The sequence below is a fragment of the Budorcas taxicolor genome, chromosome 7 (genome assembly GCF_023091745.1).
Source record: "Budorcas taxicolor isolate Tak-1 chromosome 7, Takin1.1, whole genome shotgun sequence".
Lineage (NCBI taxonomy): Eukaryota > Metazoa > Chordata > Mammalia > Artiodactyla > Bovidae > Budorcas > Budorcas taxicolor.
Window position 1 is genome coordinate 67,990,386 of NC_068916.1, and position 72,089 is coordinate 68,062,474.

General features: G+C 40.2%; 1 protein-coding gene across 1 annotated transcript; it reads right to left on the bottom strand.

Moving 5' to 3' along the window:
• Positions 1–17,387: 17,387 nt before the first annotated feature.
• LOC128051058 (hepatitis A virus cellular receptor 1-like) lies at positions 17,388–39,446 on the bottom strand. The gene is made up of 10 exons (XM_052643550.1): positions 39,404–39,446; positions 37,056–37,388; positions 34,297–34,335; positions 33,724–34,164; positions 32,059–32,310; positions 30,112–30,207; positions 26,761–26,816; positions 23,633–23,744; positions 22,771–22,807; positions 17,388–17,484 (listed from the first exon to the last, which is right to left on the bottom strand). The coding sequence occupies exons 1-10, from the start codon at positions 39,444–39,446 to the stop codon at positions 17,388–17,390; spliced, it is 1,506 nt and encodes a 501-aa protein (XP_052499510.1).
• Between the last annotated feature and the right edge of the window lie 32,643 nt (positions 39,447–72,089).

Consider the following 72,089-nt stretch of genomic DNA (forward strand, 5'->3'; position numbering starts at 1 on the left):
GTTTGTGTGTGTGTGTGTTTTTCTTGGTCATTTCTTTTGTTTGTTTTTAATTTTTACAATGTTGAGTTGGCTTCCTCCAGACAGCAACACAAATCAGCCACAACTACACACATATCCCCTCCCTCTTGAGCCTCATCCCTCACCCATCCCACCCCTCTAGGTCATCACACGGTGCCAGACTGGGCTCCCTGTGTTATACAGCAGCTTCTCACCAGGTCTTCATTCTCCACATGATAGTGTACGTATGTTAATACTACTTTATCCATTCATCCCACTCTCTTCCTCCCCAACTTGTGCCAGAAGTCCTTTCTCTACTTCTGCATCTCCTTTCCTTCCCTGCAAATAGGTTCATCAGTACTATATTTCTAGATCCCATATATATGTGTAAATACTTAATATTTGTTTTTCTCTTTCTGACTTACTTCACTCTGTGTAACAGGCTCTAGGTTCACCCACCTCACTAGAACTGACTCAAACTCATTCTTTTTATGACTGAGTAATATTCTATTTTATATATGTATAGCATCTTTTTTATCTATTCATCTGTCAATGGACATCTAGGTTGCTTCCATGTCCTGGCTATTGTAAATAGTGCTACAGTGAACAATGGGGTACATGTTTCTTTTAGAACCGTGGTTTTTTCAGAGTATATTCTCAGTAGTGGGGTTGCTGGGTCATATGGTAAATTTATTCCTAGTTTTTAAAAGGCATCTCAAAGGTAGTGGCTTTTTAACTTTGTTTTTGCTTTCCCATAATTCTCAAATTTATAACAGAATATGACTCTCTTTAGGAACAAAGAACAGGACAATAAAAGAAAGTAAGATGGTCAGAGTCTTCATTCCTCTTGAATCTGTGCAAAAAAACTCTTGAGCTTAACTTCTTTCCCTGGTTTGGGTCTTTGTGGGCATTTTTTCCCTTCCCTGTTCCTATGACTTTACTTCCAACTATTGCAGAAATATTTTAGGTAATTAGTATGGACAGATGCACAGAGAGGAAATGCATGTAAACATAAATGACTCTGCACTGGATCTGCTAAAGTTCAAATCTAATTTCAAACTCTTCAGGAAACCATCAGTTCGGTTCGGTTCAGTCAATCAGTCATGTCCAACTCTTTGCAACCCTATGAACCGCAGCATGCCAGGCCTCCCTGTCCATCACCAACTCCCAGAGTTTACCCAAACTCATGTCCATTGAGTGAGTGATGCCATCCAACCATCTCCATCAGGATACATATAATACTCAAGTAATTATATCCCTCAGGAGGTCACATGGACAAATACACTAACACTTTCCTTCTGAAACTCTGCTTTAAACAAAGGCCATAGCTTACACATGATCCCCAAACCAAGAGCACTAATCCATCCACTTCTGTCAGCACAAACTATTAAGAAGCTAAATCAATAACTGAGAAAGTCAACAGATGCTGTAGTGTGTTTGCTGCCTGGAACTAAGTTTCCTTTTTTTTTTTTAACAAACTTTTATGACTCTAAAATTCAAGTTTTAACCTAAAGACCTCTCTTCCAAACTCTGTCCAAAATCTAATCCTTCAGATTTCTCAAGTTGAGTACACACATGGTTGAATGGGAGTGAGGGGAAATCAATATGTTCCATCAGACTTTTTTAGCTAAGAGGTTGTGACATTTCTGTTATTTCTCTGGACATATCAAAGAGAGAGAATGTTCACTAAAACATTATCTTTTAAATACTAAAAACAGAATGATTGAATGTAAAAGTGTCCTCAGAATGAGACACGATTTTCCAACCCATGAAGGAAATTAATCTCCATTTCTATTAAACCAAAACTTTTATCTAACTAAAATTTGAAGTATGAATCATGTAGCCTGAATTGAAAAAACAAACACATGGATTCTAAATTTCTAAAGTCCTTAAAACTGATGTTTACATTCTCATCAGTGTAAATAACATTTCTATGCTACATAAATGAATTAAATGATGCTAGCAGCAAAACTATGTAAGTCAATGACAACATGGAAAGACAGGGCTTTTCAGTGATGAAGTATGTAAAACTATGTAAGTTACTGACAACCTGAAAAGACAGGACTTTTCAATATGAAGGCTTTTCCAGTGATGATGTCAGATCAGAAGTTCACCCAATTATAAGCTCTATGTTCATAATAGCAGGCAGAAAAGGCCCAACATTCAAACTAATGGGGACATCTAGACTCAACCATTTTCTAGTCATATGACTGTCAACAGTGTGCTTACACTTCATTCCTCAGGACTCAGGAATACATAATAGGACTGAGTCACACCTACAATTCATAGAGTTGTCATAAGAATTAAGTGGCTTAATACTTGTAAAGCAGTTAGCATGGTTCCTGATACAGGAAACAAAGTAAAATTAACTTCATTAAAATTTTATCCTCAAGTGTTGGCTTCAGTTTCAAAATAAATTACCTGATCTCTATTCAGAACTCCTTATAGAGACAGAGTCTCATTTATCTGAGCCTGTTCTGGCATTCCATATATTTTCCTCTGAAGTCTATATTCAACTGGGCCAAATTCACTATCATACATACATATCCAAATCAGTGGTCTGGCTTTCTTTAACTACTGACAAATTCCTTTGAGAATCAGATAATACCCATGAGTTCCCTTCATTCTGAAAATGCTTAGACATAAAAAACTGTGAATGTAAGAAGGGGCAGGGAGTTTCAGATTTTTCTGAAACCAGATTTAGAAATTGGTTGATCATCCTTACCCTAGATTGTATTTCTGCCTTAACACAGTGCCCTTGGATGTTCTATATCCTCACCTTTAAAGCCTTCTGGGCTGAGAAGCATATCTGCTTACCTGGTTGGAAGTCCTTTGTGGGTGATGGCGTTAAAAAAGCAGAGGTAGAGGGCCTCATTTTCTCTGGAGCAGTGGTGGCCATAGTGGTTGTTACAGCAGTGGTGTTCCTGTTGGAGTTGTGGTGGTTGTCGGTTTTGGAGTAATTGTGATAGTTGTTGAGGTATTCCAGGTTGCAGTTAGAATAATAGTGGTGGTCATTGTTGGAATGATTGTGGTTGTTACTGGAGTAGTGCTGATCATCATTCTTGAAACAGTGGTGGTTCTTCTTGGAGTAGAGGTGGACATTGTGGTTGGAATACTGCTGGTCATTGTTGGAGTAGACATGGTTGCTTGAGTAGTAGGGGTCACTGCTGTTGAGATCCTCATGGTAGCTACTGTTGTTGGAGTAGTAGTAGTGGTACATGTTGCTGGAGTAGTGGTGCTGGTTGTTGTTGGAGCAGTGGTTGTATTAGTGGTGGTATCTGTTGTTGGAGTAGTGATAGTGCTTATTTTTGGAGTAGTGGTGGTGGTTGTTGGTAATGGTGGTGGTTGAAGTAGGGATGGTTGTTGTTAGAGTAGTGATAGTGGTTGTTCAACTAGTGGTGGTTGTTTTGGGGGTAGTGGTGTTTGCTACTGGAGTGGTGGTGGTGGTGGTTGTTGGAGTGGTGGTGGTGGTTGGAGTGGTGGTGGTTGCTGTTAGAGTTGTAGTAGTGGTTGTTTTCGGAGAAGTGGTAGTGTTTGTTGTTGGAATAGTAGTAGTCATTGTTTTTGGAATAGTGGTGGTGGTTGTTGGAGTAGTGGTGGTTGTTGTGGGAGTAATGGTGGTGGTTGGAGTGGTGGTGGTTACTATTGGAGTAGTAGTAGTGGTTGCTTTTGAAGAAGTGGTGGTGTTCGTTGTTGGAGTAGTGGTAGTGGTGGTTGGAAGAGTGATGGTTGTTGTTGGAGTAGTGTTGGTGGTTATTGGAATAGTGGTGGTTGTTGTGGGAGTAGTGGTGGTGGTGGTTGGAGTAGTAGTAGTCATTGTTGTTGGAATAGTGGTGGTTGTTGTGGAAGTAGTGGTGGTGGTGGTTGGAGTAGTAGTAGTCATTGTTGTTGGAGTAGTAGTAGTCGTTGTTGTGGGAGTAGTGGTGGTAGCTGTGGGAGTAGTGGTGGTAGTAGTGGTGGTTGTGGGAGTAGTAGCAGTTGTGGTTGTGGGAGTAGCGGTGGTGGTTGTGGGAGTAGTGGTGGTAGTAATGGTGGTTGTGGGAGTAGTAGCAGTCGTGGTTGTGGGAGTAGTGATGGTGGATTGTTGGAGTAGTGGTGGTAGTGGTGGTGGTTGTTGGAGTAGTAGCAATTGTGGTTGTGGGAGTAGTAGCAGTTGTTGTTGTGGGAGTAGTGGTGGTGGTTGTTGGAGTAGTAGTAGTCGTTGTTGGAGTAGTAGTAGTTGTTGTGGGAGTAGTAGCGGTGGTTATTAGAGTAGTAGTAGTCATTGTTGTTGGAGTAGTAGCAGTTGTGGTTGTGGGAGTAGTGGTGGTGGTGGTTGGAGTAGTAGTAGTCATTGTTGGAGTAGTGGTAGTCGTTGTGGTGGTAGTAGTGGTAGTTGTGGGAGTAGTAGCAGTCATTGTTGTGGGAGTAGTGGTGGTGGTTGTGGGAGTAGTAGCAGTCATTGTTGTGGGAGTAGTGGTGGTGGTTGTGGGAGTAGTAGCAGTCGTGGTTGTGGGAGTAGTGATGGTGGGTTGTTGGAGTAGTGGTGGTAGTAGCAGTGGCTGTTGAAGCAGTGGTGGTTGTTGTTGGAGTAGTAGTGGTAGCGGTCGTTGTTGTTGTAGTAGATGGAGCTAGAAATCAGCATGAAAGCAGGGATTCATTAAGCTGCAGGAAACAAGAGACTCATGCTGGGCCAGTAAACCAACACAACCAAGGAGACTGTCCCCGGCAGAACTCAGACTCATCTCCCATGAACTCTGAGTTCTTGTCATTGGTCAACTAGAATCTGTGACTGAGGAGGGAGTGAAGACATGGTCATAGCAAGGAAACACCTGCATTGAAAGGATGACATTTGAGGGAGGTGTCAATATAAAAAATGACACTTGGAATTTGTACTGAAGCACTTCATAAAGACTAGTCATGCATATAAGGTTTATGTATCCTCATAAACATCTGTGAGATAGGAAAAAATGTCTAGAGCTTGAAACCGTCTTTGTCCTTTTAGTGGTGTATGACTAGGACTTAAAAAGTAGTTCCCAAGAACTGGAATATTTACCAAATAAATAGCATTTACTTTAGTCAGTCCTAGGAGTACCCTTTCAACAGACCTGCATCCTAAATGCAGATTAATTCACACCATTGCCATTTGTAGAAAGGTGGATAGATCTAGAGTCTGTCAGATGGAGTAAAGTAAGTCAGAAAAAGATTAACAAATATTAATATAATATATTAAAACATATATGGAACCTATAAAAATGGTCCAGATGAACTAATTTGCAGGACAGGATTAGAGATGCAGACATAGAGAGTGGACAAGCGGACAGAGGGAGGGATGGAGGTCGGTGGAATGGACTGGAAGATTAAGGTCGACATAGATACACTACCTTGTGGATAATAGATAGCTAGTGGGAACCTGCTATGTAGCAGAGGGAGTTCAGCTTGGTGCTCTGTGGTGACAGAGGGGTAAGATGGAAGGGTGGATGGGAGGGAGGACCAGGAAGGATAGGTTATATGTATGCATAGAGCCGACTCACTTCTCTGTACAGTAGAAACTAATACAACATTGTAAATCAACTATACCACAATTTAAAAGAAAAACAACACACACACACCCCGTATGCTAGATAATAGATGCCTTAGGCTTTTGGATAGAAAGTCAGCCAGACATTTTAAGGTTCTTTTCTACTGGAGAGATGATAACAATAGGCAGTAACTTAGACTCTTTTCAGAGTTAGAAATGGTATAGGATTCCAGACCACTTACTGCCATCCTCAGAGCTGCTCAGGGAAAACTGAAACTGGGATTAAGCCAAAACACTGTGCCTGCTGGCATAAAGGCAAAATTGCAGGCCTGAATCAAGAATGTGTAGCTTTTACTCACCAGACATCTTTTTTTGCCTACAAGAAGTATTCTTAAATTTCAACCCTACGAACTATAAATTAGAATCCCAAATTTACTGAATAGGGCACAATTGGTATGAACAACTTTTGAGGGATCAAGTCAAATTAATTTGGAAACTAGCTAATTTTTGCCTTAAAGAAGAAAAACTTTTTTTCAACAATTATTTGTGCCTGTTATGTACAAGGCATTAGTAAATGCTTTAGGCTTTGGGGGTCCTGTGATCTCAGTGGTAATTGCTCAAATCTGTCAGTGTGAAAACAGCCATAGACAGAATGTAAACAAATAAGTGTGGCTGTCTTGCAATAAAATGTTATTTATAAAACTGTGGGTGGAAGTGTTTTGTAATATGATCTGATCCTGGGGCTACGGTTTGCTGAGCCTATTCTAATAGTGTAATCAGAAGTTTTTTAAAAGTGTGAAATCCAACCCCCTCAATTTGAAATAAAATACAGAGAAAAAAAGGAACGAAGCAAAAAATCTTATTAAAGGACTATAACAATGAAAAACCTAATCAGCTTCTTTAATTTGTCTTCCTTGGTGGTAAGTATTTCCTGCGAAAGAACTTAGAAAGCTAAGGGTAGAAAAAACTGCTGAGGAAGAGCCCTAACATGAGGTTGAAAAGTAAGCTCATTCTGTAAAAAGTGCAAGAAAACTTCAGCAAAGGATTGGGTTGGAGGTAGAGAGTCACTTTGACTCAGCTATGTACCTGTTTGCCGAACAGAGCAGTGGCTTTATAAATATTCATCTACTAAACAATTTCTGAGCACTAAAAGTCTCCTATATTATTCTTTCTATATTATTTTTAAAAAATATTCAGCCAGAACAATCATATAATTTCAGTTGCAAAAATATTCTCTTCACATGTGGCCTCCTCCCCCCAGCCTGTTTTGGCTTCCTTAAAATGCCCCCTAGATGTAGTTTCCCCAGAGTCAGTTATTTCCTGCATCAGAATTGACATTACTTGCCTTCATCAAGGACACAAGCCAAGTACAAAAGTTGGGAGATTACAATGTCAAGTTCATTAAATTAAAATTGAAACAGATTATGAAGACCAAAAATATCGTGTTCTGTTGTTAATGGAAGACTTTAGTGAGAGAACATTTATTAGAAAAGAGCACCAGAAACTAAGAAATCCTAAGAACCTGCACCTTTCATCAAGTGGTAAGGAAAATTAGGATGTCTACATCAAGATGGAAAAATGTAAACTTCCCTGATTTTTTATTTCACAAAATTATTAAAAGCTACAAGTGAGCAATTATTAAGATGCAAATGCATTCAAACTGCAATAAAGCTATTTTGATTTTTAAACAAGCAGTTTGGTGACATGGTGTGAATCTGCTTCAAAAAATGGAAGACAGGGCAGAGGAAAGGTTGAAACTATATAGGCTCATACAAAGTATATGCAACAAGATGGAATTGACAATTGTTAAGCAAATGATACATCTACTTGCTGTTGCTCTTTAGTTGCTAAGTTGGGTCCTGCTCTTTGCCACCCCATGGACTGTAGCCTGTGGGATTTCCCAGGCAAGAATACTGGAGTGGGTTGCCATTGTGGAACCAGGGATCCAACCCTCGTCTCGTGTGTCTCCTGCATTGGCGGGTGGATTCTTTACTTGACAGGACTTTATATTATCTATCTAAGTTGTAAAATGTCAAGAAAAGACATTAAAAAAATTCTCCTAAGACATAATCTCAGAGAAAAGAACAGTTCTTCAAGTGGGATATATTCAGTTCCATGAAAATATTCACTACATTTCCGTGTGGAACAGTGAATGCTTTTCATGAACCAACCAGCACTCCTGAAGCACTGCTTTAGAAGATAGTTTGCTGACTGGAAATATTCTCTTGACTTTGGCTTTGAATCAAGGTTCGTCTTAACGCTTCATTCTACACAAATACAAGTTATCCTATTGAACAGTTATTAGAAAACAAGATTATAGGAACCTCCTGTTTCCCTGTTAAAAAAAGAAAAATTTAACATCTAGCAGAAAACTCTTATCTCTAGAAATTCATAGGAAGTAATCAAAGGAAGTAAGAAGACAAACTCACCTGGTATTACACGCAACTCTAGGGTGATTCTTCTGCCGTTGTACCACCCTCTCTGCTCAGCATGGCAGCAATACCAGCCACTGTCAGATTGGACAGCATTGTCTATGGTCAAAGACACATCCCTTTCACCGATATTTCCCTTTAGATGAAAACGTCTGTCTCTCCGATTGACGACTCTGTATCCATCAGTCCAGATATGTCCACACAGAGTCCAATTACATGACCCTCAGCCCCAACACATGGGCATGACATCTCCAGTTTAGGTGCAGGGTAGAGTGACAGACTGACCCACCACTCCAATCACTTGTTCATAAGATGTTGCATCATCTATAGATAAAACGAAACCAGAGCATGAGGTCTCAATATTTTACCTTTAATTTATTTTCATTGTGTTCTTTATGTAGCTTATGTGGTTTGAAATCATCTGATTATCTTGAACTTTTAAAATTTAGTATAAGCATTTTTATATGCTAATATATTATTTGGTGGCATTACTATTTACTTAATATATATTTATAGATGAAACTTCTTATAAATGTTTTTCTATATTCAGGATTACTTTCTAATATGATAGATTTCCAACTGAGAAACTATCAGCATAAATAGCAGAAATAAGCTGTCTCTTGGTATATATGACCAGATTTCTCTCCAAAAGATTTGAAACAAATGACACTGCAGCAATGCATGAGTGTGTGTATATTTCATCCTGTATTTGACATGTATCTGCTTATTAAATATGTAATACTTATACATGGCTTTTCCTTTCCCCTGGTTTCAATCACTGTCTCAGTTGAAATCTGCTTATAAACTACTGAATTTAAAGTTTTGATTTGCAATTTTAAAAATAGCTATTGCAAATAATGTCACCTCACAACGCCTCTCTTACTAAAATACAAACAAAAAAAAAAGCTGAGCTAATGTTTTACTTGGACTCTTCCCTGATAACTCAGTTGGTAAAGAATCCTCCTGCCAGGCAGGAGATGTAAGTTTGTTCCCTGGGTCAGGAAGATTCTCTGGAGGAAATGACAACCCACTCCAGTATTCTTCCATGGGAAATCTCATGGACAGAGAAGCCTGGAGGGCTACTGTGCTTAGTCACTCAGTAGTGTCTGACTCTTTGAGACCCTATGGACTGCTGCCTGCCAGACTCCTCTGTCCATGGGGATTCTCCAGGCAAGAACCCTGGAGTGGGTTGCCGTGCCTTCCTCCAGGGCATCTTCCCAACCCAGTGATCAAACCCATGTCTCCCGCATTGCAGGTTTCTTTACCATCTGAGTCACCAGGGAAGCCCAAGAGTACTGAAGTGGGTAGCCTATCCTGTCTCCAAAGGATCTTCCCAACCCACTATTCGAACCAGGGTCTGCTGCATTGCAGGTGGATTCTTTACCAGCTGAGCTACTAGGGAAGCTCATGGGTTCCAAAGAGAGTCGGACAGGACAAAAGGAAAACAACAATCCTTTACTTTAAGGCAGAAGCAAGGAACTCTTTTAGAAATCAGTTCTAAAAGAATGAGTCTATAATACTTTCAGGAGAAACTGAGGCTTATAATGGGATTTAGGATCAATCCAAGAAATTCAAGCAGGGATCCCTGTTCATGAGTTGATGGCAGCCCCAGAATGGGCACGATCCACTTACCCAGGTGAAACCAAAAATTAGAGAATAGTCAGTCAAATACTAAACTTTGCCTCTTAAAAACAAACAGACAGGAAAATTCTCTCCTGTGGTAGTGGCTTATAAAACACTGCATTGCCAAATGTAGTCTGAGTGGTTCTTCAAAGAAATCTGGGATTCAACAACTAATCATACTTATAACTGGGCTGTGCCTCTGGGAAATGCTCTCCAAATAAAATGCTCATTATTACATAGAGTAAGAGTCTATTTTTTCCCCTGTAATTCTGATAATATTTCATTTTACCAAATATCATTTTTGGACTACAAAGGTAAAACATACTATTTATAAAACTTAAACTAACAAAAGTATAATTCTAAAATGTACTTTTCCTAATTCCCACTTCTAGAGACTGTTTTGGAAAGTTATGGGATGTCTAGCTCTCAAATTTCCCTTGTTACACCAAATGGTATTAATTAATTTTTTTCTTTTGATTTACTTATTTTTAATAAACAATTTTGACCATGCTGCAGACATGTGGGATCTTAATTCCCTAATGAGAGATTGAACCCACACTCCCTATATTGGAAGCATGGAGTCTTAACCACTAGAAAAACCAGGGAAGTTTTCTTATGCCAAGAAAACCCAAGAACATCTACTCTCTACCATCACATCCACACGTCCCCTACACCCTCCCAAGCTCAAGGCTTCCAAATCACAGCCCACATGCTCACTTACCTGGCAGAAGGAGCAGGAGGCCCAGGATGGCTACCCAAGGATACATGATGCTATTGAACTAAAGGAAAGAGAAAGCAGACTGGTTAGTGTGCCCTCCAACCATATGGTATCAGAATCAATACAGCCAGGTAGTATTATGGGGGCTCTGAGGAGCCCAGGTCACTTTTATGTCTCAGCACAGAGAGAATTCAGCAGGAGGTTGAAAAGGGATAGGTAAGAAGATTTATTAGAATAGGACATGTGTGAGACCAACAGCTGGTAGGTGAGTGTTGTGCTGCCCCAGGTACTTAGTAGGTTACATTTTTATAATCAAAGGAAGAGAGACGGGGGAGAAGACCACCTTCTTTGTCTCTGAGTTTTCCATCACTAGCTCCTCTTACAAGTCAGGTGGAGAAGTTTTTGATCCTATATGGTGCATCTGGGACCACTATGGCGCTATGGAGAAATTATTTCAGGTTTCATACTTAGAGGATCGTTCATTTTGAAATGTCGCATTTCCAACTCTGGCAATTGTCTTAATCTCTGCCAACCTCAGTTTCTACTCCTTTATAATGAATGTTGAGAAATCTGTATGCGGGTCAGGAAGAAACAGTTAGAACTGGACATGGAACAACAGACTGGTTCCAAATTGGGAAAGGAGTACGTCAAGGCTCTATATTGTCACCCTGCTTATTTAACTTATATGCAGAGTACATCATGAGAAACGCTGGGCTGCATGAAGCACAAGTTGGAATCAAGATTGCCAGGAGAAATATCAATAACCTCAGATATGCAGATGATACCACCATTATGGCAGAAAGTGAAGAGGAACTAAAGAGCCTCTTGATAAAAGTGAAAGAGGAGAGTGAAAAAGTTGGCTTAAAGCTCAACATTCAGAAAACTAAGATCATAGCATCCAGTCCCTTCACTTCATGGGAAAGAGATGGGGAAACCATGCAGTGACTGACTTTATTTCTCTGGGCTCCAAAATCACTGCAGATGGCGATTGCAGCCATGAAATTAAAAGACACTTACACCTTGGAAGGAAAGTTATGTTCAACCTAGACAGCATATTCAAAAGCAGAGACATTACTTTGCCAACAAAGGTCCATCTAGTCAAGGCTATGGTTTTTCCAGTGGTCATGTATGGATGTGAGGGTTGGACTATAAAGAAAGCTGAATACCAAGGAATTGATGCATTGAACTGTGGTGTTTGACAAGATTCTTGAGAGTCCCTTGGACTGCAAGGAGGTCCAACCAGTCCATCCTAAAGGAGATCAGTCCTGAATATTCACTGGAAGGACTGATGCTGAAGCTGAAACTCCAATACTTTGGCCACCTGATGCGAAGAGCTGATTCATTTGAAAAGACCTTGATTCTGGGAAAGATTGAAGGCAGGAGGAGAAGGGGATGACAGAGGATGAGATGGTTGGATGGCATCACCAACTCAATGGACGTGAGTTTGCGTAAACCTGGCATTGGTGATGGACAGGGAGGCCTGGCATGCTGTAGTCCATGGGGTTGCAAAGAGTCGGACACAACTGAGAGACTGAAGTGAACTGAACTGAACTGATTGATTTTCCTATTCTATTGCTTTTTCTAGCAAAGAGGCTTTGAGAAGAGTTATTCTTTTTGAGTACTCAAAAGGAGTAAGTTTAGTGCATATGACAGCACAGAGACAATTTGAGCATGGACTCTGACAGAAGAAGTGGACTCAATTTTTATCATTGTCATTGTGGATGGTTACTGAACTGCCTCTTTCCCTGTCAATAGCTCTACCCCCACTCTAATATAAAAGGTCTTTTCAACAGGGTCCAAGTATTTTAAGAGATTTCTAGCTAAAAAAGAGAAAAGGAAGAGGAAGAATTAAACTTCTGGAGCTGCATTGCTAAAGAAAGCTTATTTTTTCAGACTCTTTGCTGTTAAATTATTACTTAAAGTTATCTTCTATAATTTAAGCAAATAAGAAATGAATTCCCAGATGCCACCTTTATTACTGAATCAGAATCTCCAGGAGCAGACCCCAGGTATCTGTATTCTAATGAGTTCCCAGTTGATCTAACTCAAGAATCCCTAACCTTTGGCACCAGGGGCCAGTTTCCTGGAAGACAATTTTTCTGTGGAGGAGGGGCAGGGGATGGTTTAGGCAGTAGTGAAAGCAATGGTTTAGGTGGCAATACAATTCATGGGGAGCAATACGAACAGCAAATGAATGTTGTTGCTGATCACCTCCTGCTGGGTGGCCAGTTTCCTAACAGGACTCCTACTGGTGCCAGTGCAAGGTCCAGAGGTTGGGGATCCCAATCTAATTCATTGTCTCCTAGGCTTCAGGCATCGGCATAACCTTTGCCAAACTCACATTGTCCTTTTGCCATTATTCACTCAAGTTGTTTTAGGTTAACTAAAATTGTATTCATCCTAAATAATATCCATTAAATCATAGTTTTAATGCATTGTTTTCTAAAAATGCAATTAAAACACAACCATTTTAAAAATCCATCATGAACTAGCTGAAGGCAGCACCTACTCCACTCTACTGATTCAAAGCTGTATGTTTGGGAAGACTGGGTCAGCTGCTTCCAGGTCCATGTGATTCAAACTTTGGAGTCAAACTTTGGCCCTCTTATTCCAGGACCCACCTTCCTAGGCCTGGGCATCCTCACATAGTCCTGTGGAAAGCCCCACACTTCCAGGACCCTACCCTGTCTTGCCCCATGTACCCTCTCCTGTCATGCCAATCAAACTGGATTTTTACTTCTAAACTTAGGACAATATCACCTAAAGCATGTTAATAAATGTTAAAATATACCCTGCAGGTTTAACCCTTGATAGCAAAAGTGCTTTCTATTCCAAGAATGGGATTCTCCTCAAACTGATACTTTCATACAGCCCTTTGCATCAGCATCTGAAATGGTACATGATTCTCCAGCTTCATTTCTTTTTAGTCTTCCTCAGTCACTCTGCTCCAGCCACACTTTACTTTCTCCCTCTTAATATACAAGCTCTTCCTATTCAGTACCTTTGCACTTGCTGGGTTTCTTTCACATGTCTGCTGTCTACACATTCCTTGGGTTTCAACTCGAACTCCCCACTTTCCCAGAGGCAGCTCCTCACCAATCCAGCTAAAGCTACACCAATTCTCCACATCCCCATGCCCTCCAGGCATCCTCTATCAATCACAGCAGTTTCTAACCAAGGGTGATATTTCCTCTAAAGGAGACATTGGTAATGCCTACAGACTTTTGCAGTTGTCACTACCTAGGTTTGGGGGTGAGGTAGGGGGGAAACAAGTGCCCTCTAGCGAATAGAGGCCAGGTACGTTGATAAACAATCCTATAATACATAGTACAGTCCCCTCCTACAAAGCATTATCTGGACCCAAATGCCGTGTTTCAGAAGGTTAGCTCTATAAGTGTATTATGTTTTTTGCTTCTCATCATGAGCACCAGAACTGATGGTGTCGGGGTTTCCTTCCTACTGAGTAGAGTTCCTCGGGAACTGGAGTTCAGGGTTGTTCTCTGCTTCACCTCAGCACCTAGAGGAGTGCCAGTCACCTTGACTCTCAAATCTGATCCCATTTATCCTTGTCCTGAGAGCCCACAGCAAGTTGAGGATGACTGACCTCAAGTAAATGATGAGGATAAGAAAATATGTCACTTTAGAAAATGAAAACAAAAATGTGTTCAATTAATGGGTGTGCATACAAATGAAACTCATGATTGGGAGTTCTTCATGCTTTCATGTACTCACAAAACTATCTTTATAGCCGTCAGTGAAAGATTGGTTCCCCCAACTTTTAAAAATGTGCAAAATTTATAAGTCCAAATATATGGTTTTAATTATGTTGTTGTTGTTGTTGTTGCTTACTCACTAAGCTGTATCTGACTCTTTTGTGACCCCAGGAACTGTAACCCACTAGGCTCCTGTCCATGGGATTTCCCAGGCAAGAATACTAAAGTGGGTTTGCCATTTCCTTCTCCAGAGGATCTTCCCAACTCAGGGATCGAACACACGTTTCTTCCACTGGCAGATGGATTCTTTTACTACTGAGCCACCAGGATAGCCCTGGTTTTAATTATACCAGTATCCTAATGTCATAAGCAGATTGTAGAAAATGTAATCTTGATGATCTCAAAAGACAAAAACAAAGGTCAATACATTCTATGTTATTGACATATACACAAAAAAAACAATTTAATATTAACTAAATACCTTACCTTCCTTCCTTCTAACCCATTCTTCCCCTTGTGTGTGTGTGCTCAGTCAGTGAGTTGTGTTCAACTCTTTGCAACCCCATGGACTGTAGCCCGCCAGGCTCCTCTGTCCATGGGATTTTCCAGGCAAGAGTACTAGAGCAGGTTGCCATCTTCTCCTCCAAGGGGATCTTCCCAACCCAGGGATGGAACCTTTGTCTCTTGAGTCTCATGCATTGGCAGGAAGATTCTTTACCACTAACACCACCTGAAAAGCCCATTCTTCCCCTCAGTTATCAAAAAATTTACTACACTATGATAGCCAAATTACCCATTATCAACTTTTCTAAAACAGACACATTTTTTCAGAAAAATAATAAGGGACCGTATAGCAAGAGACCTCTGAATGCAATACCGCAGAAATTATATGCTGGCCCCTGATGACAGATCTCCTATCACTACAAACTACACACAGACACAATCTGAATTTCTGTAGTGTTTTTCTTTTTTTTTTTTTACTTTTATTTTTCTCCCAAAACCACATCACTGGAATTACTACTACACCAATGTATGTGTGGAAATATTTCTAATAGTGTAAAAAAAATCTGGACAACATTGTAAACCAACTATACTTCATATAAAAATATATTTAAAATTAAGCATAAAGAATGACCTACTCTGATGTCCATGGGGTCACGAAGAGTCAGACACAACTGAGCAACTTCACTTTCACTTTTCACTTTCATGCATTGGAGAAGAAAATGGAAACCCACTCCAGTGTTCTTGCCAGGAGAATCCCAGGGATGGGGGAGCCTGGTGGGCTGCCGTCTATGGGGTTGCACAGAGTCGGACACAACTGAAGCGACTTAGCAGCAGCAGCAGCACTCTAATGTCATCCAATGTTCCTTGTAATTAGAGCTCAGGGACAGTCTCTAATTCTGTGTACCACCTGCTTTCTACTAAGCTGCATGTCTTGTTTCACAGAATGCTACTGGGTATGCCAGTAGTCATTGTGCTCAGGGGTTTCCAACATTTTGAAAATGCTCAATTAACAATTAAAATAAATTTATATTTTAAAAAAAATTAATTTTTAAAAAAGTTAAGCAGATTCCCAGAACCTGTAATGTTCCATCACAAAACTTCCAGAAGGAAAGGGAAAGTAAAGCATAAATCATAAATGCAAAGGCCCACAAGACACAAAGCAGGTAACAAACACGAGGTTGCAGGCAAAGCAAGGGCTGAGGGCTGTGGTGCCATCTAGTGGGGCCCTGACAGCATAGGGATGCCGCCCAACATTGTCAGGGCTTTCCTGACAAGTTACAAATCTGGGCTTTAATTTGAAATCTGCATGTTTATGCATGTTGTCTTGGATTGAAAAAAAAAAACATTGTAGTTGGACCATAATTTTTTTTTAAGTCAGATTAATCTGGTCCCATTGGTGAAAACTAGTAAACAATGTTTAGCAACCTTCTTTGACCTATAACCTTTATTCAGAGGTCCTATTTTAATTGCCAAGAATTTAACAAAAGTGTCAAAAACGTTGCCTTCAAAAACAAGCATCCAGCCCTCATGGACCACTTTGGTGTGAGTAGCTCTGAATGTCCCCCAGATTACTCAAGCATGAGTTATTTCAGGGTTTACTCAAAGTGAAATTAATCTCCAGTCTTTTAACTGTTCATGTAGAAATGCTTCTAAATGATTAAAATGATCCTTACATTTAGCCTTTGTCTAATTCTTCTGGGAAAACCAACATTTAATTGAGTTGTGAAAAAGAAATATAACACAGGTATTGACCCAATATGAAAAAGACCTTTTATCTTTCCAAAACAACTTTAAAAATCAAAGTGGTTTGAGGACAATTTAGCATTTTGTAGAAATTGGTAACACTCTCAAACAATACTATTATATTTGCAAACTCTATTTTCTAAAACAGAAAGCCTCTTTTGCTACTCCGTCCTTCTCTTTTTTCCTTGTATTTATTTCTGCCCTGCCTCATTCTAAAAATCAGAGCCTGCCAGTTGTCAATATAAGCACCTAGAACTGTGGCACTGAGGTAGCAAAAATGTCACAAATTATATGGCTATTGATTTTCTTCTCCTGGTGTCTTCATGGTCTACTCAATACCATTGCTTCTTCTAACTGCTAAAATACCATCCTCCTCCCAAAGAAAGCACTTAATGCCTTGTATTTCCAGAACCTGGAGAAACCAAATTTGTCTATAATGGAAACATCACACTCAACTCCATTTTTCTATTGGGTAAATAAAAACCTGTACACACCATGATTTGAAACCTTGGTGACCCTAAGCAGTATCACATTTGGAGTCACTTGATTAAAAAAAAAAAAAAGGGACAATCATTAAATGCTTGCATGTTAAGTCCTCTAAGTCCCAGATTAGATGTGCTGATTCTAAGTTGTATTCAGGTAATCTTGACAGCCTTGATAACTGAGGTAGAAGTGTTTTTTTCTGTCTTCCCAATGAGAATTCTTGATGGAAAACAGGATTCATGAGGTCTAAAGAAAATGTACAAATCTAAGACGTATGTTTCATGTTTTGAAGAGACCTCTGCAATGATTCGGCAATGGAACCCCATTCCAGTACTCTTTCCTGGAAACTCCCATGGACGAAGGAGCCTGGTGGGCTGCAGACCATGGGGTCGCACAGAGTTGGACACGCCTGAAGCAACTTAGCAGCAGCAGCAGCAGCAGCTGCAATGATCAGAAAGTTTGAGCCAATTTAGTATAAAAAATTAGGACTCTGTGACAGAGGTTGACTTTATGCAGTTGAGCTAGCATCACTCTACCCAGTGGCCCTGATTCATAGGAATGCCATGGGAAACTGACTGAAAAACTGTGCAGCTGATTGACAGGACTCGGACACGGTATCTGGTCACTGTCTTCTATAGTCAAGGGCATAACCCTTTAGAATCTGGATCCAGGACTTAGTGCTCAGTAATGTAGACATTGTCTTCTTCTTGGATAGGCTTCAGAGTTGCATTATTCAAAGCTCCAATGGGAGAATCTTTCAATGGAATCACACTGTAGAATAACATGAGTAAGAGAAAAGAAGATCACTTCTCAAATATGAGCAGCATATTTGTTTATGTTCATTCAAACCTGAGTATTTGCATTTCTCAGAGCCCCATTCAAACATCCTATGAAATGAATAGAAACTTCCAGAATTGTGAATATGAAGTTACAGGAAATTATTTTTGATAAGGAGGTAGAAAGTCACACCTTTTAGTTTCAAAAAACTCACAGTGGTCTCTTTCAAGACACTCATGCAATAGAACACAAAAATTTATAATCTAAGAAAACAAATACCACACATCAAATTGAAGTACTAAACCAGGATGCACAGTCTCAAAGATGGCCAGGAAATGGTTTGGCTGGTGTTTTTCTAGCTGAGGACTGTGACCCTTTAGCGAATGTTATTTAGTGGTATGTATCCTGTATTTTGAAAGAGGAAAGTGGAAAAGCTGGCTTAAAGCTCAACATTCAGAAAACTAACATCATGGCATCTGGTCCCATCACTTCATGGGAAATAGATGGGAAAACAGTGGAAACAGTGTCAGACTTTATTTTTGGGGACTCCAAAATCACTGCAGATGGTGATTGCAGCCATGAAATTAAAAGACACTTACTCCTTGGAAGGAAAGTTATGACCAACCTAGACAGCATATTCAAAACCAGAGACATTACTTTGCCAACAAAGGTCTGTCTAGTCAAGGCTATGGTTTTTCCAGTGGTCATGTATGTATGTGAAAGTAGGACTGTGAGGAAAGCTGAACGCCAAAGAATTGATACTTTTGAACTGTGGTGTTGGAGTAGACTCTTGAGAGTCCCTTGGACTGCAAGGAGACCCAACCAGTCCATTCTGAAGGAGATCAGTCCTGGGTGTTCTTTGGAAGGAATGATGCTGAAGCTGAAAATCCAATACTTTGCCCACCTTATGAGAAGAGTTCACTCGAAAAGACTGATGCTGGGAGGGATTGGGGGCAGGAGGAAAAGGGATGACAGAGGATGAGAAGGCTGGATGGCATCACCAACTCAATGGACATGAGTCTGGGTGAACTCCGGGAGTTGGTGATGGACAGGGAGGCCTGGAGTGCTGCAATTCATGGAGTCGCAAAGAGTTGGACACGACGGAGCAACTGAACTAAACTGATCTGAACTGATCCTGTATTTAAGATAAATATATATAAATATACAAAAAAAAACCTCAAAATGGCTGTATGAGGAGGCCTTACAAATAGCTGTGAAAAGACAGAAAGCAAAAAGCAAAGGAGAAAAGGAAAGATATACCCCGTTGAATGCAGAGTTCCAAAGAATAGCAAGGAGAGATAAGAATGCCTCCCTCAGCAATCAATCCAAAGAAATAGGGGGAAACAATAGAATGGGAAAGACTAGAGATCTCTTCAAGAAAATCAGAGATACCAAGGGAACATTTCAGGCAAAGATGGGCTCCATAAAGGATAGAAATGGTAGGGACTTAACAGAAGCAGAAGATATTAAGAAGAGGTGGCAAGAATAGACAGAAGAACTGTACAAAAAAGAGCTTCATGACCCGGATAATCACGATGGTGTGATCACTCATCTAGAGCCAGACATCCTGGAATGTGAAGTCAAGTGGGCCTTAGAAAACATCACTACGAACAAAGCTAGTGGAGGTGATAGAATTATAGTTGAGCTATTTCAAATCCTGGAAGATGATGCTGTGAAAGTGCTGCACTCAATATGCCAGCAAATTTGGAAAACTCAGCAGTGGCCACATGACTGGAAAAGGTCAGTTTTCATGCCAATCCCAGAGAAAGGCAATGCCAAAGAATGCTCAAACTACCACACAATTGCACTCATTTCACACATTAGTAAAGTAGTGCTTAAAATTCTCCAAGCTAGGCTTCAGCAACACGTGAACTGTGAACTTCCAGATGTTCAAGCTGGTTTTAGAAAAGGCAGAGGAACCAGAGATCATATGCCAACATCTGATGGATCATGGAAAAAGCAAGAGAGTTCCAGAAAAACATCTATTTCTGCTTTATTGACTAGGCCAAAGCCTTTGACTGTGTGGATCACAATAAACTGTGGAAAATTCTGAAAGAGATGGGAATACCAGACCACCGGACCCTGCCTCTTGAGAAATTTGTATGCAGGTCAGGAAGCAACAGTTAGAACTGGACATGGAACAACAGACTGGTTCCAAATAGGAAAAGGAGTACATCAAGGCTGTATATTGTCACGCTGCTTATTTAAGTTATATACAGAGTTCATCATGAGAAATGCTGGGCTGGAGAAGCACAAACTGGAATCAAGATTGCCGGGAGAAATATCAATAACCTCAGATATGCAGATGACACCACCCTTATGGCAGAAAGTGAAGAAGAACTAAAGAGCCTCTTGATGAAAGTGAATGAGGAGAGTGAAAAAGTTGGCTTAAAGCTCAACATTCAGAAAACAAAGATCATGGCATCCGGTCCCATCACTTCATGGCACATAGATGGGGAAACAGTGGAAACAGTGGAAACAGTGTAAGTTTTTGGAGCCTCCAAAATCACTGCAGATGGTGACTGCAGCCATGAAATAAAAAGATGCTTACTTCCTGGAAGAAAAGTTATGACCAACCTAGATAGCATATTCAAAAGCAGAGACATTACTTTGTCAACAAAGGTCCGTCTAGTCAAGGCTCTGGTTTTTCCAGTAGTCATGTATGGATGTGAGAGTTGGACTGTGAAGAAAGCTGAGTGCCAAAGAATTGATGCTTTTGAACTGTGGTGTTGGAGAAGACTCTTGAGAGTCCCTTGGACTGCAAGGAGATCCAAACAGTCCATCCTAAAGGAGATCAGTCCTGGGTGTACATTGGAAGGACTGATGTTGAAGCTGAAACTCCAATACTTTGGCCACCTCATGCGAAGAGCTGACTCACTGGAAAAGACACTGATGCTGGGAAAGATTGAGGGCAGGAGGAGAAGGGGACAACAGAGGATGTTATGGTTGGATGGCATCATCAACTCAATCGACATGGGTTTGGGTGGACTCCGGGAGTTGTTGATGGACAGGGCGGCCTGGCATGCTGTGGTTCATGGTGTTGCAAAGAGCCAGACAGGACTGAGCAACTGAACTGAACTGATAAAAAATATCAGAGCATATCAGATGTAGTAAAATAGTATTGCTTCACCTAAGAGTGTTCTAGATAACAGAGTCAAAAATCACACCCTGCCTTAACAGTCAAAATTAGAAAGCTATGGGTTAGCTGAGTTTTATAACATGAATGCTCACAAATCAAGTGTACACAAAGGTCATTTGTTGAGTTTTTATATCAATGCTTTTTTAGAAGTTGTCTGTAGGCACTATTTTTATTACCTAAGCCTGCCCAGAAATTAAATGGCACCCCACTCCAGTACTCTTGCCTGGAAAATCCCATGGATGGGAGTCTGGTGGGCTGCAGTCCATGGGGTCTCTGAGGGTTGGACATGACTGAGCGACTTCACTTTCCCTTTTCACTTTCATGCATTGGAAAAGGAAACGGCAATTCACTCCAGTGTTCTTGCCTGAAGAATCCCAGGGACGAGGGAGCCTGGTGGGCAGCCATCTATGGGGTAGCACAGAGTTGGACACGACTAAAGCGACTTAGCAGCAGCAGCAGCCCAGAAATGATATGAATTGCACTGAATCTTCACTCAGCTCTGATCTTTAAACAGATTAGTCACATTGCGTGGAAACAGGTTAGTTGTCAGCAGCTCAAAATGAGTCAATGTGATATAGCTGCTTCCAAAATAACATCATGAGGAAATACACCATTTTGGTTTTGTTTTGCTTGCTTTTCTGTATTATACAGCATCTTCTACATTGCATATTTTCTTTTCTAATTAGGTGATTAAAACTGAAACTTTAAAAAAGTAAACATTGAAAGAACAAAAATGAACTAAAAGGATGTGATCATTCATGCTTTTCTGTCTGTAGGAAGCACTTATTTTTTTCTGTTTTTGGAAGCTGACATCAAAAATTCCTGAAGGCCTGAGTTTTGGACTCTAAGAGACCTGCTACGTGGTGTGACTTTGGATGTCACTTAACATCTCTAAACCTGTTTTCTAATTAGTAAACTGAGAATACTACTACTGCCTGTCTCACAGGTTTATTGCTGTGAAGGGCATGTCTCAATAATAAAATCCACCATCTATGGAACACTTGCAATATGCTGGAGATTATTCAAGGCGTATTTTGTGGACTGGCTCATGTGATTAACTCAGATGTAGGAAAGATTGTGTACAAACATCCAATGAAAGAGAACTAAGAATAATGGATGGCAGTTAAAGAGGGATGAATTCAGAATCAAAGAAAGACTTGGCTTAAAGTCCAAGCTGGACCAGATGAAGCAGTTTATTTTGTTGGAAGTAGGTAGTGGTTTCCTACCTTTACAGATGCTTGGGAAAGTGACCCCAGGGATGCATACAAAGAAGATTTAATTTTTTATTGGGTGAAGGGGTAAATTTGCAAAAACTGTAAATTGAAATGCCTGTGAGGCCAGACAACTAATGTAAATGAACAGAGCATGCTGGGTATGGAATAATAGGGGATGGTGGGAACCGTGGGGAGCTGGAGGCATGTCCCTAGCCCTGCCCTTGCGGGTCTTCAGCCTGGAGGTGTCTTTCTCCAGATTTTTGCAGAGCTGCCTTCTGCTTCTTTGGGGCTCACTCACATAGCCGACTGCCCTGCTCCAGTGTTCCCCATGGTGTTTCTCTTGAAGTTCTATAAGGGCCTGCTTATTCATTTATATGTTTTCTGTCTGTTCTGTTCATCTTTATGGAATAGAATAGAGATTCAATAGACATGCAATAAACAAAGCACTGAATGAAATCAAATAACAAACTAAACAACGCATTCAAATGATCCCTGAAACAATATCTGCAATTTAGTTCTCTTGCTCTAAGAGAGAAGATTTGAGGTGTTATTTTTGTAGCAGTTATGACACAATTTCAGAGAAATATAGAGATACTTGGAGAAGGAAATGGCAACCTACTCCAGTATTCTTGCCTGGAGAATCCCAGGGAAGGAGGAGCCTGGTGGGCTGCCGTCTATGGGGTTGCACAGAGTCGGACACGACTGAAGTGACTTAGCAGCAGCAGCAGCAGCAGCATAGAGATGCTAAAATCATCACTGGAAGGTTGAACAGCAATGGAGATACTCTATATACTAGATTTTTCAGGATCCAGAGTATAAAATGGAGAACTCGAAAGGAAAAGAGGAGAGAGACAGAGAAATTTTCCTTATGTTTACTAGAGTAAGAATATCAAAAGGCATTATTAACACAAACCATTTCAAACATACCGTAGTAGCTCCGCCTTGCTACCCAGGCAAAAATATCCTAAATTGAGGGAAAAATGAAGAGAAAATGAAACATGCAAGCCAAAGAGGTTTTTTTTTTTCCAAAACAGTATATTATTACGATTATTACTTTAATATGAGCAAAATTAGTACAGCTCTCAGAATCTAAAAAAAAATAATTTCGAAGAAAGAATATTTTTAAAAAGGAGAAAAAAAAATTAATCTGGACCCTAACCTGATAACTCAAGGTAACTTCTCTTGAATCTCCAGGAGCCAAGTAGGCCCCTTGGTATAGAGTATCTTGTGATTCGTAGGTTTAGTGTATTGACCTACGTGCCCTCGCTTATTTTAATGCCATTATATTTCACTGAAAAAAGCCCTGAATATTGTGCTTCTCCCATAGAGACAGATTTTACACACACATACACACACAACTGGTGGAAGGAGACCAGGAGGCCATGGATGACTGTCATGTGAAACTCCTTGTTCCTCTCCTAGCTCTGAAATGATGTACCCTTCTAATGTCTCTTGTGCTTCTTCTATTAAGTGGGTGTTATAAAGCCATCAACAGTTTTACTCCTGATAGGGATAAAAATTTGTTATTGAGGGAATGGGAAAAGAACAAAATGGGAGGGAACAAATCTGGTATATTACAATGGCTTTTTCTTCCAAGTCTAAACTTTACACAACCAATGATTATTTCTCCATATTTAAATTCTCATGTTTATGGAACAATAAATTTAAGATAAATTTTAAAAAAAAGGTAAGAACCAAGAAAGTTATGTGAAACTGAAAACATGTGGCCCAAGAATATTCCTGTGGGCTCAAGAATATTTCTGAATATTTCAGTCCTGAGGTGACTTACTTCTCCTAGAGAATGCCACAAACATGACCAACAGTGCCAAAATAGTAACCGATATTCCAATGTAGACTCCCTTGCTGGTGCTCACCCATGTTTCTTGTGCCAGCGCCGTAACCTACAGAAACATCAGCAGATCAAACACAAAACAGAAAAATAAAACAATCTTGTTAGAGTTATAGGTAGAAAACATTTCAGAAAAAAATTTACCCAGACACATTATTGTTTATTGACCCCTGGCTAGTTCAGGATCATGAAGGGTAAGAACAAATGATGTAAAGTTAAAGCCTTATGATGAAATTCTAAGACAACTCAAAATTCAAAATGTATTTGGGGGTGGTGGAAATGTTTACATCTTACTTGCGGTGGTATTTAGAGAAGGGTACAGATTTGTTAAAACTCAAACTGTATGCTTCAAATGAGTGTGCTTTATTATTATAACATACATATTATTAAAAAATAAACTCTTTTCATAAATAATCCTCTTATGATACTAATAAAAAACAATTTTGGTTCCTATGTAAGTTGCCATGGTGGTGCTATTTGAATGTGTTCTGTTACTGAAACTGGCCATTAATTTAAACACTTTTTTGAACTAGAATTCAAGATTCTATGTCTTTATAAATAGGCATGAAAGTAGCTGCTCAGATTCATGGCTCTGCTTAACAATTAAAATGCTGTGCAATTGGGAAAAAAAAAATTTCTAGTGTGAGAGATCATCACTTCCTAGAGTAAACTCAAAATATACCAGGCCATCATGCTTGCCTCCTTTACATAGCTTAATTCTAATTCTAAAGATGTCCCACCATTTAGGTATTTTAACAGAAAGGAAGTGGAAAATCAGAGAAAAAGGCTAAGTCTCAAGTCTCCTCCTGCATAAGAGTTTAATCTCTGGAGTCAGAATCCCAGATTAACTTTTATTTAGTTGCTCTGTGACCCTAGCAAGTTATTTAGCCTCTCCAAACCTCTTTTTCTGTCAAAGGCAGATTAAATAGGGTTCTTGGGAAAGGTACTTCAGGTACCTCCTGATAAACACTCTGAGGAATACAGAGGGGCGTGACCTAGCCTTTGAGCTGTCCTTGCCTAAAAGGAAAACAGTCAGTGCCTTGGGAGGGAAAAGCTGTGTTATCACCTTACCTGTGGGAGGGAAAGCAGTTAGATGGAACACAGGGTTACAGGAAGCAGTCTTTGCTTGCTTTTTTAAAAAAATTATGTTACATAAAAACTGGAAGTTCATTTTAGAGTGTGCAGCTCAGGATAAAGAAAGGAAAACAAAAATCAACCATAATTTCAATAGCCAGATATAGTTACTATTACCATTTCTCATTACATACTCTTCTAGAATTTTATCTTTCTAGCACTTTTCTTAACAGACACAGTTACCATATCCAACGTATACTACAGTATATATATATACATCATTTTATTTTGTATCTACAACCTATATATAATAATTTTTTTTTTCAATTTTGGCAACGCTACATGGCATGTGGATCTTAGTTCCCTAATCAGCCATCAAACCTCTACTTACTTCATCGGAGGCATGAAGTCTTAATTATTGGACTGTCAGGGAAGTCCCAATACTATCTATCTGAAGAGTTAGTTTTTTCATTTAACAATTGACATTGTCTTCTCATGGCAGTAAGTACACTGCAGTGACAGCATTTTTAGTGGCAATACGGGCATGCTTAATTGATAAGTTATTTATCTCTTATTATTGAACATTTAGGTTGTTTATAACATTTTTTGTTTATGAACAGCAGCAATGTATATCTTGTTTTATACATCTTTATGTATATGTTCATTCTCTCCTTAAGATGCAGCTCAAGAAGTTGACCTACTGGGTGGAAATACATGCTGCTTGGTTTCAAGATACTTGGGAAACACTTGATATCTTCATGGTCAAGACACAAAAAGCCCACAACTGTGCTATCAGCTATTGTGAACTTGCTCTATATTGCTTACATTATATAGAAGAGAGTAATTGCTACTGAATATACCTGTCCTGCAGGTAACTGAGGTCAAAAACAATCTTCTCATTCAGAGCGTTTGTTTCTTTTTTTTAAACTAGCGTAAGTCTGACTGACATGACATTTACATGGTGGCAGTTCTGCTATTTAACAAGCACAACAAATTCAGCCCATATCCATCAGATCAATCAGTACCCATATCATCAGGGTGATTAAAATCTTTCATATCACTCCTATGTGGTAGTGTTCTCATTGTCACTAAGTTATGCAACATGAGGCCATTTGGCGTCACATTAACCCCACTTTGCTTGAACTTGAATTTCTCTTACAATGTCCATGCTTCAATTTCTCACCACTTGCAATCAAGATTACTCTCATACCTGAATCTGTTCATGTTTTTTGCTTCTAAGAGTTATTTGCACATAGTGCAAGGAAAGTTGTTTCACCCAAGGGAGCCAAAAGTAAAAACTCACTGATAAATTCTTCTAACTTACACACAAAGATGAGGCTTTGATGAGTATCATGAGACTATAGTCCCTTGGATTTTCCCAAGCTAATTGTGGGAAAAGTGCAAGAACAAATTACAGAATCAAAGAGTTTGAAGACCTTAGGGCCTTAATATGTCATCATATGGGGAGGATTATATAGAGAGAGACTCAGCAGTGGCCTCAAAACCTCTCTATAGAAGGAAAATTGGATTGGAAAAGGATATTAGGGGGCCTATGTTTAAGGAATCACACTTCAATTGACATAGTATTTTTGGTGGGGATGGCCCCCATCCACTACATCAGTTCAAGTCATGTTATTTCTCTAACAATGATCCAAGTCTTTCTTGGTATATAATATTATGTCACTGCACCTGAATTAATTCACTCTTTTTTTCTTATTTTCTGATCAGGAGGAATTCTGTCCTGGGTTATATGTGTGTCTAAAGTAAAATATAACTTTTTAGCTATGTCTAACAAGGTAGTGCATTTATATAGACTTTTAAAATTAATTAAAGAATCCCTATTCAAGAGTCAGATTCTTTCTTCCTTTATTTTTTTAAATTAGAAAGAATCAATCTTTGGACTAGTCTGACAATAATAATCTCTAAATGTAAATTGATTCCAGAAGAGACATATAAGTGAATCAGGCTAATAAAATAGGAAGGACTATGCTTACAGTTTGATTGTTATGCCAATGGGGATCTGGAGACTGGGTCACAGTGCCATTTCCATCTGCTCAAAAAGAAAGAAAATTAATAAGAATTACAAAATGATATAGAACTTTCTTAAGGTAAAGTCACTCAGTCGTGTCCGACTCTTTGTGACCCCATGGGCTGTAGCCTACCAGGCTCCTCTGTCCATGGGATTTTCCAGGCAATAGTACTGGAGTGGATTGCCATTTCCTTCTCCAGGGGATCTTCCCGACCCAGGGATCAAACCTGGGTCTCCCACATTGTAGACAGACGCTTAACCATCTGAGCCACCAGGGAAGTACATATATTCACACTGCCTTCTGGTAATGAAGGGAAAGTTGAATAATCATATGACCTAATGCTGTAGGCATCCCAAGAATAATACCATTAATTTAAATAGTAAGGTTGTGCTTCTTAACCATTTTGTCATGGACCCTTTGAAAATGAACTCTTTTTTTTTCTCCCTATTGGGGGAAAAAAAATGCATGCTCACAGAAAGTTTACTGACAACTTTAGACAAGTCAGAGTGGCCCATTCTCAGAACTAGGTTAAAAATTACCACTTACAGACAAATAATCAATATTTTCATGGCAGCTCAGAAACTTCCAGTGAGTGCTCAGAGGTCATTACACATCCAAAGAGCAGAACCACTCTGTTCAAAATGAACATTACATTGGTTTTACATTCAAAATGTGAGTGAAATGCACTAAGATACCTCAAACAGGTGGCATCCAACTCCTACATTATATGCCAGTGTGCCCAGATACTGATCTAAATGTGCTTTAGAAAATATGCTACAACACCCTCAAGCCCAGGGTACCTTATACTACCTAAACTCCCAACATAAAAGGATACTATGCCTTAAAGTTTTGAATGCTCAAATTTTAACAGTGTTTTGAAATATCTCTTTAGTCCTACAGAACATATACTGTTGGCCCTTCTAAGCAACTATAGGTCAAATACAGGCTTCTCTCTTTACTGAGTATCTATTACACATAAGCACTTTACATCCTTATACCAATTTTCTTAATCTGAAATTTTAGATGAGGTGCTGAAATGGTTGAAGTTTCCAGCTCTACTAAAGGACAACAGCCTCAGCTCATAACCACCGCACACACTATGTTCCCATCCAATGTAAATTCTGCATCTCAGAGATTCCCATACTACTGACGGAGCTATAAAACCATCATTTTCTGAGAGTAGTGAAAATGAACTAAGCATATCCCCCTAAATTTTCACAGTTTACATTGCTGTATCTACAATTTAAACATTCTGACAGAATTTCTTCAAGAGACAAAGACAGTATCTACAGTCTAATCTCTGTGTATGACTTCTGTTATAACATTAAATCCTTAAGCTATAGAATGAGTGATGTTTTTAAAAAAATAAAAAGGACTTGAGTCAGATGAAACTTGACTTCAGTGCTGACATGTCACTTACCAATGTGACCTCGATCAATGTCCTTTACATACACATTACATATATATGCATGTAAATGTATGTATTTACATTTCCAGCTAGGGTAACCTTGAACTACAAGCTGTTGATAGCACCTGTCTCATAAAGTTATCACTTTAGATGATGCGTATAAGGTGCTTAACACCATATTAAACAAATATCAGGTATCACAATTATGTTGCTATATAACAATAGGAGCAATGGGGAAGGGACACCATGCAACAGATTTTCCAAATATCATGTCCTTCATTCCTTACAAACATGTAGTGAGGAATGAAACAACTTGCCCATGGGCATGCAGCTTGAAACTGCCATTGGCGGGCAGTGGAATTGGAAGCTGTTGTCTCCAAAGTAGAACTAAATGTCCTCCTCAGTCTGGAAATGGCAAGAAATAAACCTGCCTTGAAAGAATTAAATGAGATAACGCACAACAATTTGCAGGCACATGCATCTGAAAAGGTAGGTGCAGGCCCTGCAAAAACCAAGATTCCTTCTGGACTCACATTCTTTGCTTTGTGAGGCTTTAACCCACTGAAGTGTGACTCGGGCACGGTGAGGATTTGGCTGAAGGGCCTCAGAGATGCTGCCAAGACGGCAACAGTCAGAGAAGTCGTGGGGACACAGCTGCTCCAATGTCTGTTCCATGCTGGCAAGTCTACTTGACCAGGTTTTAGTGACATATTTTAGAGAACAATTTCCCATTTTCTACTTTGTTCTTCCTCTTAGCCTAAAAGTGTGGGGTGCAGTTGCTCCAACTGCTCTTACCTGTATTTTTATCTGCTTTCTCTTTGTTTCTGTGCCAAGAAACAGTTCACACCAGTGATTCCACTTTCAAAACCAAATATCACTATTAGCTAATTTCAATTAAATTGGTCCCTCTCTGAATTCCACTGCAAGTCCATTTTCAATTAAGAGCTTCCTTGAATAATTGGCAAAGTAGGCCACCCTGGGTGTCTGCTACAGATTAACAACTACTGAGCATGATGAATCATAGGCACATGTCTTACAAAGTCTGACCTTGTTGGATGCTTCACAGGCATGTAGACAAATAAGCCACTTCTGCATTACAAAGGGGTTCACATGTGTTTCACACTCTCCAAATTTACCACCATGGGTAACAGAATTAGTTGGGAAAGATGACAATTCAATATCATCTTTCTCCATTATAGGAAAAACAGACTAATCTTACATCTCAAGAGAATATGGACTTTCCCAAACTAGGGAGAACTGGAGACTTTTGGTGAGGAATAGCACAATCCTAGTGGGCCATGCCTCTTTGGTTCTGGCGTCCATATTCTCAACCCAACTCAAAGTGTCCATGTAAAATGAAAGCTTGACAAGGCAGCAGGGGAGCCTCCTGGCTCTGTGTAGTTTGTGGAGCTTAGAGGAAGCATAAACACGCGACCAGTTTGGTCTGGACCTGTTTGGATTTAATTGTTTTAAGGCATTGTCCAGGGAAGTATGCCTAGAAATAAGTTTAAAGACAGGCTGATTCATTTTATTAGAAAAATGTGGATATGTATGTGGATGATCCCAAATTATACAAACTGCCTATGTCACACAAATGTACATATTTCTGGACATTCTAAGTAACAGTCATAGTTGCCACTCTATCACAATCTTGTAACTGTGTCCCCAGATCTTTATCTCAAATAACGCTTGAAAGAATAAGTAATATTTCCTCCATTTGCCAAAGGATAAAAACAGATTCTAAGAGGGTAATAAGACATTTGTTCAAGTTGCATAGCTGAGTGGAATAGCCTTTGTTGGCATTCAAGTCATGCTTGTCTTATTTCAGAATATGTGCTCTGAACAATGTGCTAATATTTATCAAAATTTGAATGCTCCCAGGTGTTCAGGAAAGAAACTGAAGTTACCTGTTGAACAAGAGTGCCATGGTGAGCTGGTTATGTTTGTTTCATACAGGGTAGCAGGCTGGGTTTCTGCTGTCTGAGTTGGAGAAGATAAAGAAGCTATAGGAATGACAAGAATGGAAAAATAGTGTTCAATTAGTGGAGGAAAATTTATACCCTCAGCAGAAAGAACAAACAAAACTAAATCAGAAATTACTCTTTGACTCTTTCTTAGAAATGTATTAATAGATGTCCTTGAGGTATGGACATCTTACCCTGCTATGTAGGCATTTCATTATCATGAATAAATCTGATCTAGATAATGATTTGAGAGCCTAACAACAGAATTATTCCACTTTTTATACTTCTTTTGTTGTTCAGCCCCATGACTGCAGCATGCCATGCTTCCCTGTCCTTCTCTGTGTCCTGGAATTTGCTCAAACTCATGTCCATTGAGTTAGCAATACTGTCTACCCATCTCATTCTCTGCCAGCCTCTTCTTTTGCCTTCAATCTTTCCCAGCATCAGGGTCTTTTCCAATGAGTCAGCTGTTAGCATAAGGTGGCCAAAGCACTGGAGCTTCAGCTTTAGCATCAGCCCTGGGGTTGTCATAAGAATTAAGAGGCTTAATACTTACAAAGCAGTTAGCATGTTTCCTGACACAGGAAACAGAATAAGCATTAGCTTCACTGAAGTCTTATCCTCAAGTGTTGGATTAGGCTTCAAACTGGATTAAATGATCTCTATTCAACACAAGCTGGAATCAAGATTGCTGGGAGAAATATTAATAACCTCAGATATGCAGAAGACAACACCCTTATGGCAGAAAATGAAGAGGAACTAAAAAGCCTCTTGATGAAAGTGAAAGTGGAGAGTGAAAGAGTTGGCTTAAAGCTCAACATTCAGAAAACGAAGATCATGGCATCTGGTTCCATCACTTCATGAGAAATGATGGGGAAACAGTGGAAACAGTGTCAGACTTTATTTTGGGGGGCTCCAAAATCACTGCAGATGGTAGCTGCAGCCATGAAATTAAAAGACACTTACTCCTTGGAAGGAAAGTTATGACCAACCTAGATAGCATATTGAAAAGCAGAGACATTACTTTGCCAACAAAGGTCCATCTAGTCAAGGCTATGATTTTTCCAGTGGTCATGTATGGATGTGAGAGTTGGACTGTGAAGAAGGCTGAGCGCCAAAGAATTGATGCTTTTGAACTGTGGTGTTGGAGAAGACTCTTGAGAGTCCCTTGGACTGCAAGGAGATCCAACCAGTCCATTCTGAAGAGATCAGCCCTGGGTATTCTTTGGAAAGAATGATGCTGAAGCTGAAACTCCAGTACTTTGGCAACCTCATGCAGAGTTGACTCATTGGAAAAGACCCTGATGCTGGGAGGGATTGGAGGCAAGAGGAAAAAGGGACAACAGAGGATGAGATGGCTTGATGGCATCACTGACTCTATGGACGTGAGTCTGAGTGAACTCCGGGAGTTAGTGATGGACAGGGAGGCTCCCATGCTGGCATGGGGTTGCAAATAGTCGGACTGAGAAACTGAACTGAACTGAACTGAACTGATTCAGAGCTCCTTGTAAGACAGAATCTCATTCACTTGGCCCTGTTCTGGCACCCTTATCTTTTTCCTCATAATTCTATGTTAAACTGGGCCGAATGCACCATCGTTCTAAGATGTCCATAAGCAGCGGTCTGGCTTTTCTTTTTTTTTCTCTTTTTGCTATTAATGATTCCTTTGAGAATCTAATAAAAGCCATAGATCCCTCTTACTCTGAAAATGCTTAAAGATACAAAAGATGAATATAAGAAGGTACACGTGGTTCACAGATTCTGTGAAGCCAGGTTTGGAAACCTGTTAAGACTCCCTTTACTACACTGTACATCTGCCTTAACACTGTGCTCTGGATGGTGTGTATCCTTACTTTAAAAACTTCTGCGTTTAGAAGTACTTTTGCTTACCTGGCTGGAGGTCTTTTGTGGGTGCTGGCATTGGAAGAGCAGAAGTAGAGGACCTTGCTGTCACTGGAGCAGTGGGGACTGTCATGGTTGGAATAGTGGTGTTGATTGTTGTTGGCACAGCAGTGGTGGTGGTTGTTGGAGCAGTGGTGACCATCATGGTTGGAGTAGTGGTGGTGGTGGTTGTTGGAGTTGTGGTGGGTGTTGTTTTGGGGGTAGCAGTGGTGGTTGTTGAAATAGTGGTAGTCATTGTTGAAGGAGTAGTAATGGTTGTCTTTCTTGTAGTGGTGGTTGATCTTGGAGTGGTGGAGGTGGTGGTGGTGGTTGTTGGAGTCACGGTGGCTGTTGTTTTGGGGGTAGTAGTGGTGGTTGTTGGAGTAGTGGTAGTTGTTCTTGGAGTAGTAGTAATGGTTATCTTTCTTGTAATTGAGGTTGTTCTTGGAGTAGTGGTGGTGGTTGTTGGAGTCATGGTGGTTGTTGTTTTGGGGGTAGTAGTGGTGGTTGTTGGAGTAGTGGTAGTCGTTCTTGGAGCAGTAGTAATGGTTATCTTTCTTGTAGTGGTGGTTGTTCTTGGAGTAGTGGTAGTGGTGGTAGTCATTCTTGGAGTAGTAGTAACGGTTGTCTTTCTCGTAGTGGTGGTTGATCTTGGAGTAGCGGAGGTGATGGTCGTGGTTCTTGGAATCGTGGTGGTTGTTGTTTCGGGGCTAGTCGCCATGGTTGTTGGAGTAGTGGTAGTCGTTCTTGGAGTAGTAGTAATGGTTATGTTTCTTGTAGTGGTGGTTGTTCTTGGAGTAGTGGTGGTGGTGGTAGTGGTTCTTGGAGTAGTAATAATGGTTGTCTTTCTTGTAGTGGTGGTTGTTCTTGGAGTAGTGGAGGTTGCGGAGGTGGTTTTTGGAGTTGTGGTGGTTGTTGTTTTGAGGATAGTAGTGGTGGTTGTTGGAGTAGTGGTAGTCATTCTTGGAGTAGTAGTAATGGTTGTCTTTCTTGCAGTGGTGGTTGTTCTTGGAGTAGTGGAGGTTGTGGTGGTGGTTGTTGGAGTCATGGTGGTTGTTGTTTTGGGAGTAGTAGTGGTGGTTGTTGGAGTAGTGGTAGTCATTCTTGGAGTAGTAGTAACGGTTGTCTTTCTTGCAGTGGTGGTTGTTCTTGGAGTAGTGGAGGTTGTGGAGGTGGTTGTTAGAGTCATGGTGGTTGTTGTTTTGAGGGTAGTAGTGGTGGTTGTTGGAGTAGTGGTAGTCATTCTTGGAGCAGTAGTAGTAATGGTAGTCTTTCTTGTAGTGGTGGTTGTTCTTGGAGAAGTGCTGGTGGTGGTAGTGGTTCTTGGAGTAGTAGTAATGGTTGTCTTTCTTGTAGTAGTGGTTGTTCTTGGAGTAGTGGAGGTTGTGGTGGTGGTTGTTGGAGTTGTGGTGGTTGTTGTTTTGAGGGTAGTAGTGGTGGTTGTTGGAGTAGTGGTGGTCGTTCTTGGAGTAGTAGTAGTAATGGTAGTCTTTCTTGTAGTGGTGGTTGTTCTTGGAGTAGTGGTAGTGGTGGTAGTGGTTCTTGGAGTAGTAGTAATGGTTGTCTTTCTTGTAGTGGTGGTTGTTTTTGGAGTAGTGGAGGTTGTGGTGGTGGTTGTTGGAGTCATAGTGGTGGTTGATCTTGGAGTAGTGGCGGTGGTGGTAGTGGTTCTTGGAGTAGTAGTAACAGTTGTCTTTCTTGTAGTGGTGGTTATTCTTGGAGTGGTGGTGGTGGTGGTAGTGCTTCTTGGAGTAGTGGTTGTAGTTGTCTTTCTTGTAGTTGTGGTTGTTCTTGGAGTAGTGGTGGTAGTTGTCCTTCTTGTAGTGGTTGTTCTAGGAGTAGTGGTGGCAGTAGTCTTTCTTGTAGTGGTTGTTATTGGAGTAGTGGTGGTTGTTCTCCGAGTAGTGGTGGGAGTTTTCCTTCTTGTAGTGGTGGTTGTACTCTGAGTAGTGGTGGTAGTTGTCTTTCTTGTAGTGGTTGTTCTCTGAGTAGTGGTGGGAGTTGTCCTTCTTGTAGTGGTGGTTGTTCTCCGAGTAGTGGTGGGAGTTGTCCTTCTTGTAGTGGTGGTTGTTGGAGTAGTGGTGGTGGTTGTTGGAGTAGTGGTGGTGGTTGTTGGAGTAGTGGTGGTTGTTCTCCGAGTAGTGGTGGGAGTTGTCCTTCTTGTAGTGGTGGTTGTTCTCCGAGTAGTGGTGGGAGTTGTCCTTCTTTTAGTGGTGGTTGTTGGAGTAGTGGTGGTGGTTGTTGTTGTAGTAGTAGTGGTGGTGGTCGTTGTTGTTGTAGGTGGAGCTAGAAATCAACATGAAAGCAGGGATTCATCAAGCAGCAGGAAACAAGAGACTCGTGCTGGGCCTGTGCACCAACACAACCAAGGAGACTGTCCCTGGCAGAACTCAGCACTCATCTCCCATGAACTCCAAGTTCTTGTCATTGGTCAACTAGAATCTGTGACTGGGGAGGGAGTGAACACGTGGTCACAACAAGGCAACAGTGGCATTTAAAGGATGATATTTCGGGAGGTGTTGCTATTAAAAGATGATACATGGGATTTGTGTTGAAGCACTTTGTAAAGACTAGTCATACATATCAGATTCACATATCTTCATAAATATCTGTGAGGGAAGGAAAAGTGTCTAGAGCCTGAAGCTGTCTTTGTCCTTTCAGCAGTACATGACTAGAACCCAAATACTAGTTCCCAAGAACCAGAATATTGACCAAATAAATAGCATTCACTTCTGTCACTTCTAAGGGTACCCTCCCAACATATCTGCATCCTAAATGTGGATTAATTCACATCATTAACATACGCTGGATAGCACAGATGCCATATGCTACCTGGGAAGCCCTGAAAACAGTCATAGATAGTATATACATGAATGGATGGGGCTGTGTTCTAATAAACCTTTATTCATTAAAAAAAAAAAAAAACTGTTGGTGAGCTTCTTTTATAATCTGATCTGGTTCTATGGCTATAGTTTGCTGACCTGGGTCTAACAATGTAATTAAAGATGCTGAAGAACAGTGCAGTCTCAATCCCCTCCCTTCAGTTTGAAATGAACCTAAGAAAAAGAGGAAGCAAGAATAACATCTGATCAAAGGAGTATAGCAAGGAGGAATTTTAATCAGCTTGTTCCACTAATGTGTCTTGCTCAGGAGTAAATATTTCCTAGGGAAGAAGCTAGGACACTAAGCCTAGGAAAAGCTGCTGAGGAAGAGCCCTAAGAGAGGTTGAAAGTAAGCTCATTCTGTGAAAAGTGCAAGAAAACTTAAGTAAAGTATCGGGTTGGAAGCAGAGAGTCACTTTGGCTGTTATGAACCTGTTTCCCACTGGACAGAGCCGTGGCTTTACAAATATTCATCTATTAAAGAATTTATAAGCACTATAAATGTCCCCTATTCATTTCTTTCTTCCTCCAGACCAATCATATAATTTCACAACTCCAAAAACAATCTCTTCTCCACACACAGCCTCATGCCACATGTGTATAGCTCCAGCATCTTTTGGCTTTCTTAGATTGCCTCCTAGATGTTTTCCCAGAGTCAGCTATTTTCTGCATCAGAATTGACCTGATTTTACTTGCCTTCGTCAAATAAGCTAAGTGCCCTTGAGGAAATTAGGAAAAATTATGAAATTGAAATATCAAGTTCATTTAAACTGAAAAAGAGACCTAGCTTATAAAGGCTCTGAATATTGGGTTCTGTTTTCATTAGAAACTTTAGTGGGAGAATACTCACTATGAAAGAGCGCCAGAAGCCAGGAAATCCTTTAGAACCTGCTCCTTTCACCAAGTGGTAAGAAAAATTAAAATGTCTACATCAAGATAGAAACACATAAACTTCCTAGACTTTTGGATTTCACAAAATTCTTAAAAAACAAAAGTGAACAGTTATTGAGATGAAAATGTTCTCATATTGCAATAGGGTAATTTTAATTTTTAAACAAGCAATTTAGTGATATGATGTGAGTAAAAGTGAAAGCCACTCAGTTGTGTGCAACTCTTTGTGACGCCATGGACTGTAGAGTCCATGGGATTCTCCAGGCCATAATACTGAACAGGGTAGCCATTCCCTTCTCCAGGGGATCTTCCCAACTCATGGATCAAACCCAGGTCTTCTGCATTGCAGGCTGATTCTTTACCAGCTGAGCCATGATATGGTGTGAATTGTGCTTCAAAAAATCCAAGGGTAGAGGGAGGGGATGAAACTATATAGACTCTTTCAATGTATATGCAACAAAATTGAGTCGACAATTGTCAAAACCAAATAATACATCTATTTGACAGGACCTTATATTACCTGTTTTATATGTGTGAAACTCTCTATGAGTCTTAAAATGTTAAGAAAGAACATTTGAAAATTCTCCGAAGAAATGACCTCAGAGAAAAGGTCAGATTTTCAAGAAGAAGTTCAGCTCCATAAAAATACTCACTATATCTCAGTATGGAACAGTGAATGCTTTTTCACGACCCAACTACTGTTCCTGAAGCACTGCTTCAGGAGACAGTTTGCTGACTGGGAAGATCCTCTAGCCTATGGTCTTGAATCAAGGTTAGTCTTAGTACTTTACACAAAAACAGGGAGAAGGCAATGGCACCCGACTCCAGTACTCTTGCCTGGAAAATCCTATGGACGGAGGAACCTGGTGGGCTGCAGTCCATGGGGTCGTTAAGAGTCAGACACAACTGAGCAACTTCACTTTCACTTTTCACTTTCATGCACTGGAGAAGAAATGGCTATCTACTCCAGTGTTCTTGGCTGGAGAATCCCAGGGACAGGGGAGCCTGGTGGGCTGCTGTCCATGGGGTCGCACAGAGTCAGATACGCCTGAAGCGACTTAGCAGCAGCAGCAGCAGCTACACAAATACAAGATATTCAGTTGAAGAGTTATTACAAAACAAGATCATAGGAAACTTTTCTTTCTCTACTAAAGGAAACGAAAATTAATATCAAACAGAAAACATCTCTGCGAACCCACAGGAAGTGATCAAAAAGTAGGAAGATAAGCTCACCTGGATTGACCTTCAACTCTAGGGTGGTTTTTATGTCATTGAACCACCCTCTCACCTCAATTCGGCAACAGTACAAGCCAGTGTCAGACACGGCAGCGTTGTTTATGGTCAAAGACACATCCCTTCCAGGAATATTGCCATTTAGCTGATAACGTCCATCGCTCCGATAGGTGACTCTGTATCCATCAGTCCAGATGATGTCAGTTCCACAATTGAACCAAGGACATGACCCTCGGCCCCAACACATGCTTGTGACTTCTCCATTATAGTAGCAGGGTAGAGTGACACTCCGACCCGCCACTCCAGTCACTCGATGGTAAGAGGTTACACCAGCTGTAAATAAAGAGAAACCAGAGCATGAGGTCTCAAAATTTTAACTTTATTTTCATTTTATTCTTTATATAGCTTATGCTGTTTGAAATTATCTGACTGTATCTTGAGTTTGTAAATTTAATACATGCATTTTTCTTGTAAACATATTCTTTAGCAATATTATTATTAACCAGATATATTTTAGGATGAAACATCATATAAACGTCTTTTTGTATTCAGGATTACCTCCCAATAGGACAGATTTATGAGAGAAAGTATCAGGATAAAGGGTAGAAATATGTTCAGTCTTTTGGTGAAAATGATTCAAATTCCTCTCCAAAAGGTTTGAAACAAATGACACTCCAGCAACGCATGTGTGTGTGCATTTTATCCTGTGTTTGACAGGTATCTGCTTACTAAATGTTAATACATACAGGTGGCTTTTCCTCTCCCCTAGATTTAATCACTGTCTCAGTTGAAATCTGATTTTAAAACTGTGTTCCATTTAAAATTTTGATTTTCAATTTTACTGCAATTTTTTAAATGGCTATGCAAAAAATTTCACCTCACAAATCTCTAAGTTAAAGAAAAAACAGCTAATATCCTACTTACAGCATCATTGGCTAGAAGACAGAAGCCGAGTAAACTCTTTAGAAATCAATTTTTAGAAAAAAGGGTTTATAATACTCTCAGAAGGAACTGAGGCTTATAATGGGCTTTGTTGTTTTTGTTATTTGCTAAGTTATATTAGACTCTTGGCCACCCAATGGACTGTAGCCCACCAGACTCCTCTGTTCATGGAATTTTCCAGGCAAGAATTCTGGAGTGGGTTGCCATTTCCTTCTCCAGGGGATCTTCCCGACTCTGGGATCAAACCCATGTCTCCTGCATTGGTAGGTGGTTTCTTTACCACTGAGCCACCTTGGAAGCCCATCACGGGATTTAAGATCCATTAAAATAAAAATTCAAGCAGGGATCCCTTCTCGTGTGAGTTGATGACTGTCCTGCAATGGAGCACTGTCCAGTTAGCCAGGTGAAACCAAAAAATTGGACAATATTCAATCAAATATTAAACTTTACCTCTTAAAAACAAACAGGCAGGAAAACTCTCTCCTGCAGCAGTGGTTTAAAAAACTGTATTACCAAATGAAGTCTGAGTGGTCCTTAAAAGAAATCTGAGATTCAACAACCAGTCATAGTTAGAACTGGGCTGTAAGTCTGGGAAATGCTCTGGGAATAAAACACTCATTGTTATATAAAATAAGTCTAGTTTTTATTACCGGAATTCTGATTATATTTAATTTTGCTTAATATCATTTTTGAATTATAAAGGTAATTTATGCTGATTATACAAACTGTTACAGAATATAATTTAAAACTGTACTTTTCTTCATATTCTTATTCTACAGATTTTTTTAAAATTTAGGTTTATGTCTATTCCTAAAAATTTCCCGTATCTCATAGAATGTTAAAATATGAGATAAATTAAATAATTTTGTTTATTAAAAATTAAATTTTTTGTTTATTGATTAAAAAAAAATTTTAGCCACATGGTACCGCATGTGAGATCTTAGTTCCCCAGCCAGGGATAGAATTTGTGCTTCCTGCATTGGAAACAAAGTTTTAACCACTGGAAAACCAGGGAAGTTAAAATATTTTCTTCTCAAAAGAAACAGTTACACATGGTTAAAAATATCAAAAAGTGCAAAATGGTACAATAAAGGACTCGTCTCCTTCCCACCCATCCCCATTTCTTCTTCCCACCCTCGTCCACGGTTACTCTTTCTTACATACACTTGAGTAGTTCATGCATACACAGCCATCTACCTATTTTTTTTTAAATTTAAACAAATGGCAGCATAAGCTGTACTGTACTGCAGCATGCCTTATTCACCTACCCATAGATTTTTTAATTCTTAGAATTTAAGCTCTATCCCATTACCTTCGACAAAGCGACCCTCCACCACGCTCACACACACCCTACACCACTCCCTACATCCTTGGGGTTCCAAAGCACAATCCACCTATTCACTTACCTGGCAGGAGTAGGAGGCCCAGGATGGCTACCCAAAGATGCATGATGCTATTGGCCTGAAGGAAAGAGAAAGCAGACTGCTTGGTGTGGCCTTCAATCAGATGGTATCAGAACAAGTCTTAATTCTCAGATTGCAACTTCTTTCACCCTTACAGGGTGAATCACATAAGCCTGCCTGCTGGAAGTAAGAGCACATTTGCAAATGCTTCAGCTCTCTGTCCGCTCCAGGTGACTGAGAGCTCTGCCCCTTCCAACACACAAGCAAAGCTGTCCTCTGAAACAGTCCCTACTTACCCAGCTCCTTTCCTACACTTAGAGTCCAAACAGAGAAGAAAAGGGAGCAAACGTGAAGGAAATGAGAGGAAGGCTTAGCAGGGAATGCCAAATCAAAGACCAGACTTCACACAGCAAAGGTACACTTATCCTTAGCCTTGAAGATGAGTCACCTGGCTTTCTGGCGAGAGGAGGGTACTTCTTCCCTTGTGGTCACAATGGCGAGTCCCCAGCCTTAGTCAAATTATCAAATGTCCACTGAGCTAAGAACTGAGAGTTGTGAGTTTCACTTATGGCTCAGGAGACTGCCTCTCAGATAGCTCTGATGAACCACACCCAAGAGGGTTGAAGAGATAACCTTATTGTGATTTTGGAGAAGTACAATTGAATATCTCAATAGAAGGTCCCCAATAGGTACAAGAAACAAATACCTCAATTAATGCCTTTAGGGTTTTTCTAAGTATAAAAAGATGAAACTTGGATTCATAAAATTTTCTCCAGTAAACATCTATCTGAAGGCCTGTTTTACCAGTTTTCCCAGAGCACAGAGTTCTTCATTTGGATCCTGCACTAAATTCCTTCCAGGGTATATTGAGTATCAGTGACTACAGTGGCTAGTGACTTAATTCTTACAGAAACAGATGGCTAGGGACACTCCTTAGCTGCCAGTGCCCCCTCATGGTTAAAAATTCAATCATGATTTAGGAGGCAGTTCATGGCCACATTATCCCACAGTGTAAAGAATACCTTTTTCTCATTCGGGCCAGTATTTTGATGATCTTCAGTGTGCTCTTACTGGACTCAGTTCAGTTCAGTCACTCAGTCATGTCCGATTCTTTGCAAGCCCATGAATTGCAGCATGCCAGGCCTCCCTGATCATCACCAACTCCCGGAGTTCACTCAAACTCACGTTCATCGAGTCGGTGATGCTATCCAGCCATCTCATCCTCTGTCATCCCCTTCTCCTCCTGCCCTCAATCCCTCCCAGCATCAGAGTCTTTTCCAATGAGTCTTCTCTTTGTATGAGGTGGCCAAAGTACTGGAGTTTCAGTTTAGCATCAGTCCTTCCAAAGAACACCCAGGACTGAAATCCCTTAGAATGGACTGGTTGGATCTTCTTGCAACCAAGGGATTCTCAAGAGTTTTCTCCAACACCACAGTTTAAAAACATCAATTCTTCAGCGCTCACTTTCTTCACAGACCAACTCTCACTTCCATACATGACTACTGGAAAAACCATAGCCTTGACTACATGGACCTTTGTTGGCAAAGTAATATCTCTGCTTTTCAATATGCTATCTAGGTTGGTCATAACTTCCTTCCAAGGAGTAAGCGTCTTTTAATTTCATGGCTGCAGTCACCATCTGCAGTGATTTTGGAGCCCCCCAAAAATGAAGTCTGACACTGTTTCCACTGTTTCCCCATCTATTTCCCATGAAGTGATGGGACCAAATGCCATGATCTTCATTTTCTGAATGTTGAGCTTTAAGCCAACTTTTTAACTCTCCTCTTTCACTTTCATCAAGAGGCTTTTTAGTTCCTCTTCACTTTCTGCCGTAAGGGTGGTGTCATCTGCATATCTGAGGTTATTGATATTTCTCCCGGCAGTCTTGATTCCAGCTTGTGCCTCATCCAGCCCAGCGTTTCTCATGATGTACTCTGCATATAAGTTAAATAAGCAGGGTGACAATAACAGCCTTGACGTATTTCTTTTCCTATTTGGAACCAGTCTGTTGTTCCATGTCCTAGGCACTGCTAATAGTAGCCAAAAGTCTTTGGACCACATGTCTTTCAAATCTGTTTTGGTCCAGGCAAAATCCCCTGTGTTGCTTCTTCCCATGTGTAGAGCTACACTATTACAATCATGAGTTCATAAATAAATATATACATGTATAGCTCTTAAATAAATATATATGTTTAAGTTGCTTAGTCTTCTTTTTTATCAGAGGCTTAGTCACACATTTAGTAATGCAAGAAATCACAGTAAAAGAGGTCAAATGCAAGTAACATAGCTAGTAGCATTAATACGGCCATAAGTAAATATTTAGGCTAAGAGTTTCCATTAGGTGTGATCCAGTATATTACCAGCTCATCTGACTCAATCTGTCCTGTACAAATCACTATCTTAAAGGTAATGAAATACTTGTATCATTCACAAGGCATCCAACCTAATTCCCTAGTGTTATTAGGCTGATTATCCTTAGTTTAACTGTTCCCAATGTAAGGGAGCTTTTAAACTTAAATGATTTAAATAATCTGGTGGGAGTCATATAAATCCACCCTGTAACTGAAGAAGGATCCCTCCAAATAATCAAGAAGTTCTATTTGCTGACTAAAATTTTGTTTGTTATTATTGAGCTTGAGTAACTTTAAAAGAAAATTCATATTATAGCCATGGACAGAGAAAGCACCATTGATTGGCCAAGTGAGGGAGTCCAATCTAGTAATATCCATAGTTGCTCAAACAGAACTATAGCTTTCTTCTGGAATAAATTTCCTAACGGTCATCCATTTAGACCTGAGGAGAGGAGAAATCCACCAAGATAACCCAGAAGTACTAGATGTAGGTAACTGATCATAAGGCTAACAATTAGATTAATTTTTAAACTCTGTGTAAGATTTACGCCATGATAGAAAAACATGGATTTATGAAAAAGTCCAAGAAATTATCAGGAATAATTATAATACATAATTATATCCATATTTTTACAGTTATAATTATATAATATGATATTATTATTGAATGTAACTATTATGCTGAAAGTGCTATAACCAATCATACAGGTCAGATTGGGAATCTAGGGATAGCTGTCCACTTCTGATGTTGTCTTCTCTTTGTCTTGGTGGGAGTGAAGTTTCTCCTCTGAACTTTGTTTTAAGGTGAGTCTAAGGGCTCCAGTGCAAGAACTCTTTCTAAGTGGCAAATACAAACCCAAAAGTCAATTTCTTTCGTTTGTTCTGTGCACGAGCTAATCAAGATTATCTGGCAAGAGTCCTTTGATGTAGGTTGGAGACAGTCCTTTGAATGATGCCTTTCGAAAATGCATAATCTTCCGGTTATAGGTCATGGGGTATCGAATATATAGTAATAAGCTTCAGAAACAAACATAAAGTGTCCTTTTAATAATTCAATTAAACTTTACAATAATGTAACCTAACAACAGGAGTCTATCTTGGAAGTGAGTCTTGGGCAGTAAATACAGACCTAAATTAACAATACTAGAATTTAATATCCATATGTGCAATTTTTCTCTCTAAAATTATGTGACTTCTATCAAATATAAACAAATTAAGAGTAATTTATTTGCAAAAATAAGTCTACTTTCAGTAAACTTGGCCTGGTTACTTATATAAGTGTAATTGATCATACAATCCTTTTAAAAATTGGTTTAGGTGGAACTTTTTATAAAGAATCTCAGATTGAATTTTTAAAAAGCTTCTTTCTCAAGGTGAGAAGTCATCTCAAGGACATGTCATCAGATCCCACCTGTGATACCTAAAAATCTGAATTAATTTCTCTCTTCTCAGAGTTCCAAAGTGTCTTCAGATTCCTGCAACTGTCAGGAGGTGGACTTCCTCATTTACTTGATAAGTCTGCTAGCAACCTAAGGGTTTACAATTTTGGAGGGATCAGGTAGAAAGAAAAGACACATGTTTCAATTTTGCTTACAAAGGTATCACAACCAAATTGCTGTAAGTAATAATTAGTTTAAGGGGAAAGGTTTCCTTATATCTGGAAAACAGATTAAAAACAGTAATATTTCAGACCAAGAAAAATCATAAAATCTATAACCATGCTCATCAGTTCACTCAGTCCTACATAACTAATTCTTGATCTTTGTTAACAGTTTTATAAAGCTTTTAAAAGCCTGCACATGTCAAAAATCTTTTCTGTGAATTTTCTTGAAAATGAAGCATTTTTGCAAAGGCTTCAGGATCAAACAATAACTGTCTATGAACAACAAAGATTTTTAAATACATGGTTAAAGATCCGATTGTGATGCCATTGACAAAGAAACTTCCTTACTGCTGTGACAGAACATTTTAAGATAATAATCAGAATTAAGACTGATAACATTTGACTATGACATATCAGATTCTTAGGAATTCCAATAATTTCTAGAGTATCTAAAACATTTCCCCCTACAATATAGCCTGAGGATGTTTATCACCATCCCTTTGACATGCTTTCCATGCAGTTTAACAGATGATATAAGCCTAGTTAGTTTAATATTTTTATCTTTGATAAAGAGAGGAAACAATTCCCTTAGGTGTTTCAGGACCTTTTGGAAAATCTCAAAGTAAGCTAAAGGTCAAATGAACTTCAAGTAGAATTGGATCTGTGGCAAGTTTGCCAAAAATATCAAAAGGCTTTAAAAAAAAACACTTGGTCAGGTGGCATCACATCTCACTGTGAAACAATACTTATTCATTTAACCAAGAAACAATAAAATATTTCAAAGGCAAATACAGAAAGTTATACAAAATTACTTAAAATACAAAGAAAATTAACAATCTGTTACAAAAAGTAAATCAATATTCTTAAGAAAACTCTCCCCTATTAATAGAGAGAAACCAACTTCAGGTTTTGTACCATTTTACCTTTAATATTAAAATTCATTTGCCCAGTTAAATTAATTCTAACCTTAGTTCTGCCCAAACATAAAATCCTTAAAGTTTCTTTTTTCCTCTCAAACCTACAGTTTTCTATACTTATAATAATCTGTCTCTTCTTACATATTTAGAAATAACTAGCATCAGAACAAATTATTTTCTTTTTCCTTAATAAAATGCATTTTTATTTCTTATATCTTCTTTTTACTTGCATACAAATACGTTTTCCATATTAACTTTATAGTCTAACTACTTAGAATTATCAAATTTTTAAAAATACTTACTTATTTGACTGCACTGGGTCTTCATTGGGGCATGCAGGATCCTTAGTTGCAGCAGGAAACTCTTAGCTGGGGCACATGGTGTTTTGTTCCCTGACCAGGGATCAAACCCAGGCCCCTGCATTGAAAGCACAAAGTCTTAATCATTGAACCACAAGAGAAGTCCTGAATTACCAACTTTCAAAAAACTTAATCTCTCAAGAAAACTGAGAAGCAAGCAATTACATACTGTCTTTTCCATTAGCATCCCATAGATTGGCAAACTTTAATACTATTTAAAGAAACTCAACATGAAAAAACTAAAATCATTCAAAATTGGGAAAGGAGTACTTCAAGGCTGTATATTATCACCCTGCTTATTTAACTTACATGCACAGTACATCATGTGAAATGCTGGGCTGGATGAAACACAAGCTGGAATCAAGATGGCCGGGAGAAATATCAATAACCTCAGATATGCAGACAACACCACCCTTATGGCAGAAAGCGAAGAGAAACTAAAGAACCTTTTGATGAAAGTGAAAGAGGAGAGTATAAGTGCTGGCTTAAAACTCAATGTTCAAAAAATGAAGATCATGGCATCTGGTCCAATCACTTCATGGCAAGTAGTTGCGGAAACAATGGAAACAGTGTCAGACTTCATTTTCATAGGCTCCAAAATCACTGCATTTGGTGACTGCAACCATGAAATTATAAGACAGTTGTTTCTTGGAAGAAAAGCTATAAGCAACCTAGACAGCATATTAAAAACCAGAGACATTACTTTGCCAACAAAGGTTCATCTAGTCAAAGCTATGGTTTTTCCAGTAGTCATGTATGGATGTGAGAGTTGGACCATAAAGAAAGTTGAGCGCCAAAGAAGTGATGCTTTTGAACTGTAGTGTTGAAGAAGACACTTGAGACTCCCTTGAACTTCAAGGAGATCCAACCAGTCCATCCTAAAGGAATGAATATTCAGTCCTGAATATTCAATCAAAGGACTCATGCTGAAGCTGAAGCTCCAATACTTTGGCCACCTGATGTAAAGAACTGACTCAATAGAAAAGACTGATGATGGGAAAGATTGAGGACTGGAGGACAAGGGGACAACAGAGGATGAGATGGTTGGATGGCATCACAGACTCGATGGACATGCATTTGAGCAAGCTTTGGGAATTGGTGATGGACAGGGAAGCCTGGTGTGCTGCAGTCTGTGGGGTTGCAAAGAGCCAGACACAACTGAGAGACTGAACCAAAGATCGTGGCATCCAGTCCCATCACTTGATGGCAAATAGAAGGGGGCAAAGTGGAAGCAGTGATAGATTTTCTTTTCTTGAGTACCAAAATCATTGTGGATGGTGACTGCAGCCATGAAATTAAAAGACACTTGCTCTTTGGAAGAAAAGCTATGACCAACCTAGACAGTGTCTTAGAAAGCAGAGACATCCCTTTGCTGCCATAGGTCCATACAGTCAAAACTGTGGTTTTTCCAGTAGTCATGTGAGAGTTGGACCATAAAGAAGGCTGAACACTGAAGAACTGATAATTTTAAATTGCGGTGCTGGGGAAGACTCTGGAGAGTCCCCTGGACTGCAGGAAGATCAAACCAGTCAAACCTAAAGGAAATTGACCCTGAATATTCATTGAAGAACTGATGCTGAAGCTGAATCTCCAATACTTTGGCCACCTGATGTGAAGAGCTGACTCATTGGAAAGATCCTGATGCTGGGAAAGATTGAAGACAAAAGGAGAAGAAGGCAGCAGAGGATGAGATCGTTTGATAGCATCACCAACTCAATGGACGTGAATTTTAGCAAACTCGAGGAGGTAGTGAAGGACAGGGAAGCATGGTGTCCTGAAGTCATGGGGTCGCAAAGAGTTGTGCTAGACTTGGTGACTAAACAACATAATTTCTAACATATGTGTGCTTTCTTAGAGAAAATGTCGCAATGTGGCACCAAATGTATTTATTAATAGCCCTGAATCTTCAGTTTCTCTGCAAAATGATGTCTACATTCAGTAATTAATGTTTCAGCTACCTTATTTTATTTGGAAGGGAACTTGACATTTAATAAACTTTCATTGTTCAACTTAATGTAGGAAAATCCTAAAGTTTCAAATTACCAAATATTTAGAGGGACTAGTTATAAGCAGACATTGCTAAAACATGATTATATATAAAGAGTTTACCTAAAACCTCTTATCTCTTTTACATTTAACAGTTGGTATTTTATAAAAAATTTGAACATACCAAGTTATTTTTCTTGCTGACAAGAAGATCTTTTTTAGTAAATCTAGGTATAATAAAAGTATTACATTTAATGCTGATGGCTCTAAAAACGTGTCTATATTAATTAAACCAACAAAGTTTTACTTTTACTTCAAATATTAATTTAATACTGAATATTTCTTAGTTCACATGAACCTAAAATTCATTTGGGTTAATTTCTTTTCTATTTCTGAGACTCTATGTAAGTATTTAATTTTCTTTAAGTCAAGTAAATAGAGTTCATTTACAAGTTAATTTTGGCAATGCTCTCCAGAGATAGACATATCATATCTATAAGGCTCACACAGACATATAGACAGATACAACCAGAGATTTCATAGCTTCATTTTTAAAACTTAGTCATGAATCAGGTATTACAAAACACTAGTATTTTAAATAACAGTTGGAATAAGTTGTTTACTTGCTTGAAATTAGAAAAGGTTTCTCCTTTTTTCTCTTAGTCTCAGAAATTAGAGATGTTCTAGATACTAGTTTCCGAGAGCACTGGTAAAGTCTTTACGTCTCAAAGCACTAGGAGAGAAATGCAAACTTCTCCTAGGAGGAACAAGTCCAACTTCCCACCTAATCACCCAATTCAGATTTCTCCAGTCTCTTTCAACCAACCTCCCATTGTCTTCCAACTTTGGGGAGGAGGGGGAGAGAGGAGCAGTTATCAATTATACACTGCCAAATAAAACTCAGGTTCATCAGTCAATAATTAGGAGACTTGAGAACCAAGAAAGGTCTACTCAGATTCATCTGGACTCATTGAGGATGAAGACAGACACAAGAAACCTTGCTGGTCTTTGAAGTACCAAGGGCTCTTGATCCGCATAAAGATCAAGCAAAAAGAAAAGTCTGGTCTGTGTCTCTTCATGGTCCCCAAAACAGTCAACTGGAATAATAATGCACAATGTACCTGAGAGTTTCTGTTTTATTTGGAGACTAAGTACAAGGAGATGGCCTCTCAGAGAACTCTGAGGAACTGCTCCAAAGAGGTAGGGTGGAAGGAGGGGATGTCGGCATGTCTGTGATATTGAAACTGTGCAGTCAGGGCACACAGTAGAAGGTTGCTAGTCACAAGGAACAGACATCTCAGTTAACTGACTTTAGTGCTTTTCTAAGGATGGGAAGATGAAAGAAATTTGGATTCATAAAATTTTCTCTCAAAAATATCATCTGAAGGCCTATTCTGCCAGTTTTTCCAGAGCACAGAATGCCTCATTCCTGATCTCTGCCCTGAACTCCTTTCAGGGTGTGTTGAAAGTCAGCTACTGCCGTGGCTACAGACTCAATCTTGGTAGAGCCAAGTGGGGAGAAACATTCTTTAGAAGCCACAAGAATTAAGCAAAAATGCAAATAATTATGCCTACACATTCATTCTACAGGATGTCTCAGGCCACATCTTATTGAGTGATATCAGGAGAATGTTTCAGGAAGCAGAGTCTGGACTAGACAGGTTCAGATCACAGCTCTGTCACTTGATATCCTCATTTGGAGAATAGCACTGAAAATACTTGCTCTGTCTCTATTTTATAAAAGTTCATAAGAATTTTTATTATGAGAAACAGGCTGTGGGAGCCCTGTCTGGGGGTCCTTCAGTCTGAAGAAGGCCTTGGATGGAGGAAGCCCAAGTCTTAGAGCTTCCTTGACCTACTTGAACACAAGCTCCCTCCTGTTGCTGGGCCTTCACACATGCTAAAAGTGAACTACTTGCTAAAAGTCAACTCTTCCATAAAACCAAGAGGTATGATTATATGTCTTTAATAGTCCTCCTAGGGGTTGCAAAAAGTTGAACAGAACTGAGCAACTAAGCACAGCACAGCTTTATGATGCTATGCACATGAATTTAAGTAGACAACAAGAGGTGTTCTACCAAGGAATAGCAGATTTCTGGATACCTGCTTTCCTCTTTTTCACTGCCTCTATACCCTTGGAGGGGACACTATTGACCCCACTTCAATCAGCACCAAAATTTAGGGGGAAAAATCTGAAATGCCTCATACAAAAGTAGGCCATGCCTTATTTATTTGGGAGACATGGCCATAAGCCAGTATATCAGTGATAAAAATGTTCTAATTTAATTCAGTTCTAACACTCTTATTAATAATATATTGACAGTAACAGGGCATGATTCAATGCATCAAGAATTTAAAATATCCAGAATTGTGTAATCAGGTAGAGAAAGGGATAAGCAAGCAACTAATAAAATTGGGCAGAATGATAAAAATGATAAACTTATAATTGGACTACGTCACTGCTTGACTTATAACCCTCCTATGGTTCTTTGAGGGAAAAAAAAAATCTAACTCCTTACTCAGATTTACAAAGCCTTAGTCCCCGCCAATCTCTCAGATTTCTTTTACCACTCTCTCCTTGCCCACAGGGCTTCAACAAATGGAGTTCCTTCATATGTATCCCTACTTTAGGACGTTTTCCCTACTGATGCTTCAGCCTAGATCCCTATTCTTTCACCCCATCATTTTCAAATTTCTTCTATTCATTCTGATCCCTGCTTAAATCTAACCTTCTCAGACACTCCCTTGGTCCTTCTATCTAAAGTAGCCAACCAGTCACTGCCTTTTTTTCAGTTCTCTGCATTTATTTACCTTGTTTCCTATGATGTATATGAGTGAGAGAGAGAGAGAGAGAGAGAGAGAGAGAGAGAGAGAGAGAGAGAGAGAAAGAGAGAGAAAGAAAGAGAGAAATCCAACTCTCCTCCCTCTTGTGCAGTAATATCCAATGGTACTTTCTGTGATGCTGGAGCTCTGTGGGTGTTGTGCAAGCATTTGTAATGTGCCATAACAATCAAAGAATTAATTTTTGTTTCCATTTAACTTGATTTATATATAAGTTTAAATAGCCAAACATGGCTACTGTGTTGGATGGCACTCGACATAGACTATAAATAAACCCCTTCAAGGTAGGCCTCCCCCTTTCATTCTCTATCCCTAAAAACTTGTTAGGGATTCAATGGGTATTGACTGAATAAAGTATGAAAGCACAAAGGCACAGAGAGAGACTGTTCATTGACTGAGGGGCTGGGATTTTGGATGGGGGAAAGTTTCTTCAAAATGCGACATATGACTTTCACAACTGGAGAATAGGAAATAGGCAAAGGGTGTTTTAAGTGAAAGAAATGATGAGTAAGAGCCAACACAGGGACATAGAACCAAGGCTCTGTGATCTGCAGTAAGTGTACAATTCCATAGGACTGAATTTTCTGACAAGCTGTCTCCCACGGGAGCCCCCACTCTGTCCTCAACGCTCCCAAACAGCACAATGGATTTTTTCAATTCGAGCTATTTGACAGTTGCTACTCTAGAATCAACTTTGTGACCCCTTGAAGATACATCCCAGTTGAAGGATAAGGCTCAGGCAGCAAACATGAATTTCCAGCTGCTTACTCTACAGGAAATGAAGCCCCAGTGCAGGCACGGAGAATGAGAGGATCAGGCTCACCTTTGAGAAGGAATGCAGGGGCCACTATGGGGAGAAGCGTGAGCACCTGTCAGGAAGCTACTGCGATATTTCTGCCTGGTGGGGGGGGGTGCTTCAGTCTGGAGAAGGCCTTGGTTGGAGGAGGCCCAGGTCTTAGAGCTTCCTCGATGTACTTGGACACAAGCTCCCTCCTGTTGCTGGGCCTTCACACATGCTGTGCCCTGAACTACTTGCTAAAAATCAACCCTTCCATAAAACCAAGAGGTATGTCTTTATATGTCTTTAACAGAAGAGAGGAGGGAGAGCAGCTCAGGCCCTGGTTGTTTCCACACAGGACCAGCAGGACTTCCTGCAGAGTGTGGAGTAACAGCCTAAAGATGACTCCAAGCGATGTGGCCAGAGCAACTGGAAAGACTGGAGGTGCCACCAACTGAGACAGGGGTAGCTATGTGTAACAGATTGGGAGGAAATACTATGGACTTTAGACATGTTGAGTTTGAGATTTCTCAGACACCCGAGTGGAAACTCTTCAGGATAGGGGATCTGGACTGAAAATACTTATTTCAGAGACATCAGCACAGAAATGGGATTTTACAGCCATGAACCAGGATTGATGATTAGCGAATGTCCTTGGTTTATAGACTAGGCCCTGCGGCCTTGTGCAAAAGTAGGAGGTGGAAGAGGCACCATCATACACATAGAAACAAGCCAATGAAGCAGGAAGGAAGGTAAAAAGTAAATGGGTTCCTACTGCAGCCAAGTGAAAGAAATGCATAAACAAAGAGGCAATGATCATGAATCAAATGCCGCAAAGGCAAGGTATGAGATTTGCCTATAGGACAGAGCAACCTGGAGATCATTAATGACCTTAATAAAAGCAGTTTCAGTAAAGAATAGTTGAATGACTGTTCACTTTCCCAATCTATGTTACATCTCAAGAAAAGGGTTTACAAGGAAAGGGAAAATCAACAGAGAATTAAAAATTGAAGTCAGGGAACTCTTTCAAGGAATTTTGTAACAAAAAATAAAAGGAAGGGGGAGTTTGGAAGTAGGTTAAGAGAAAGATGATAAAAATAACAGCATGTTTGTATGATCTGGAGATGACTGAGTGGAAGAATTGATTTGGGCAAGGAAAAAATGCCTGGAGCAATAGAGGGACAGAATTCACTGTCCAATTAGGGGATTCTACTGAGACATGACTGGAATAACACTTCTTTGAGAGCAAATGGACGAGGGACTCAAACATGACCATTTGGAAGTGCTTAGGTGCCACTGGAAACCAAGGGGTCATGAAAGCAAAACCAGCCCAGGAGGTACCTTTGGAAAGCTAGGGGTCATGAAAGCAAAGCCCAGGAGGCCAATGCTCTCCAGCTGTCTGCAATTGCCAACTATGAGGAAGAACCCACATCAGAGGATAGCTATTTTTTAAATCTTCTCCAGTATTTAAATAATCCCATCAATTATCTGCCCCATTTTAAAGCATTCAGGCATTTCCTAAGACCAACGTTGAAACTCTACAAGCTGCCCAAAAAAGAATTCCCAAGATAGCCACACCCTTCCTTCTATCCCAAGCCTAACAAAACTTATACTTGCTAATCTTTGCAAGATCAACTTTCTAACACATACAAGAATACTATCAAACCTGCAAAAGTCAGAAGTAAATATCAGGCTCCTCCTTTACATTTTACAAGTATTTTAACTTTACAAACCGCAGACATTGATAAACAAAATTGTTCATAGAGATACACACACTCCTATTCCCATTTCCTTGATACTATATAACACCCATCTGACAGATAAGGAGAGACTCAGCAAAGGGATGTAGTGACTCTAGGTCACACAGCTTTTGTTTGTTTGTTTGTTTGTTTGTCCCCCTTGCATGCCTTGGGGGATTTTCATTTCCCAATCACACATCGAATCCACCCCCCTGCAGGGGAAGCTCTGAGTCCTACCACTGAACTGTCGTGGAATTTCCCACACAGCTTTCAAGTGAGCCTCAATGAGTATTCCTTCCTCCAAAAGTGAAAGTGAAAGTGAAATTGAAGTCGCTCAGTCCTGTCCCACTCTTTGCAAGCGCATAGACTGTAGCCTACCAGGCTCCTCTGTCCGTGGGATTTCCCAGGCAATAGTACTGGAGTGGATCGTCATTTCCTTCTCCAGGGCAACAGTACTGGAGTGGATTGTCATTTCCTTCTCCAGGGGATCTTCTCGACCCAGGGATAGAACCCAGGTCTCCCGCATTGTAGACAGACACTTTACCATCTGAGCCACCAGGGAAGTAGGTACCACACAATTCTGCTCAGGTTTCTTTCCCCCTCTCTTTCCCTCACTGACGTTACCCAGGAAAAGGTTAAACAGTTCCAATGTGCAAGTCCATCAGTTCAGTTCAGTCGCTCAGTCGTGTCCGACTCTTTGCGACCCCATGAATCACAGCACTCCAGGCCTCCCTGTCCAACACCAACTCCAGGAGTTCACTCAGACTCACAACCTCCGAGTCAGTGATGCCATCCAGCCATCTCATCCTCTGTCATCCCCTTCTCCTCCTGCCTCGAATCCCTCCCAGCATCAGAGTCTTTTCCAATGAGTCAACTCTTCGCATGAGGTGGCCAGAGTACTGGAGTTTCAGCTTTAGCATCATTCCCTCCAAAGATATCCCAGGGCTGATCTCCTTCAGAATGGATTGGTTGGATCTCCTTGCAGTCCAAGGGACTCTCAAGAGTCTTCTCCAACACCACAGTTCAAAAGCATCAATTCTTCGGCTCTCAGCTTTCACAGTCCAACTCTCACATCCATACATGACCACAGGAAAAACCATAGCCTTGACTAGATGGAACTTAGTCGGCAATGTAATGTCCCTGCTTTTGAATATGCTATCTAGGTTGCTCATAACTTTTCTTCCAAGGAGTAAGTGTCTTAATTTTATGGCTGCAGTCACCATCTGCAGTGATTTTGGAGCCCCCAAAAATAAAGTTTAACACTGTTTCCACTGTTTCCCCATCTATTTCCCATGAAGTGATGGGACCAGATGCCACTATCTTTGTTTTCTGAATGTTGAGCTTTAAGGCAACTTTTTCGCTCTACTCTTTCACTTTCATCAAGAGGCTTTTGAGTTCCTCTTCACTTTCTCCCATTAGGGTGGTGTCATCTGCGTATCTGAGGTTATTGATATTTCTCCCAGCATCTTGATTCCAGCTTGTGTTTCTTCCAGTCCAGTGTTTCTCATGATGTACTCTGCATAGAAGTTAAATAAGCAGGGTGACAATATACAGCCTTGACATACTCCTATTTGGACATTTCCTATTTGGAACCAGTCTGTTGTTCCATGTCCAGTTCTAACTCTTGCTTCCTGACCTGCATACAGATTTCTCAAGAGGCAGGTTAGGTGGTCTGGTATTCCCATCTCTTTCAGAATGTTCCACAGTTTATTGTGATCCACACAGTCAAAGGCTTTGGCATAGTCTACAAAGCAGAAATAGATGTTTTTCTGGAACTCTCTTGCTTTTTCCATGATCCAGTGGATGTTGGCAATTTGATCTCTGGTTCCTCTGCCTTTTCTAAAACCAGCTTGAACATCAGGAAGTTCACAGTTCACATATTGCTGAAGCCTGGCTTGGAGAATTTTGAGCATTACTTTACTAGCATGTGAGATGAGTGCAATTGTGCAGTAGTTTGAGCATTCTTTGGCATTGCCTTTCTTTGGGATTGGAATGAAAACTGACCTTTTCCAGTGCAATGGCCACTGCTGAGTTTTCCAAATTTGCTGGCATATTGAGTGCAGCACTTTCACAGCATCATCTTCCAGGATTTGAAATGGCTCAACTGGAATTCCATCACCTCCACAAGCTTTGTTCATAGTGATGCTTTCTAAGGCCCTCTTGACTTCACATTCCAGGATGTCTGGCTCTAGATGAGTGATCACACCATCGCGATCATCTGGGTTATGAAGATTTTTTTGTACAGTTCTTCTGTGTATTCTTCCCACCTCTTCTTAATATCTTCTGCTTCTGTTAGGTCCATACCATTTCTGTCCTTTATCGAGCCCATCTTTGCATGTAATGTTCCCTCGGTATCTCTAATTTTCTTGAAGAGATCTCTAGTCTTTCCCATTCTCTTGTTTTCCTCTATTTCTTTGCATGATCGCTGAAGAAGGCTTTCTTATCTCTTCTTGCTGTTCTCTGGAACTCTGCATTCAGATGCTTATATCATGATTCTATTTAATTAAGGATTCCTCTCTCAAGAGATACAAATCCATTTTATCTGAATGACCCAATTTCTATTGGTTCATTCATCATTGTATTAAGATTGCATATTTTACTGAGAACATTCAAGCAGCAAAGTTCCAGTTTTCTTTTCAGCATAAGACAAGACTGTACTTACAGGTGGATGTAAGTACATCCATCAGTGTACTTGGTATTCGATCTGCAATTGGGAAATCCCACAAGCCATGCAGGGGGACCAAAAAAGCAAACAAAAGCTGTGTAACTTTGAGTCAATACATTCCTTTGCTGAGCTGAAAAGAAGTACAGTGCTTTCCAGAGGATTGTACTTACAGGTGAGTTAGGAGGTAGTTTTCCAGCTTCTCTGGTAGTCTGTCACTGATTCTGTGTCTTTTCTCTTTATGGATAAAGGTGGAATTCTAGTCCTTATCTCTTTGCCACACCTTTCCAGAGAATGTCGGGAAGTATTTCTATTATTTTTTTTAATTTAAATTTATTTATTTTAACTGGAGGCTAACTATTTACAATATTGTATTGTTTTGCCATACATCAACATGAATCCGCCACAAGTGTACACGTGTTCCCCATCCTGAGCCCCCTCCCACCTCCTTCCCCATACCAGCCCTCTGGGTAATCCCAGTGCACCACCCCCAGGCATCCTGTTCAGTTCAGTTCAGTTCAGTTCAGTTCAGTCGCTCAGTCGTGTCTGACTTTCTGTGGCCCCATGAATCGCAGCACGCCAGGCCTCCCTGTCTATCACCATTTCCTGGAGTTCACTCAAACTCACGTCCATCGAGTCAGTGATGCCATCCAGCCATCTCATCCTCTGTCGTCCCCTTCTCCTCCTGCTCCCAACCCTCCCAGCATCAGTCTTTTCCAATGAGTCAACTCTTCCCATGAGGTGACCAACGTATTAGAGTTTCAGCTTTAGCATCATTCTACCCGAAGAACACCCAGGGCTGATCTCCTTTAGAATGGACTGGTTGGATATCCTTGCAGTTTAAGGGACTCTCAAGAGTCTTCTCCAACACCACAGTCCAAAAGCATCAATTCTTTGGCGCTCAGCTTTCTTAACAGCCCAACTCTCACATCCATACATGACCACTGGACAACCATAGCCTTGACTAGACGGACCTTTGTTGGCAAAGTAATGTCTCTGCTTTTGAATATGCTCTCTAGGTTGGTCATAACTTTTCTTCCAAGGAGTAAGCGTCTTTTAATTTCATGGATGAAGCCACCGTCTGTAGTGATTTTGGAGCCCCAAAAGATAAAGTCTGACACTGCTTCCACTGTTTCCCCATATATCTCCCATGAAGTGATGGGACCAGATGCCATGTTGAACTTTAAGCCAACTTTTTCACTCTCCTCTTTCACTTTCATCAAGAGACTTTTTTGTTCCTCTTCACTTTCTGCCATAAGTGTGGTGTCATCTGCATATCTGAGGTTATTGATATTTCTCCCCTAATCTTGATTCTAGCTTGTGCTTTTTCCAGTCTAGCGTTTCTCATGATGTACTCTGCATATAAGTTAAATAAGCAGGGTAACAACATACAGCCTTGGCGTATTCCTTTTCCTATTTGGAACCAGTCTGTTGTTCCATGTCCAGCATCCTGTATCCTGCATCAAGCCTGGACTGGCATTTTATTTCTTATATGATATTATACTTGCTTGAGTGCCATTCTCCCAACTCATCCCACCCTCTCCCTCTCCCACAGAGTCCAAAATACTGTTCTATACATCTGTGTCTCTTTAAACTTCTCTAGTCTGCCAGTCTTTTTGCTGGATTTGATCCAGTCACTAAATAGTTTACTGGGAGATTTTAGTGAGCTGGAATAGAATTTGCTCTCTGCTAGGCTCCTTTTATTTTTTAATTGAAGTAGAATGGATGTACAATATTATATAAGTTACAGGTATATACTGTAGTGATTCACAATTTTTAAAAGTTATGCTCCATTTACAGCTATTATAAAGAATTGGCTCTTGTACAATATATCCTTGTAGCTTATTTTATACCTAGTGGTTAATGCCTTAGACCCCCTACCATTGTTTCCTTTCCCACATTCCCTTCCCACTGGTAATCACTAGCTTGTTCTCTATATTTGTGAGCCTATTTCCTCATCAATTATATTGACTAGTCTGTTTTACCTTTTAGATTCCACATATAAGTGATTTCAGTAATACAGTATTTGTCTTTATCTGACTTATTTCACTAAGCATAATACCCTCCACATCCACCCAAGCTGTTGCAAATGGCAACATCATGAGTGTATATACACACACTGTAACTTCTTTATCCATTCATGTTTATGGACAATTAGGTTGCTTTCATATCTTGGCAACTGTAAATAAGGCTGCTATGAATATTGGGGTGCATATATCTTTTTGAATTATTCCTTTTTCATGGGGGGTGGGATATAACCAGGAGTGGAATTGCTAGATCATACCATAGTCCCATTTTTAGCTTTCTTATGAACCTCCATACTGTTTTCCACTAAGGCTGCACTAATTTACATTCCCACCAACAGTGTACAAGGGTTCTCTTTTCCCCATATCCTTGCCAACATTTGGTTTTATGTTCTTTTTTATGAAAGCCATTCCGACAGGTGTCAGGTGATACCTCATTGTGGTTTTGACGTTTCGATTTGCATTTCCCCGAAGAGAAGCAATGTCAAACATGTGCCTGTTGGCCATCTGCATGACCCCTTTGGAAAAATGTCTACTCAGGTCTTCTGTCCATCTTGTAACATGGTTGTTCTTTTGACGTTGAGTTGTATGAACTGTTTATATATTTTGGATATTAGCCTTTTATTAGTCATATCATTTGCAAATAATTTCTACCTTTCATTATGTTGCCTTTTTGTTTTGTGATGGTTTCCTTTGTTGTGCAAAAGCTTTAAAGTTTAATTAGTTCCCATTTATTTTTGTTTTTATTTCTCTTGCTTTAAAAGGAGCAGATGCAAGAAAACATAGCTACTTTTTTTTTTTTTTTTTTAATGTACAGGTTTTCTAATTCAACATGTCGTCTCTTGCTTGTTGACTACAACGTGGGAAGACCCAACCTCCAGACCCTCTGGCCACTGCATCCTGCTGCCAACCAGGCCATTGAGTGTGACCTGAGACCTCAACACTCCCAGCTGATTGAGCAAAGGGGTCCATTATTCCCGTAAAATATGAGCAATGGCCCTGGATGTCCCCTTGCTCCAAGGGACCAACATGTTGTTGGGGAGCCAGACTGAAGCCTCTGAAATGTTGGTGGCAGGTCAGGGAGTGGGGAAGAGGGTGGTCATGACTGCTCCTGGGACCTCTACGGCGGAGGGCTCAGCCTGAGGCAGGGTGTGGCGGATGGTGGACAATGTGAGGGGGAATAAATGAGAAAAACTAACACTCATGACCAGGAGCTCCAGCCCCCAATATCTCTCAGGGCACAGCCCTGAGGACAGACAGGAAGTCACCTGGCCCCTGCAAGTGGAGCCACCTGCAACCCCTCCATAAGATGGACCCCAGGCCTCTCTCTGGGTGAGGTCGATGTGTCACTCCAACCTCAGCCATGGACAGTATGTGGTGAATTAAGAGGATGGTGGTTGTGGGTGTGTAGCGGTGTGCATAGGGGTGCTGAAACGTAGCAGGTTGGTGGTGATGGCCCAGACAGACTTTAGCTCATCATGACTGAGCCCTGGGCATTCAGTCTCCCAACCTGGGCCACCAGTGTGGCCCCCATTCTCAGACTCTGCCCAGGAAGCCAGGCACAGCTGAACCCTCCCAGCCCCTGGGCCTAGTCCTGGCCTTGGCAACCTGTTCTCTCCCTCCCAGAGGGTCCAGCCTCACCTCCAGGGCCTTAGCAATCACCTTATTGTCCCAAGAAGGCCCCTGGTCACACGTGGGTTCCCCAACAACATGGCAAGCAATTCTGGGCGTGGAGGGTGCTTCATGCATCATCTCATCCACACCAGTTAAGAACTGGGACCCTGGCAGGCTCCAACGGGGCTAGCGCCAAGGGGACCAGGACTAGACACGTGGCCCCAGCATAGGGCACCTGGCACAGTTGGGACTCTTCTACAGATCTCCCAGCTCTGGCTGCTAGATAAGGGCCAGCCCCTAATTCACTCAAGTCCCCCTGGTCAGATGGTCATAGGCCAATGACTCAGCTACTCAGGGGTACAGTGTCTACTACTTGCTCCAGCTTGCTCCACAGCAGCTGCCACCAGGTCTGCTTATCCTTCTCCAGTGAAATATGCACTTGTGTCCTGGTAGCTGATGGCAGGCCATCTTGGTAATGTAGGCATAGTAAATCTCTACCTAGCTCTTATAGCTATGGATGAACTTGGTGTAGAGAAGCTTCTGGGAGGAAAAGTCCTTGCCCAGCTTGTGCTCAGATGTGGACCAGGAGTCCGTGAAGGCCTAGGCCACCACTGACAGGCAGGTGTCAGTGCTGCTGCTCTTGTAGATGTTGAATAGGACCTGTCGGTTCTTGATCATGTTCAACAGGGGCACGGGAGCAGGCAGTTTTTCTTCCAGGTGTGATGAATATCTGCATCATGTATCTGGTGCCGATCAGCCTGCTCATCCAGGAAATCAAACATGTACTCGATGGCCAGCAGCAGGGCTGAGCCCCAGTGCATGCTGAAGATGATTTGGAAGAGGGCATCCATGAACTTCTGTAGTATGCCCTTGATGGCCAGAAGCTACATCAAGAAGATCTGGAAGACTGTCTTGCTGAGTCAGTTGCCACTGAGCTCTTCCAGGTGGTCATGGTTGTTGACCAGGAACACTGCTACTTTTTATACTAAAGAGCACTCTGCCCATGTTTTCCTCTGGGAGTTCTATGGTTTCTGGTCTATATATGTCTTTACCCATTTTATTTTTTTATGTGATATTAAAGGTGTTCTAATTTCACTCTTCTATCTGTAGCTGTCCAGTTTTCCCAGCAGCACTTTTTGAAGACTGTCTTTTCTCCATTGTCTATTCTTGCCTCTTTTGTTATTGATTAATTGACCAAAAGTATATGATTCTGAATTCTCCATCCTCTTCCATTGATCTGTGTGTCTATTGAGCCAGTACCATAATGTTTTGATTACTGTAGCTTTGCAATACAGTCTGAAGTTGGGAAGTGTGATTTCTCCACCTCTGTTCTGTTTCTCAATATTATTTTGGCCTTCTGGGATCTCTTTTATTTCCAAATAAATTTTAAAATTGTTTCTAGTTCTTTGAAATATACCATTGGTATTTTGGTAGGGATTGTATTGAATGTATAAATTGCCTTGGGTAGTATGATCATTTTAACAATATTAATTCTTCCAATCCAAGAACATGGTATAACTTTCCATCTGTATTATCTTCCGTAGTTTTCTAAGAACAGGTCTTTCACCTCCTTAGGCAGTCTTATTCTAGGAATTTTATTCTTTTTGAGTTAGGTTGTTTTAAAACGATTCAGTATAGGTCTTGATTTAGAGTCAGACTTTAGGCCTGAAAAGTCATATGAATTTTAAGGCTGTTTATACAAGAAGGGACTTTAACTACCTGGGGCCAAACCTCTTGATTTGTATGTGAATAAACTGAGGACCAGAAAGAAATAGACGAGAGGACCCACAGAAGTCACTCGGGACCAATGCAGAAGTGAAAGCCAGGTTCACCTAGCCCTACCCCTACCCCTACTCCACTGTTCCTCTTCCTCAACAAACAGTATTTCACCAATGTTTTTTGTGGTTGTTGTGGGATTTTAGTTCGCCAACCAGGGATATAAACTCATAGCCTCTGCAATCAAAGCTCAGAGTCCTAACCAGTGGACTGCCAGCAAATTCCCATTTATTTCACCAAATATTCATCAAGCATCCCATACTAAGCAATGGAACATCTTAAGTAGATAAAGCAAACCCACAACCTCCACCTTTGAAAGTTTAGGAAAACAAGCCACCACTTTCAGTATGAATGACATCATCATAGGAAACAAGCTGCTGGTTACCAAAGGGGAAGGTGGGAGATAAAGTAGGAGTATACAGTTAACAGATACACACTACTATACATAAAATTGACAAGCAACAAAGATTTACTGTATAGCATAGGAAACTGGTAACTCAGATGGTAAAGAATTCACCTGCAAGCAAGAGAGCCAGGGCAGATACCTGCCTTGGGAAGATTCCCTGGAGAAGAAAATGGCTACCCACTCTCAGTATTCTTCCCATGGACAGAAGAGCCTGTCAAGCCACAGTCCATGGAGCTTCAAAGAGGCAGACAAGACTCAGTGACTTACATTTCACACTATAGGGAACTATATTCATTATCTTGCAATAAACTATAATGGAAAATAATCTGAAATACATCCACACACACACATGTGAATCACTTTTCTATAAACCTGAAACTAACATATACTATAAATCAACTGTACTTAAAATAAAGGAGTCGAGTTACACTATGCCCCAATATAATTTATATACCTCTCTCACATATTAATACCACATCCATTGATGTTCCATGTTTTGAAGCTGTGAGTGAGAGGATGTCAGAAAATGGAATGTGAGCTAAGTGAGCTCCTGCTCACACAGCTAGAAGGCACTGCCTAGTGTAAAACAGAACATCTCCCCAAATTATGAGATGATGCATCCTTTTTCTTCCTCCCCAAAACCAAAACAATGTTTTCTACTTAAAAACACTGACATCAGAAATTTGTTTGGGGATAAAAATTTCACTTTTAGCTATGTGCCTTGCTGCATTATCACATGATTGTAAGTCATTTCCTCTGCATCCATTTTAGGGAAGATGGGTGGATCAGAAAACAAAAAAAACATGATAGCACTGGGCTTTCATCAGATAAGGTTGAGGGAATTTTCTGAAGGACTCAGTACTCTTCCAAACCAAGCCCACTTCCAAACACCAGTTGAACTCCTGTCCTAGTAGAAGTTATTCAAAATGTATGCTGAGCATTGTCAGAAGTTTTGTCAAGGCACTGCATTTGCAGTGAGCATTGGGACTTATCACACTGACAATAGAACCCTGTTTGTTAACTAGCTATGTTGCTAAAGAATGTTAACATTTTATAATTTTAAAACTTCAAATGTCAAAAATCAAAACTGAATTATTTTCAGTGAAAGGAACACTACTGAAATAAATTGCTTTCTAAAATGACTGCCTTGAGAAAAAATATACATTTAGTAATATGCTGAATGGTATATTTCTTTAAAAATATACTATTGTTTTACTGTCATGATACTTCAAATACAATCACATCCTTTGACACAACAATTCCATGTCCAGAATCATAAATATTGGAAGTATACAAATGCACATAGGTTTTTATATATTTGAAATGGAGGGAAAAAAAACTAAACTTCTATGTATGAGGAACTGATTTAATAGATTAAGCAAAACTTGTTCTACTTAATACTACATAGCTGTCTAAGTAAAGGCTGTAGTCCCATTCTCACATGGAATGATGAGCTTCTGTATGTAGTGGAAAAAATTAGGTTACTGTGTGTGTGCATGAGTGAAAGAGAGAGAGAGAAAATAAAAGAATAGCCTAGAACTTTCCTAAATCTAGAGCCACTAGCCACATGTGTCTATTGAGCACTTAAAAAGTGACTAGTCAGAATGGAGATGTCCTCTAAATGGAAAATACTCACTGAACTGTGAAGATTTATAATGAAGAAAAAAAAAAGATAAACAATATAAAAAAAAAAAAAACACTGTATTTTTACTGGACAGTGCTGACTTAGGACTGTTCCTGGGGAGTGGGACTGGGGTAAAATTTTGATGGAGAGGACAGGAAATAGGGATTTCAACCTTTAGTTATTTTTCAGAAAGCACTTAATTAAAATTTCAAAAATCAGAGTAGGAATCCAAGCAAAATTGATCGTTTAGTTAACATTATGTGTCAGTCTTAATATCTTAGTTTTGATAAATGATACCACAGTTATGTAAGCTGTTCAGTTCAGTTCAGTTCAGTTCAGCTCATTCGCTCAGTCGTGTCCGACTCTTCGCGACCCCATGAATCGCAGCACGCCAGGCCTCCCTGTCCAGCACCAACTTTCGGAGTTCACTCAGACTCACGTCCATCGAGTCCGTGATGCCTTCCAGCAATCTCATCCTCGGTCGTCCCCTTCTCCTCCTGCCCCCAATCCCTCTCAGCATCAGGGTCTTTTCCAATGAGTCAGCTCTTCGCATGAGGTGGCCAAAGTACTGGAGTTTCAGCTTTAGCATCATTCCTTCCAAAGAAATCCCAGGGCTGATCTCCTTCAGAATGGACTAGCTGGATCTCCTTGCAGTCCAAGGGACTCTCAAGAGTCTTCTCCAGTACCACAGTTCAAACACATTAATTCTTTGGCGCACAGCCTTCTTCACAGTCCAACTCTCACATCCATACATGACTACCAGAAAAACCATAGCCTTGACTAGACAGACCTTAGTCGGCAAAGTAATGTCTCCGGTTTTGAATATGTTATCTAGGTTGGTCATAACTTTCCTTCCAAGGAGTAAGCGTCTTTTAATTTCATGGCTGCAATCACCATCTGCAGTGATTTTGGAGCCCAAAAAAATAAAGCCTGACACTGTTTCCACTGTTTCCCCATCTATTTCCCATGAAGTGATGGGACCAGATGCCATGATCTTCATTTTCTGAATGTTGAGCTTTAAGGCAACTTTTTCACTCTCCTCTTTCACTTCCATCAAGAGGCTTTTGAGTTCCTCTTGACTTTCTGCGGTAAAGGTGTTGTCATCTGCGTATCTGAGGTGATTGGTATTTCTCCCGGCAATCTTGAATCCAGCTTGTGTTTCTTTCAGTCCAGCGTTTCTCATGACGTACTCTGCATAGAAGTTAAATAAGCAGGGTGACAATATACAGCCTTGACATACTCCTTTTCCTATTTGGAACCAGTCTGTTGTTCCATGTCCAGTTCTAACTGTTGCTTCCTGACCTGCATACAGATTTCTCAAGAGCTGTTAATTTCCTCCCCTCAAAAAAAATCTGCTGAATACAGGAACTCTGTACTATCATTATAATTTTTCTACAAATCTCAAATTTTTTCATAATAAAAACCTAAAAAAAAAATGAAGGAAACAAGCACTCTAACAAGATGTATCTTCTGCTTAGAGATTCTTACTTGGAGTCTCAAAGTACTTACTGTAAAGTAACTCACCTACCCATAGTTCCTTGTAAACACGTTTGCTTGAAACAAGGCAGGTAGGATTACTAAATATATTCCTTAGCTCCCACCTGAAATTCTATCAGTTCAGAAAATAACTTTCTCCCATGATGATTAGAAACTGTCTGGCTGCAGCTTAGGTACCAGGAATTTTTGCTGGAGTAGGAGGCTTGCTCAGAGAACAGGAAAGGTGCCACCTCTCCAAGGACTTCACTGAGGCCTGGGTAGCTAGAAGCTGTCAAAACCCGTTCACTTGCTCCTTGCTGCCTCATCAGCTCCTTGCTTTAGTCCTCGGACTGAAACAACACTAAGGTCAAGAGGCTTTCCTAAGAGCTCATCATGAACTTTGAGATTAGAAACATGAAACAAAAATCAATATTATTAGTATAACAACCTTCACCTATATTTATATAGGTGTTACTTTTTACTTAAAGGTATTCAGAACAAGAACTAAACTCAGCATGCAAATGAGTAGAAATGGCAGGTAAAACTGGATAACAAAATTAAAAACAGATTTGATATAGATATATAGATATATGGTTATTTCAGAACTGGCCAAGTGAAGATAAATTTAAACACTGCATTGGAGTGTAAAATACTTTCATTTTACATGAAGTAGGTTTAAAAGGCATGAAATGTAGAAATTACAAAGGACAACATGTCAGATTGTCATAGGCATGTTGTTAAGTATAGACTATAAAGCTGTAACAAAATATTTTCCAAAGGTGACCCACCCACAAAACAATTATATTAAAAATAATGTGGATATTTAAACCGACATTCTACCACCACAACCACACCTGCAAAACTTAAATAACTTTTTAAGCATCACTACTTTCTCTGGAAAAAGAGTCACACCATAAGCAGAAGGAGCTTGACTGAGAATTACGAAAGAAAACGGCTACTATGTAAATGAGTGACCTTTATAATTACAGGCAATACAACTGAAAAAAGATGTAGAGGATCTAGAATCTTGAAAGTCACATTTCTGACGCATTCTCTGCTACACGGCTTTTCCACTGAGAACTGGCTAAAATCTGAGCTCCCTTAAGCTTGAGAACTCTCCAGCCCAGTCTCCCAGCTGCCTCTCTCCTTTTCCCCTTTCCAGCTGCGTTCCAGAAAAGAATGATGAAAATCTTTAAAATTACAAATCTAGGGCATCTAACCTATATGGCAACTGAACTTTCTTCTATTTAATTTTTGAGCACTGCTTTATTATAAGACATAGGTTGCAAAAAATAATAAGCTATTTGTATTGTAAGCTGAAAAGAATGAGAATCATAGGATAGATCTGCAGCAATCTCTTCTGAGGATAGCATGAAGAATAATTTCAATTGTGCCTTTAGATTCACAATCAGGTTGATGGAAATAAATAGCCCCAGGTCGTTCACCTTAAAACCTAATTAAAGAAGCAAGCAATCGGTCAACCAGAGGTGTAGAATTGGTATAGAATTTAAAGGCTCAAGAGACAGTTTTCTATAACAGGTTAACCTGGGGTATCCTCTAATGCACATTAATGAAGTCTCCTTTATGTACAGTTGGGACGGTCCCCTGCAGGAGGAAATGGCGACACATTGCAGTATTTTTGCCTAGAGACTCCCATGGACAGAGGAGCCTGGTGGGCTACAGTCCACGAGGTCACAAAAAGTCAGACATGACTGAGCGACTAATACTAGGGCATCTCTACTTACCTCTGGAAAGACTTTCTCAGTAGAAATGTGGAGAAAAAATTAATTTGTATTCAGTTTAAAAAATTCAAACTTAAGTAAAATTAAATTTTTAGAAATAAGCATAATTGGATATTCCCAAATAAATGAATGACAAGTCAAACCACTTGGAATTTCTGCCTTGGGAATTCTAACACTAAAAGTGACAGGCAAATAAAACATGGCAAGATCTTAAATTTTCAGTCTGAAAAGATCAGGGAGCCTCTTTGGGCTCTGTGGGTGTCTATGGCAGAGATTTAGGAGAAAAATTTCTAAGGCACTTCTAAGAGAAAAACCACACATTCAATCTTTCTATGTTGTTTTTAATTGTTACCACTTGTCATCACCCAGATACTTTGGGGGTTCCTTGATAGTTTGTTATCTTTCTGCCATCTTCTTCGTTACAAATCACTGATACAGAGTTGATCCTACCCTGAAAACCAGGGTCCCAATCCCTGCTGGAACCACTCTTGACACATCTAGAGTGATGCTACACACTAGCACTGGCTGTGACCCTGAACTTATCCAAAGTCTTCATTTCTCTCTATGATGAGGAGGGTGGACAGGAAAACATTGCAATCATACTTAAATCAATTTTTTTAATACAAAACTATGGAGAAAATGATTAAAACAGTTATAGAAGCACATAAATGGAAAAAGTGAAACTCTTTTGACTATTTGTCCCTGTGTAATAACTATATTTAGAATATGCTTCTGGAATATTTTACAGTAAAAGAAAAAATTATACTATTCTAGAACCTTTTTCTTTTTATTAGCAACATAGATTTCTCCTTTGACAAGTAACACAAGCTCTCTGAAACTAGAGATTTTGTCTGTTTCCTTCACTGCTATATTTCTAGGAACTAAAACACTGTCTGGCACAAAGTAGGTGCCAAAAAATGTTCACTGAATGAATGAATGAAATCCTCCTTCCTGTCTGCTGCTGCTGCTGCTAAGTCGCTTCTGTAGTGTCCGACTCTGTGCTACCCCATAGACGGCAGCCCACCAGGCTCCCACATCCCTGGGATTCTCTAGGCAAGAATACTAGAGTGGGTTGCCGTTTCCTTCTCCAAAGCATGAAAGTGAAAAGTGAAAGTGAAGTCACTCAGTCGTGTCTGACTCTTAGCGACCCCATGGACTGCAGCCTACCAGGCTCCTCCATCCATGGGATTTTCCAGGCAAGAGTACTGGAGTGGGGTGCCATTGCCTTCTCCCTTCTTCCTGTCAGATCAGTCAGAAGTTCCATGGGGTCAAGGATGTGTCTATTTGATCTTTGTGATCCCAGCACCAGAGTACCTGGCACAAGGTAAGCACTTAGTATCTATCTGTTGAACTAGCAAAACAACTCAATGATGAAACCACCTTTTTGTTTTTTAACTGTTCCAGTGTGTTGACAATATCACAATAACCAGCTATTCCCCAGTTCATGGAAAAACTCTCACAAACACTGTTGCAATAGTTGTTCATATATATATATATATATCCTTGTTTAAAGATTTTTTAGGATAAGAATCCTTTTTGTGCAGCAATCATTGACCTGGTTCAAAGGTGCTATGAAACCTCTTCCCTCTAGAATTTTATAAATTAAAAACACTTAAGATTAAGTGTTAAGATTAAGATTAAGATTTTTCAGCTTGTTTAAAAGCCACTGCCTGGAACTCTGCAAAATGATCTCCCTTTGAAATCTTCAGTAGAAAAGGAGTGCTTCCCAATCCTGTCTAGATGCAACCTGAACTCTGTAACAAACCGGCTGCCTGCATCCTCAGTGACAAACATCTCCTGCATGCAACACAGTAGCACTTTAGTCATCACCCGGAGAAGGCCATGTCAGGCAGGTCTCTACTGTTGGTTCATCCAGCAGAAAGGAGAAAGAAGACAGCAGAGTAATACACTTCCAGGGCCTGAGCTGGAAGAAGATGCTGAGAAACTAAGAGCTGGACAAGACCAGAAACAGGAGCTTAAGAGTATTTTTGAGTCCCCACAAGTGAAGGTACAGAGCTCTATCTGAACTCTCCAATGGAAAAGTTTTTCCAGAAATTTACCTTTCTGCTTGTTTAATTTTTTCACTCCAAAGACATTAAGTAAATCTCTATTATGTGTCAGAGTTGTGCCATAACTGGGGAGGAAAAAAAAAGTCAAGATGGACCTACTCTCCACCATCTTGACACTGAAGCTTAAGGACCATTGTCAAAGCACGAAGGGATCTGACTCTGACAAATAAAGACGGCTAGAGACCTTCACCTACTTTCCACCAGGGAACAGAATTTGTGTCCCAGTTACTGCTGCTTCTTTTGTGAAAAACACTGCTCCATTTCTTTCCATGAATGGAGAAGTCAGTTAGAGATCTTTCCCTTTGAGTACACCCCAAGCAAAACTGGTCAACACATACTGAGTGTACTTCCTTTTTCTCCAGGAGCATCTGCCACACCACAGGCCTTCCTGGGCCATCTTCTTAACTGAGGCCAAGGAGAGCTGGGCATTGGCATTTACTGTTGCAGACTCAACATTCAAAGAAGTATAAACCTTGAGGCTTTTAGGGAATCAAGACCATCTAGTCCTACCCCAGTAGTTTTCTAACCTGTTCTGTGTATCACGGAGCTCTTTAAGAATCAGTGAGTCCTTTAGACTTCCTGTATTGAAAAAGACACACATATATCTCAGCACATAATTTCCCCTGTATTTTCAGGAGTTTCATGGACACACCATGTAATCGAATATCTAGAATTCCTGAGATCCCATATTAAGAATTCTTACTCTCTATAAAAGCCTACTTGAGCTCTAATGTCCCAATTAGCAGTCTCTGAGTTGGGTGGATGGAACGCAGAGGCAATGTAGTGACTGTGTATTACCACACAGGTCCCAGCTCAATCCTCGAGTGAGCTAGTTATCTTTAAAATATGGAAAAACTCTGCTCGGTGGCCAAGGACAGAATTTCTCAAATCAGTCAGCTGAGCCATCTCACGTTTTCAAAGAAGACAACACCAAGCCCCAAAATGAAGTGGTTGAATCTGGTGGTGTTGAAAGGTGACAGCAGCCCAGAGGTTATTAGGATTGCTGCCCACTGTTGATGGAGCAGTAATACTTGTATGGATCCTCCACTTCCTACACATTTTCCTCAGTGATATAGATGTTTTCTTCTGGATGCATCCCCTCTGCTGCTGTATTTGCCAACCCTGAAGGAGAAAGTTTGGCCAAAGTGATGAGGCTGTGGAAATAAAGTATAGCAGTTGAGTTAAGCATTTTCTGGACATCATGTAATAGAATTGAGAGAACGGGCTTTGCTGAAGAGTTAGCAACCAAGCCATGCCCTCTTCCAGGGGATCTTCCCGACCCACAGTGAACCTGCATCTCTTATGTCTCCTGCACTGGCAGGCAGGTTCTTCACCACTAGCACCACCTAGACTTAGTCTAAAATTATTAGAGGTTCAGATAGTATTCAGTGGACAGAATCATTTTTTTCTTAAAATATATTTCATTCTGCCCATGTCCCAAAGGTCACAGAAACCCAGTAAAAGTTATATAAGCTTTGTGTGTGTATAGTGTAGTGGAATTAGGAATGGAGACTAATTCTGCAATGACATACAAGCAGTTTTCAACTCTGTTTGTACATTACAATTACCTAGAAACTTTTTAGAACAATAAGGGCTTCCGGGATGGCTCGGATAGTAAAGAACCCGCTGCAATGCAAGAGACCCTATTTTGATCCCTGAGTCAGAAAGATCCCCAAAGAAGGGAATGGCCACCCACTCCAGTATTCCTTCCTGGAGAATTCCATGCACAAAGGAGCCTGGCGGGCTACAGTTCATGGGGTCACAAAGAGTCGAACACAACTGAGCAACTAACTCTTTCACTTTTTCTCTATGCTGAGAACTCATCACCAAAGATATCTGATTCATTTGCTCTGGGGTAGACAAATATGTTTAAGTGCCCTAGTGATTCTAATAGGCAATCAGAGTTCAGAAGAACTAGGCTGAGTTATGGAAAGCTCTGAGAGTGGACGCTGAGCTTCTTGTTCACTTCTGAAACCAATGGCCACCTAGAACCTGGGTATAGTAGGTGCTCAGTCAGCTGAAGGGTCACGCAAGGTTCCCACCTTCTCCTACCCTACACATGATTCTTACCTTCAATTTTGTATCTTCTCTTTTCTATCAGAATACCCTAAGTAGAAAGACAAAGTAAAGTCCATTTGAAACGCTTTAATAAAATATATGAGATAAAAAACAAAACAGGCTAACTGGAGACAAAGATTGTTCAGGAAAATCTGGTCTACCAGTTAAGAGTGAATTACATCAAACCACTATTATACACAGAAGAACTGTACAAAAAAAAGATCTTCAAGACCAAGATAATGACAATGGTGTGATCACTCACCTAGAGCCAGACATCCTGGAATGTGAAGTCAAGTGGGCCTTAGAAAACATCACTACAAACAAAGCTAGTGGAGGTGATGGAATTCCAGTTGAGCTATTTCAAATCCTGAAAGATGATGCTATGAAAGTGCTGCACTCAATATGCCAGCAAATTTGGAAAACTCAGCAGTGGCCATTGCACTGGAAAAGGTCAGTTTTCATTCCAATCCCAAAGAAAGGCAATGCCAAAGAATGCTCAAACTACTGCACAATTGCACTCATCTCACATGCTAGAAAAGTAATGCTCAAAATTCTCCAAGCCAGGCTTCAGCAATATGTGAACCGTGAAATTCCAGATGTTCAAGCCGGTTTTTGAAAAGGCAGAGGAACCAGAGATCAAATTGCCAACATCCACTGGATCATGGAAAAAGCAAGAGAGTTCCAGAAAAACATCTATTTCTGCTTTGTAGACTATGCCAAAACCTTTGACTGTGTGGATCACAATAAACTGTGGAACATTCTGAAAGAGATGGGAATACCAGACCACCTAACCTGCCTCTTGAGAAATCTGTATGCAGGTCAGGAAGCAACAGTTAGAACTGGACATGGAACAACAGACTGGTTCCAAATAGGAAATGTCCAAATAGGAGTATGTCAAGGCTGTATATTGTCACCCTGCTTATTTAACTTCTATGCAGAGTACATCATGAGAAACACTGGACTGGAAGAAACGCAAGGTGGAATCAAGATTGCTGAGAGAAATATCAATAACCTCAGATATGCAGATGACACCACCCTAATGGGAGAAAGTGAAGAGGAACTCAAAAGCCTCTTGATGAAAGTAAAAGAGGAGAGTGAAAAAGTTGGCTTAAGGCTCAACATTCAGAAAACAAAGATAGTGGCATCTGGTCCCATCACTTCATGGGAAATAGATGGGGAAACAGTGGAAACAGTGTCAGACTTTATTTTGGGGGCTCCAAAATCACTGTAAATGGTGATTGCAGCCATGAAATTAAAAGACGCTTACTCCTTGGAAGGAAAGTTATGACCAACCTAGACAGCATAGTGAAAAGCAGAGACATTACATTGCTAACAAAGTTCCGTCTAGTCAAGGCTATGGTTTTTCCTGTGGTCATGTATGGAAGTGAGAGTTGGACTGTGAAGAAACCTGAGCGCCAAAGAATTGATGCTTTTGAACTGTGGTGTTGGAGAAAACTCTTGAGAGTCCCTTGGACTGCAAGGAGATCCAGCTAGTCCATTCTGAAGGAGATCAGTCCTGGGTTTTCTTTGGAGGGAATGATGCTGAAATTGAAACTCCAGTACTTTGGCCACCTCATGCAAAGAGTTGACTCATTGGAAAAGACTGATGCTGGGAGAGATTAGGGGCAGGAGGAGAAGGGGATGACAGAGGATGAGATGGCTGGATGGCATCACTGACTCAATGGACGTGAGTCTGAGTGAACTCTCAGAGTTGTTGATGGATAGGGAGGCCTGGCGTGCTATGATTCATGGGGTCGCAAAGAGTCAGACACGACTGAGCGACTGAACTGAACTGAACTGAACTGATATGTGTCTTAGTTTATTACATAAACTGCGGTAGAAAGTAATAAAAATGCATTTTCATATTTAACAAATGTACGGAGTGCCTACTACATATCTGGTAGTATGTTAAGCACCAGGGACACACAAAAAAATGAATTATGAGCCTTGATATCATTAAGCATGTCTTCCAGTGGGGAGGCATTTAAGAAAAAAAGTAAATACAAAAAAAAAGTTTTCAAACTGTGATGTGACAGAAAGAAAACTACTGCAGCAAAATACATTAACCTAGAGATTATCATATTGAGTGAAATAAGACAAAGACAAATATGGTATCATTTATATGTGAAAGATAAAAACATTAAAATAGCTTTTTTTACAAAACAGAAACAGACTCACAGACACAGAAAACAAACTTATGGTTGCCAAAGGGGAGAGGGGAGGAGACATAAATTAGGAGTACGGAACGAACCGATAGATACCACTAAGATGATCTTTAAGCTCAGTTCTGAAAGAAAAGAATGACTCAGCCAAATGAAGAACCAGGGTGAGCATTCTGGATTGAGTAGAGCCTGGTAAAGATGGTGATAAGTGGCTGAAAGTGAAAGCATGACTGGAATAAAAGAGTGGCACAAGGTAAGGTCTGAAATGGAGGCTGGGCTAGATACTATAGGACCCTAGAAGTCATAATCAGGAGCTTGGGTTTTATTCTAAGACATAAGAAATAATTGAAGGCCAGAAATATGATATAACTGGGTCTCAAGAAAATCACTTTGGTTGCTATGTGGGGAATGAACTAAAAGGAGGTATGAAAAAAAGGGCAGGTAAGACATGAGCTGCCTCAGAATAAGGTAGTGACAGAGAGGCACAGAATCATGAATGGAT

Coding starts and splice junctions, on each gene's coding strand:
- LOC128051058 (XM_052643550.1), bottom strand. CDS start 39,446: ATGCATCTTTGGGTAGCCATCCTGGGCCTCCTACTCCTGCCAG. Junction 37,389..39,403: donor GGGCCTCCTACTCCTGCCAG/GTAAGTGAATAG, acceptor CTTTATTTACAG/CTGGTGTAACCTCTTACCAT. Junction 23,745..26,760: donor ATTGGCATAACAATCAAACT/GTAAGCATAGTC, acceptor ATGTTTCTGTAG/GTTACGGCGCTGGCACAAGA.